Genomic DNA, 72,089 nt, shown 5'->3' on the forward strand with positions numbered 1-72,089 from the left:
TTTCAGCCTTGGGTGTACACATGGATATAATAGAAAAAAAATGCACTTAGAGCGAAAATAATTTTCCAATGAAATATTAAAATAATGTTCAGAATAAACCAACAACTATTAAAGTGTGAGATAATAATTTTTTTTCTAGAGGAAGATATAGCCTGTCTACGTCTTTACATTTAATAAGCATTTTTCTCTAGCCACAGGTAAATATTCCTTTGGAAAAGCTTCCTTCTTTCTGAAGGGTTTACCTTGCGTGATCACTTTTAATTGTTTATTTAACAGACTGGATTAGCTTGCTGCAATGTTTGCTTAGCAACTTGTGTAAATTTTTTATCATTAAAAGTCAGTTTTCCTGATGGCATTATTAAGATTTATTGCATCTGTAAATATGACTTTCTCTGCAGTGGGGGTTTTGTAAGTGGAACAAAGAAGGAAGTAGTTATTTTGGTTTTTACTAGCCATAGGCTCATCTATTTTCTAATTTAATTTAAAAAACCTCTAAAAGGTTATAGGAGATAATATTACGTTTCAGATTCTTTAGAAAGAAAGTCTGGCATCAGTTTTCCTTCCTCAGTTCCTTGCCATGATTATCTCTCTGGGGCCAACACAATCCTTGTAACTTTCTTAGCCTGGTCCTGCGGCCAGTACATTTTGTATGACAGATGATTCCAGGAGGAAGGAAGAGCTTAAACAAACGAGCTGCAGAGCCAGTCCTCACACTTTACATTAATTAATCATTTCAGCCTGCTCCCTCACTAAACTTTTACCTAGAGCAGCTAATAGGAAGCAAACGGATGGGTTTGAATTTCATCTCTCTTTGTTTTCCCTGCTCACTCTCTGGAAAAGGGGCTAATGAGCAGTGAAATGGCCAGTCGTGAGCCGCCCAGGAGAGAGGCGCTGCCTGGGGAGCCCGCTGGCTGTGTAATCGGCTCCTGAATTATCACAAGGTTCCCCATGGTTTTATGAAGGTGTCTGAAACAGCCAGGATCCAGCACTGAGGGGAGTAAGGAGAGGAAAAGAAGGTGTTCCCATTGGCACGACGTCCACTCTGCCCGTTGGATGGAAGCTGTACTCCCCAAGAAGGCTCCTTAGAGAAAACAATTTACAAGAGGCAAATATTGGTTTGCAAAGTGTAACAAACTTGTTAGCGTTTATAGCACAGACGCTGACACTGTTTAACCTAATAGCAAGCTGTTGCCTAAACGTCTTTCAGAGGGTAATTAAAAGGCTCCTAGATGCACCGAAACCAATTATATTAAATTTTTATTTGTAGGGAGTACTCAAGGCTTAAGGTAAAAAAAAAAAAAAAAAATCAGAATTCGTAACCCAGCCAAAGATGTCTTCTTGCCACAGGCAACAGGGCTGCTGCCAAGGAGATCCCAATTAAAGACCAGGGCTTGGTTTCAAAGGCGGAGACCTCAAATCAGCTTTCCCCTGACCCAACCGAGTGCTACTTTAATGAGGGAAGGGAAAAGTTCACTACTGCGACATTATTAAGTAGAAATTGAGAGAAAGAACTGGTTATTCCTTTGGGGAAAAAAAAAAACCCAAGAAATGATGTGGGTCTACCTGAAGAAGTTTTAGTAGCAGCAGGGCTAGGAAAATCAATGTTGAGAGGGCTCTAAGAAGATGCTTTTTTCTAGAGAGCTGTATTCTTTGGGCATAATAATTGGTTCTTATTTGTTGTTTGCATGTTTGTTAATTGCCAAAAACATCCAGCAGGTCAGTCTGTATGCCCCGGCTGAGTTCCAGGAGAGATGTCTATCAGGCGATCCAGCTGCTTACTCTCAGACTGCCACTGACTGGCTGTGTGACCTCAGAGAAGTCACTTTCCTGCTCTGAGCATAAATATCCTAGGAGCTGTAAAGAGAAAGGAATACTTCCAGCTCTAGAAAGGGTCAGTCCTGCAGTAACAATACTCTGGATTCAGAAAATATCTCCTGTAACCCCTAAGTAATTTGGAAAATGCTGTCAGCCCTTAAAACTCTCTGCAGTTTCTTGTTATTGCAGTTGGAGTTACGGGCAGGCAGTGAAGTGAAGTGGCAGGCGCAAGGTGACCTTGTCATTTTTCAGAGGAGGATAGAGAACTGCACTCCTGACTTCAGCCCAGCGCTTAAGCCACTCAGGCTAGAACTGTATGGAAAATTAAAGGAGTCTGATGGAATTTAATGTTTGGTTCTCTCCTGAGTTAACTTTATCAAATCAACTCAGACATTTGGTTCTTTCCATTTTCTATCAGGCCTCTCTGCCCTTTTTGTTGTTTGACCAGAGTTCATCAACAGTAGCTGTAGCCAAGATTCCAGGGAGTGATGGCATCTTTTTATGTCGACTTTGGCTACATCAGTGGGGTGTGGGATGTGACGTGAGCACCTGCATGTGTGGGGACAACTCATGTGTCACAAACTTCCTTCCCAGGAGGATGTTCTGACACCCATTTTCCATGTTCCCAGCCAGGGCTGTTTCCGATGTCTGCATGAAGACATGGACTGGCCGGGAAATTTGGGGCTCTTTGCAAGGGCGCATCTTTGGCTGGCAGCTCCCACCTGTGTTTCTTGGCCCCACCAGACATTCTCTGCTCCAGCTCCCTGCCACAGTCCTTGAAAACGGCTCTGGGAGGTCCTGGGGGAATCTCAGGTATGATCCGCACATGGGCATTTGATACGTTCACTGCTTTCTCTCTCCAACTCTGACTCATAGGATGCTGACTCTTTTTTTTTAAATTGCAGTATAGTCAATTTACAATGTGTTAATTTCTGGTGTGCAGCATAATGATTCAGTTATATATATATATTTCTTTTCATATTCTTTTTCATTACAAGGCATTGAATACAGTTCCCTGTGCTATAAAGTAGGACCTTGTTGTTTGTCAATTTTGTGTTTAGTAGTTAGTATCTACAATTTTTGAACTCTTAATTTATCCCTCCACAATTCCTTCTCCTCCTGGTAACCATAAGTTTATGTCTGTGAGTTTGTCTCTGTTTTGCAAATGAGTTCATTTGTGTCCTTTCTCCCTCTAGATTCCACATATAAGTGATATCATATGATATTTTTATTTCTCTTTCTGGCTTATTTTGCCTAGTATGACAATCTCCAGGTCCATCCATGTTGCTGCAAATAGCACTATTTTATTTTTTAATGGCTGAGTAATATTCCATTATATAAGTAGTATTCCATTATATAAGTAGTATTCCATTATATATACACAGCTTCTTTATCCAGTCATCTGTTGATGGACATTGAGGTTGCTTCCATGTTTTGGCTGTTGTAAATAGTGCTGCTATGAACATTGAGGTGCATGTATCTTTTCAAATTAGAGTTCTTTCCAGATATATGCCCAGGAGTGGGATTGCTGAATCATATGGTAAGGCTATTTTCAGTTTTTTGAGGAATCTCCATACTGTTTTCCATAATGGCAGTGCCAAACTACATTCCCACCAGCAGTGTAGGAGGGTTAGGATGCTGACTCTTGTCACTGATGCTCTAGGTCTTGATGTAAGTCCCTGGGCTGGGAACTGAGGATGACTGAACGTGTCGTCTCTGACTGTAGCCCATTACTCTTGAATCAAATTTCTCTACCTCCTTTCTCTCTTTTTTTCAGGATAGGACTTACTTTAGTGAGTCCTTAGTTCTTCACATAAATAGACTCCTCATATTTGAGTCTTCAGGCTCAAGCTGAAGTTCTTACCTCTGTGGAGTCTAGATGTGGAGTCAAAGCTGCCCTTGGGCTCTTGATATCAGGATCCATGATGCCCAAAGACTGTAGGGAGAACCCTCAGTTAACTCACTGTTCCCCTGGTGTGAGATGCCTCACCATGGGACAGGAGGAGAGGAAGGTATCTGGTCCCCAGTTTTGTGGCATTGCTGCCCTCCCAGAACACCCCCAGGCTCACTTTGACCAAAGTGAAAAGTGGAGAACTTGCCTTTGCAATGACCCTCTCATCTGTCTCTGCTTCTGCCGTTCTTCAATGCCTGTTACTGGAGGTATGATGTATCCTTAAGTGCCACCTCTCTGCTAGGACTCTCCAGGGGGCTGCCTGTCTTGGCCTGACTGTCATCGGCAGGGCCTTGTGCTGTGAGCCCCTTCCCCTCTTTTCCTCCCATCAAAGCTTACCTGTCCAAGGTGCCACGCCATCAAGAGCTGCTCTTTTCTGGAAAATGATAAGCTGAGAGGTTGGATAATGATCATGACTTTGCCCTATCTCTTCAGCTGACCACCCCTGATGGAATGTGATCAGAGTTGAGAGGTGATATCCACCTTTGGGTTTCAGGACTGAAGACCAAGAGCCTTGCCGTGAACATGAAAATGACAGCTCGCTGGGGAATGGGTAGGGCCCCTGCCTGTTGAGATGTGTTGACAACCCACATGTGTGGCCCTTCACTTACATCCTCCAGGGAGCCTTATAAGCAGAACTTGCAGTTGGATGACTGTTTAGATGCAGAACATGCTGCCTCTCTGCAAAGGCACTTGTGCCTGATGATAGTTAAGATAATGCATGCTGTCTGTCTGCTGGAGTAAGGAAAGCTGGCAGAAGAGATCAAGTCTAGGGCTTCATTCAGGAGGCAACAGAAGAATTGAAGGTGGGTATAACAGAATTAAAATGATGACCAATGGAAGCCATGGAAGTAAGAGAAGTGGGTGAGGATACAAGCAGGCAGAAGAGGGTATTGGAAAAATTTGATCCCAATTATTTTATGGAGAGCTGGGTTCTGGACACAGAGAGGTTTAAGGAGGAATAAGGTAAGTAGGTAGAGGGAAGGTACTGAGAAGGGTGGAATAATGTTCTCCTTGGAGGAGCCTGGGTGAAGGTCATTGTTAGATAGAAGGACAAGGGCAAGGGTACTCCTCTGGAGGTTTGAATACTCACCCTCACAGCAGTCCTGGGTGAGCAGATGGGAGGGCGGATGACTGGAAGAATGAATGAACACTGCCAGTATACTCTCTGAGCTTACAAAGACTTGTTGGGTGAGTCAGAGTTATTAATATAAATAGTAACGGTGGCAACAATATGTCCCAGTGACAGTCCTATTTTAAAAATTAACTTTAAAGTCTATTTTAAAATGTTGTTCTAAATCCCATGTACATTCTCTTTCGCATTCTTTTGAAGATTCCAGTCTGTTATTTACAGTGTTTATTACTTTTAAGCATATGGGAGTACATATGATGTCTGTCCACTTTTTTTTTCCAGAGCTAGTAAACAGACTGGGAACAGGACCGATATAGTCATATTCATTCTGTCATTGACCTTGGGCAGGCTCTCCAAGGTCAGTAAGGGTGGTTGGATTTTTGTCAGAATTGACTTGTTTTCAGCAGGAGCTGGGTCTCCCGCCTACTAACATTTGTAATCTTTCCTTACTATCTAGCCTGCTGTAAAATTACTAGTACAGTTTCCCCAGGCAATGACTTCGTGATTTTCTACTTTTTTATTGATCAATAAACAGTTTTAAACCAAAAAACCCCACAGTGAGAATAGAAACTTATTTGCTACTTGTAACTACCTGCCTTGGAGAAGAAAAAGGGATTGGGAAGATAAGAGCCTGAGGCTCCTGCTGCCTCCCTGATGCCAACACCAATAGATGAAAATAGAATAATGCAGTTGTAGGTTAACAAAACAACGTTTGACTACTCTTTGCTGAGTACCTGGTCATCTCATGAAATTAACCCCTTGTGTCCTTGACCCCTGGATCTGTGTATCACCTTCTGAAAACCTCAGGAAGGCAGACTTCGGCTGGTGTGTTCACTACTCCTTTTCCAGTGCCAAGCACAGTGCCTAGCATCACATTAGGGTTAAGGAAAACATAAGGGAGCTATCAGGATTGAGAATAAGAGGGTGAATTTATTTTTCTGTTATATTGAGACCGGTTTCCAGTAATTTCCTTGCATAAGTTCCATCTCTCCAGCGAGACTTAAGGAGAGAACCCAGGCCCTATGTGTTTTCTTTTTCCTGTGGCATCGAAAGTAGTTTATGACCACGGAAATACCCTCCAGGCGGTAATGACTATGTTTCCAATGGTTACGGCTTCCCATCATCCTATTTGCTTTCTTTTGGTTGTGTTTTCGGGTAAATGGAATTTTGAAAATAAGTTTAGAAAATAAGGCAATATTTTTTAGTAAAACCAAATCAATAACCAGCTAAGGATAACAGAAAATTTGTGATTCGAAAACTGTTCGCATGGGCACATTTTGAAGGATGGAAGAACTTTCTTCTCATGTTTGTTGATATCATTTGTTTTATCCAAGGAGGGAGGATGAAATGAAAGCGTGCTTTTTTTTTAAGCAATATTGAGTCATTTGCTTTTCTGATAAGAAATGCTGAGAAACAGTCAACCTTTGTTTTTCCTGGATTCCACAGGAAACTTACTGACAAACTCCTGATGTCTACGTAATGCTTAAAATCCAGAAATGGCAAATTCAGTGACGACACAGGCAGGGTATCAAGAAAAAGGGAGGGATGGAAGAGCTAGTTTATAGTTCATCAAAGTAAGAATACCCTCTCTACAAATCTTCCTTAAATAAAACATGTGCTTTAACTCACCAAACGTGGAATCACAGACTTTGGGACCTGGAAGGGCGTTGGGAGCCTCTATTTCAGTCTGCTCATTTACATACAAGGAAACGATCCAGAGCTTTTTGAAACAGACCCGTGACTGTTTGAAGTCACATGTGAGTCAGTGGCAGAGCCCTCCTGCTCTGGACCCCAGACCCGGGGGTTGAATAGGGATCACCAGCCCTGATTGTTCTCGTGATACCCGCAGGACACAAAGCTGTGTCCCAGTCGCAGATGGGAGCCCAGGTAGCCTTTTCCTTCCATGCCTTTGCTAGCCCATTTTTCTCCCAGGGGGCCTCCTCAGGTTGCTGGGTACCTCGGGCCCCAGGGTAACCCTTTCCAGGGGGTTGACAGAAAGCCTGGGTGTGTGGCCGGGAGTGAGGTTCATTGCCATGAGGCACTGAACCCACTCCTCCACACCAAGAAGGTTGCCCAGTGCCCAGGGGCTCCGTGTGTCATGGCTGCAGCCCAGCAGACCCACTAGCAGTGAGGCATAAAGCCTTTCACTCAGCCAACTGATGAAAACTCTGTCCTTTTCAAAATGTCCCAGAAAGCCAAAATAACTCATATTTCCCACGCAACGTTAGAGCAGATTTATGCCCCTTTAAGAACACATGGGGTGTAAAAAGATGAAGGGAGAGAGGGCCTAAAGTTTTACATATGGCACCAAGGTAATCCTAGCCGAGTTGGCTCCTCTCCGGAGAGCGCTGGCAGGGTATAATTAGAACGGAGATCGCCATCCCAACAGATCTATACTTGAGCAAATCGTGGCTTAAGACAAAATTGGAACCAAGGCTAAATTTATCAATAAGGGAGTTTAAAAAAAGGAAAAGAAGACAAATGAAGTTGAAATTTCTCCTTGTTTATTTTAATGTGCAGAACATTCGCTAGCTGATTTATGCCACAGCTTCAGTGTATTTTTCATTTTTTATTTATTTTGCAGTTAATTGGATTTCCAGGCTCTGCAGCCAGTCACTGCAATTGATCCTTGAAAAGATGGATTTATTGCTTAGACAGGCAGAATTCTGACAATCTTCAGAGGTTGGAAAATAGAAGAAAACAGCCCATACACAGAGCACTGTGGGTCACCATTGAGTCAGACCAGGAAGATACGTTACAGCCAGCAGGTTCATGCCAGAAGTTCAGCACCAGGAGTCTTCTTGCTAAATGTGCAGCACCCGGACCCAGTGGAATCTTTTGTAGGGTGTTGTCAGTCATCCATGCTTAGGAGGAAATAAAGCTTACGATGGAGACACCAAGGTAGATATCAGATCCCAGAAACGTTGGAAAATTAGCTAAACTTGAAACAGCTCACAAACTTGGTGGCTCACTCTGGAATGGGACCTTATTTTCCCTGCTGGGTAGCCCTGTTGGAATGGCATAATGGCTCGTGGGGGCAGAATCAGTATGGAACTCCTGTCTTCAGCTACTCTTAGCAGAGGGCTCTGGAAATTTGCCAGTGATAAGCAGCAGAACATTACCCTCAGTTCTGCAAAAGTCTGACATCCATTCAGCCATTTGCATATCTTGCATCCATGCATCCATCCATCCATGTAATAATTTTTTATTGAGCCCCTACTATATGCTAATCCCTTTGCCTGGTGCTGAGCATAGAGAATGGATAATAAAACAATATTTTTTCACAAGAATGGAAAATATTTGATAAACTTAGAATGATGGGCTTATTAAACTATAGTGTTATTTACAGCCATAGTTCATCAACCACAAACACAATAATGTGTTTGCATGACATGTTACAACAGAAGCTTTATTCGGTTCATTCAGAAAACATTGGCAAAATAAATTACAGAGGCAAATTCAGATACAGGCTTCAATGTATAAAGTTGTACGTAACAAAAAATACAGGTGCTACTTATAACAATAACTAAGAGATAAAAACTAATGATAAACTATAATTGCACAAAGGATTGTAAACATTTTGCACACTTGTCAGTCCTTTCTTTTGGGCAAGGTGATATTTTGATGACAAATAAATTAACAGATACACACTTGAGTGAACTATTTCCATACAATACAAAAAGAAGTTTGGTTTGCTTTCTTCTTGTAAACATAAGTTTTGCAAAAAATGAAAAATCAATAAAATTGCCTTGCAGGCCAACTAGAGATTTATACCTGGGCAGCAAAGTGATTTTGGAAATGCTTTAAGTGTTAAATAAAAATTTAATTAATAATTAATTAGTATCTTTTCAATGGTATTTTATACATAATAAATGACAAGTCCTTGTCCTCATGGAGATTATAACCTATTGGGCAAGGACTAATTACAAATTTGCTGAGTATCAGGAAGAGAAGTTCAGGAAGCTGCAGGAACGTATTAAAGGGGGACCTACCCTGGTCTGGGGGTTGGGGAAGGCTTCCAGGAGGAAATGCTGTGAGCTGAGACCAGAGACTGAATATACAAATAGACAGTAGTTAGACCATATGTGAAATAGAAATCTGACCCATAATCTGCAGCAACCAGCCCGGGACACCAACCTATTATCTACAGTAACCAGCTTGGGCGGCCAGCCTGCTGTCTGTAAGTCAGACTTGTAGGAAGTCAGACCACTTTCTCCAGCAACCAGCCCAGGAAGCCAAACAATAACCCCTGTAACAACTGGCCCGAAACAGCCAGGACTGTATTAATAACTGATGGCATCCTTAATTTTTGTCCTTACTTAGAATCAACCAGAGAAAGCCAAATATGCACCCCTAACCAATCACGTAGAATGGGCTACTGCTATACGTACTGCTTTCCCATGCCAGCAGCCTCCAACCAGGGTACGCCTGAAACCTGTCCTTTCTGCCTTATAAAACCTTCCTACTCCTCTGCCAGCCTCTGAGACTCAGCCAAAACCCAAGCGGTAGTGGCTGACTCCCTTGCTGTAGCAAGCTCCAGATACACAGCCTTTGCCTGTTCTCACTTGATTGATCTCTGTTGGTTCCACAGACCTGAAGAATGAGCATGTGCGGGCCAGACAGTGGCCAGGAAAAGAGTGTTCCAAGAGATGGAACAGCACGTGCAAAGACCCTAAGACAAGAAAGACTAAGGTACCCTCTTCAAACTGAAGAGTCAACCATGACTGAAATGTGGAGGACGATGCAGAGACTGGAATAAGATAGGGCTGGAGACAGGGTTTTGGGGGGAGGGTTGGGATCCTGCAGGACCTTGTGAGCTGTGTTGGTGACTTGGGCCTTTATCCTAACCTAAACCTCTTTTATGGCTGATGCTTGGGAGTTTCCTCCTTAACCAGTGCGTTTCCATTGTGACTGGTCTCCAGCTCCCGTCTGCTGCTGTGTATGTGAGCTGCTTATGTCCTGAGGGCTTACTTGCTTTGAGAACTTTTTGTTTTTTGTTAGCATTGTTTTCCCGACGCAGATGTATGGGCAAAGATGGCTTACTGTGTGGGTCCTGCTCTATGCCAGGACCAGCGTTCCTGTCCTTCTGAGCGGTGATAAAGGATTCCCCAAGCTCCTCTCTGTCCCTGCGCCCAGCCTGGCCTAGGAGGAAAGGTCAATGTAACAGAGACTGAGACTTATTCCTATATCTGTTCTCACCTTCTATGGTGATAGAACATACTGTCAATTAGATTGGAGGTATTTCCCAGTCTCCTTTGCAGCTCAGTAATTAATAGGCTTTTGGCTAAGGTTGGGCCAATGGAGTTCAAGGGGAAGTGAATATACAACTTCTGGACATGCACCTAAAAGACCAGGGCATGCCTTTCACTTTCCACTGGCTGCGGTGTAAAGGTGGTACCATTTTGGACGATGCGTACCAGGGATGGCAGAACGACCAGAAAGAGCATCATGACTGACGGGGACTGCTTACATCTGGAAAGTAAGGCAAGAGAGAAATCTTTTTATCTTATTCAAGTCACTATTATTTTAATCTCCGCAACCGCAATCTCTCAAAGTGTGGTTCCGGAATCCCTGGGGGTGTGTGTGTAGGGGCGGGGAGACTCTTTCATGAGGCTCATAACAGTACTGACTCTTTATTTGCCTTTTTTATTCTCATTTTCTCATGAGTAGATTCCTGAGTTTTCCAAAGGCTAACATGATGAGTGATATCACAACAGGTTGAATGCAGAAGCCAATACACGAATACAGCTGTCTTCTGTTAAGCCAGATATTAAAGAGCTTCGAAAATGTGAAAAACAATGTCACCCTTCTCAATCAAATTTTTTTGAAAATACAGTTTTTTAAATAAAAATTATGTTTATATCTTTATTATTGCTATTTTAAAATGGCGATTTGTTTAAAAATTCTTTTTTGTTACTTCTAGTTTTTTAAAAATGTTATTTATTTATTTATTTTTAAGTGACACACAGTCAGTTACAATGTGTCAATTTCTGGTGTACAGCACAATGGCTCATGCATATACATACATGTATTTGTTTTCATATTCTTTTTTGTTAAAGGTTATTACAAGATACTAAATATAGGTCCCTGTGCTATACAGAAGAAATCTGTTTGAATTAAAAAAAAGATTTTTTAACAGAGGTACTGGGGGTTGAACCCAGGACCTTGTGTATGCTAAGCACATGCTCTACCACTGAATTATACCCTCTCTCCAGCAATTTTTTTTTAAAATAGCAGTTTTGTTAAAAAAAAAAAAAACCAAATGCATGAAGGAATGTTAATTTTTTTTTTTCCATTTTAATTTCTAATGGTAAATATGGAGAGACGTAACCCACACATATGAAAGCACTTTGGGGCTGTCAATAACAAAGTCCATAAATGTTTGAGAACGACTGTCCTAACTAATCCAGGGAGCTAGACGTTCCTTATTGATGAAAAGTTACCAGCTCCAGGTCCCATGTACCTGCTGTTCTGGGGATCAGCCGAGGTGGCTGTCACTCCTTCTCTTTCTGCACCCTGCTTCTGATCTCTTCTCTCCTGGTTTCCTTTGATTCTCCAGGAATTGTTCAGTTAACATAGAATCCACTGAACATTTCTTTTCCCCTCCAACCTTCACTGCTTCACTCAATAATGAAGTCCCTAATATGGGCTAGGGCGGTGCTTGGTCTGCAGGTCAAGGATGACCGGGACACGGTTGCTACTTTGGCTTGGCTCACAGCAGTGGAGAGGGGCGGTGAGCAGACAGTGGCAGCTCAGGCACTCCTCAGCATAGTCATGGATTGTGTTGGGTGTGGAAGTGACACAGAGAAGGGCTCTGCCTTGGGGGAAGCGGAGGCAGTGTGCAGGGGGGTTTTAAGGCAGAGGTGACTTTGAAGGAAGCTGAAAAATAAATATAAATTAGCAAGTTTCTATGCAAGGAGTGCTGGGAGGGGGAAGGGCGCCCAGGCAGAGGAAACAGCAGGGGCAAGGGCACGGTGACTTCATAGGGCAGGGTGTTTTTGGAAAAGTCTCAGTGGTTCATTATGGGCCAAGAAGCTGGAAAGGGGCCAGGACTCATTAAGTAATGATAAACAATTTGACTTTTAGTTTTAAGGCAGTTGGAAATCATGGAATAATTTTAAACAGAGTGTGATGTGATCATATATGATTTCAGAACGGTAGCAAGGGTTCTTCACCTTGCTTAGGGGCTGTGTTCACCTGCTTCTGAGAGATGCTGCTACATTTTGGCAGGGCTGGTGGGTGGGGGGTCTCTCTGGGGAGACCCCTTTATTCCACACATCACAGCCAATTAATGGCCCCTTCATTTTTGAGAGGAGGCAGGGGAAAAATGATTCTGAGTGTGGATGGTGAAGTATGTGTTTTTTGAAATTAATTAAATCATTAAATTATTTATTTAGGTTAATGGAAGTAGTGGGGATTGAACCCAGGACCTTGTGCATACTAAGCACACACTCTACCACTGAGCTATACCCTCCCCCCAAGTCAGGGTTCTTTTTATTCATCTGTCTGCATAGAACCCCAGGCATTAGTGTCTAAACTCTAGGGAGGGAAGGGCTGTACAATAATTAAAAAGAGCTGTTTTTTGTCTGTAATTATGACTACTTAGCAGTTACAACTAATTACAACTTTATAAGTTTGTCACTAATGATAAATATTTTTGAGCACCTAATACGTGCTGGGCGCCTCTTATGCTGCACGTGCCAGTGCATGTCATCCTCACAGCAACCCCTTCAGCTACGGCCTATGCTATCTCCCTTTGTATGAACAGGATATTGAGGCAGAGAGAATTTATGGGATTAAACGCTGCCGCCTGGACCCTGAGGCTGCACCGTTGACGGTCACCCTGCACTGCCTTCTAGTCAGAAGACTCCATGCAACAGGTTGGGGGACCTGCAGTGTCAGTTCATTATGGTCATAACTTTTCTCTTCTCACCAAGGCCCGAGTGACTGGAGAACTCACAGGTTAGAAGACTGACCAGCAGCTTCAGCGTTGCCTGGGAAGCTTGTTAGAAAGGCAAATTCTGGGGCCCGACCTCAGACCTACTAAATCGGAGACTGTGGAGTCGGGGCCCAGCAAACTGTTTTTCACAATCCCACTGGGTGATTCTGATACATATTGAAGTCTTAAAAGTACGGGATTAGAGCTAAATCCTGGGATGGGGGTGTGCGTGTGGACGGAGGGGGAGGGAACAAATCCGAGGGAGAGACTGGAAGCCAAAGCCCATTTTGGAGGTTGTTGCCGTCACTAGGGTGAGAGCTCAGCTTGAAATCAGATTCTGCAGTTTCGGATCATCTGAGGAGATTTTGAAACATACCAGTGCCCTGACTTCACCCCAAACCTGTTAAATCCGACTCTCTGGGGCATAGAACCCTGGCATCAGTTTGTTTGATTGTTTGTTTGTTTTAAGAAAAGTATCCCCCAGTGATACTGATGTGCAGCTAGGGGTAAGAAAACATGGCTCTCAAACTTGAAGACGCATCAAAATCTCCTGGAGAGCTTGTTAAACAGAGGCTACTGAGCCCCACTCTCAGAGTGTTTGATTTAGCAGGTCTGGGCTGCAGCCTGAAAATCTGCCTCTCCAGCCTGCATCTCTGTATCTCCAGTTCCCAGATGCTGCTGATGCTTCTGGTCCAGGGACCACACTTGGCGAATCACTGCCTTCCTTATGTGTTCACCAATAGCCCTGGCAGGTTAAGCACAGCGGAGGCTTAGGACAGGAGCTGGAGGGCCCCTCCTTCTGCAGTTAACTGGGTCGAGCCAGTGTATCGATGTGTCTATGACGTGATTTATCTCGCTGAAGATGTGAAGCATTCTAATTAATTATCTAGACAGTTTTACCTGCCAGACATATTTATTACTTAAATTTTTAGACCTAAAATTTGTCTTTCCCCAGGACAGTGATTGCTTGAGAGTTGATAAAGAAAGACCAACTTTCGTTTCTCAGTTTTGCCCCTTAAAGGATTTCCCCCAACGTATGGACTTGCAGAATTCAAGTATTCTGAGGGAAATGCTAAGGTTTAAGGTATCATTTTAGATCTACAGCCAGAAATCAGGCTTTTAGAACGATCATAGTTATGGGGCATTCAATAGAATACTCATTACTCAAACAACTTCTGAAAATAGTCCAAGGCAATTTAACTTTTATTCCTGCTGTAGAGCTTGTCACCATTTATTAATCTTAATTTCCCTCAACATCACATATCAGATGAGAGACCGATTTTTTCCCCTCTGTTTCCATAACATTAATATTTAAATGGCAGAGTATGGCACTCATAAACAGCTACGGAGGAGAGGAATCATATCTCTAGGAAGGAAAACCTGGACAAAATGCCACCCCAAGGCGTCTTCCTTAAAAACCGCCCCCAAACAAAGCCAAGAAAATATCCCCAGTACACCTTGCAGAACAGAATAGAAAGATGAAGAGGCATTGCCTGTGAAGTGAATAACATTGTTTCAGAGACCTCCCTTACTAAAGCGAAGAAACAATTGGGGAGGTGGAGGCGGAAGGCTGTGCAGGTGGGGATGCTGGCAGAAGTCCCTGTGCTTTGAACGCTAACACAGCTCACGGAAGAATCCAAAGCACGTTCTCGGCTTGTTTTGTGGCTCCAGGAGGGAATTCAGTTTTATCACTTTAGGTATCTATTTGGCATCAGTTGTGTGCTAGGCTCGGGGCTACAGGAGGCAGGAACACCAAGATGGATGAGGCACAACCTCGGCCTTTAAGCAGCTGGCGGAGAGGATCAGACAAAAGCCCAAGTCCGGTGGGACATGCGCCAGGGAAAGATGTAAACAAAGTGGTGAGGCACCTCAGAGAGGGTGGGCGGAGATTAGGAAGGCAATCGTAGGAGTTTTGAAAGACAGGGTTCTTGCAAATGGAGATCAGAAATTTGGTTTAAGGGAACAGAACTGATTTCACTGTACATTTCCAGAGCATTCATTGAACCTTATGTAAGTCACTACACTGGGTTCTGGGGCTATAAACACGAATAAGACTTTTTCCTGCTCTCAAGCAGTGGGGAAAACAGGCAAGGGCAATTACAGTGCTGCTAAGGCTTCCCGGAGGAGGTGATATCTCAGCTGAGGCCTAAAGAATAAGTGGGGCTTATTCAGAAAAAGATGGAAGGAAGTGGGGAAGAGAAACAGCGGGTACAAAACCCGTGAAGAGAAGAGAGAGCTAGGTGTTTGCAGAACTGAGAGTACAGAGCGTTAGGACAGGTAGAAAGAGAGGTGAGGCTGAGGTGTCATGGAGGCCGGACCAAAGAGGGCCTGGCTTTTAGACACTGGCCCATGAAAGGGTTTAGGCTTTTTCTGTAAGTCATTGGGAACCACTAAGGGATTTTATTACAGGTGCTGTGTGAGAATGTTTAAAATTTAGGCAGATTGTTCTGGTTACGGCGTGGAAGAGGGTTTGGCAGAAGGCAAGACCGGAATCAGGTGATGGTTTAGGAACTTATGGCGGTAAGACAGGTGAGAGATGATGGGGGTTGGTAGAGTGGGTGGAAAGAAGGGTTGAGTTAGAGTGATATCAGTGAACTAGAGTCAATAGGATTGATTGGCAGAGAGGGTGTGCGGTTGGAGAGACAACTCTACATTTATTTGGTTTGGGCTACGTGGATGGTGGTGCCATCCATAAAGTCAGAAAATAAAGGAGGAACAGGCATGAGTTGAGAGATGAGACTAGATGATGAGTTCTGGACGTGTTGAGTTTGTAGAACATTCATAGTGAGGGGACCAACATTCACAGGTGGATACGTGAGTCAGGACAGAGATCTAGATAGTGATTGACGCTGTGGAACAAGAAGAGGTCACCCAGGACGAGTGTAGAATGAAAAGAAAAGAGAAAAGCACACTTCCTATTACTACTTCTTTTTAACACTATGTTGGTGGTCCTGGATGGTTCAATAAGGTAAGAAAAGGACATTAGAGGCATAGGGATTGGAAAGGAGGAATTAAAATAGTCTTTATCTGCAGATCATATAATAATTTACCTAGAAACCCCAAATTACTCCAAAGACTAATTATTAGAAATAATAGGAGTGTTTAGTAAGGTGGCTGGGTATAAGATTAATATAAAAATCAGTTATATTTCTCTGTATCAGTAAAAACTATAAGACAAAATTAAACAGAAAACATCTACAAAATTATTACAGAATATCAAATATCCAGGAATAATCTAAGATAAGATGTGAAAGACCTCTGCAGGGAAAATTACAAAACCTTATTAAAAGCCATTAAAGAAGACCTGAATAAGGAAGGAACATGTATTTTGGATAAGACAATATCATAAAGATTTCAATTGTTATCTATAGATTCAGTATATTTCCAATCAAAATCCTAGGCTTTTTTTCATGGTACTTGATAAGGTTATTTCAAAATTCACATGAAGGGGTAGAGGGCCAGGAGTAGTCAGGATATGTCTGGAAAGAAAGCGCAGGGAGGAAGGACAGGGTAAATTGATACAGAAATAGACAAAGAGGCCAGAGGAATAGATTTGAGATTCATAGATGAAACTTGGGTTTCCTGCGACAGAGGTGACATAGCAGAATAGGAAGAAAGAAAGAGTGATCAATAAATGGAGCTGGGAAAAGATAGTTATCCATTATCCATATGGAAAAAGATAAAATTGCATCCTTGCCTCACACTACGTCAACTCCAAATGGATTAAAGATTTAAAGGTACCTTAAAGAAAGTGAAAGACAAGTTATAAACTTTGGTAAAATATTTGTAATATGCAGAAGTACAAAGTATTATCATCAAAATATGTAAAGAACACCTATAAATCAATAACAAAAGCACACACGTAGAAAAGTGGGATAAATGCACAAACAGAAAAATCGCACATGACCAATAAACGTGTAGAGAGATGGTCAGCATCATTCGTGATCAGGGAAATGCAAATCACAACCACCACGAGATACTATTTTACATCTATTTAATTAGGTAAAAATCACAAAGCCTGACAACACTGAGTAGGAATACAATGACTTTGGAAAAGGGTTTGACCTTATCTCCTAAAGCTGAACATATGATCAGCTTAGAAAAGAGTTTAACATTGTCTCTAAAGCTGAATATTCACATTTCTGATAGCCCAGCAACTCAGCCCATAGGTATATACCTAAGGCAAACTCCTGCATATGTACAACACGATGCATGTAGAACAATGATCACAGCAGCATTGTTGACAATAGGAAAAACCTGGAAAAAACCTAAATGCCCAACATTAAGAGATGAAGAGAATATATGGTCACTATCTGTTATTAACAAAAAATAAATGAACTGCAGTAACTTACAACAATATGGATGAATCTAAGTAATGTCACAGTAAGGAAAAATAACTCTCCAAAGGTTACTTACAGTATGACACTTCCTTAAAAAAAGTAAAATTAAAAGTACTGATATAAATGTCTGTGTATAATCCATGTATATATATGCACAATGTGTATGTACAGCATACATTTTCTATATAACATGTATTATATGTGTACATATGTAATACAAATAAATGCAGTAAAACTATATACAAAGGAAGGCAAGGGAGTGAACCTGGGTTTCGAGAGGATGCTTATCTCAGGTGGGGAAAGGAAGCAGGAGGATGGAATGAGGGGGAAAGCATATGGTTAGATGTGAATCCCTGTCAGGGCTCTAGTTTTATTTTTTGGATGGTGCATTCATGAATGCTTAATACATTATTAAAAATAACTGAGTAAAGGTAGCTCAGGCATGGACCAACAATGAGAGAATCATCAATCAAGGATTGTGATGAATCTAATACTGTGCATCTGAGGTCCAATTAGAGAAAAAGAATTTTCTTAAATGAATGAATGAAGAGAAAATCATCAGTGACAGTGATCAGAGTGAAACCTGATACAGGCAGACCTTCATCACACTCCTGAATTCAATAATGGAATGTACTCGCTAGGGCATCTCTTTAGGGGATTATAAGTAAACTCAAGGAAATTTTGGAAAAACAAGTTTTTAGGACAAGCTATGCCTCGTCTAAAAATGTTCCTCGGTCATTCCTAAAAATGAAAGCTTTTGCTGTTCCTTTATAGCTTAGGGATTCTGTCCTTTTACACTGTCCTCTGGCTTTTATCCCCTGCAGTTAGAGTGAGCTGCTCTCGGATGGTTTGCAATTGAGTTGCATGATCTAAGTCACGTGGACCAAAGGAGACGTATTTAAAGCATGATCTTTTTATTCCAGATTGTTTAAAATAGCCTAAGCATCCAGAGAACCAACAAACCCCCAAATTTCTAATGTGGTACTTTGCAAGTAAGTATTTTAAATTTTATACAAATCATTTTCCTCCTCACCATAATTACCAGCTAAAACTTACTCCACCTTGGATTCTATCCCCCGAGTTTCATTGGTCTGTTTCTTTCTCTCTCATCCCAAATCTTGTCCTGTTGCAGTTGGGACGCTTTGCTGGAGCCCCCCACTGTGGCCTGCCCACTTCGTGTGACCACAGAGACCCCCAATAATGGGACTTTCTCAGCTCATGGAAGTGCAGGCAAACTAGGCTGACTGGTGACCCAACTTTATGAGAACAATTCAGAAACAGTTTCCTTGCTACACAGCAACACCTGCCCTTTACCTGCCCTAGAGTTGTTCAAAGGAATGAGGGACTAGAGAAAATTCTTAAGAAGGAAACAGCCTTAAATATCCATCATGTCATTTGTCCCCATAGTTCAAGGAGGAACTTTCTTCCTTGTGACTATGATGAACTCTAATGAGTTGATGCCCACACTTTAGTCTCTAATGCCCCCAGGTTGAGGCAGAAGTGTGGTAGGGGTCAGAACACCTTCCTGGGTCCGATCATTCTCATGGCTAAAGGATCCTAACAGTACATGATAAAGGTGCCTGACTTCCAAATTCCCAAAATTCCAAATTTCCAAATTCCTGCCATGAAACCCCTTTTAAATCTTAGATTTCATTGAAAATGTTCACTTGTAAAGGATAAGTATTTTATTTTTCAGATAATGGAAACGTCATTTCCAAGGAAATTGAAATGTTCCGCTAGATCATAAGCCTCCGGAAAAGAGCGTTACGCTTCGTATGACTGTCTCCTTGGCCACTAGCACCAGACATGATACATGGCAAATTTTCGAGACTGGAGGTCAGATTATTGGCTACTGTGATGATTTCCTAGTCTGGATACTCAAATCATATCCTACCAATCTTCTCTATCTTCCAAAGGTCGTTCTGGGGAAGCTAATTGAAAGTACTACTCCCAGTAGCAATCTAGCTCCCAGTTTAGGACTCTGTGATGAAACTGGGAAGGAGACATGACTTGGGTCTTGGGTTTTGAGAGACGTGAGCCTGAGGAAGGAGGAAGTGGGTCTCTTACTTCCCCACTGCCCCCTAACCAAATCTTAGGATCATAATGCTCAGGAAAGCCCACGGACAGACAGAGACAAAGAGGAGAGAAAGGTGGATTGTCCCCAGAGAGTCTCTGGGAACATTTCCCAGCCCGTGGACTAGAAGAGGAAGACTAATAAGGATGCCTGACCCACCTCTGGCACCAGGACCGACCTGGGTCTGAGGCAGAAAGGTAAGCAGTTTACCTGGGTGCTGATTTTAGGGCAAAGTCATCCTCCCTGCTAGAAAAAATGGCCCCACTGAATGTCCTGATCGATCAAGATTAGCAATTCCCCCTCTTTAAGGGGAGAGCTAAGAAGAGGAGTAGTTGAACAGGAAGGAAGATGGTGGAGTTCCCACCCCCAGGGTGAGCACTCAGTACGCGTTTGTTAAAAGAATGAATGAAGCCAGGCAGTGTTGCTAGGGAGTTGTTACTATGAGAACTACCATTTGCATGCAAATTTTACATTATTAGCAATTAGGAGCCTCTAGCAAGGAGCCTGATGGAAGGGCCAATATGTTGCTTTTCTGAATAAGATGTGAATGGAGAGGAACACCTCCAGCTTTCCGCAGAGCATGAAACAGAGGCTTGGCTTTAGTTATATCGTATTTAAGACTATGATGTCAGGTAAATAAGTTCTGGAGGCACTACAGAAGCAGGAATGAATTGCATGTGAAAGTTCAGAATATTGGATCTCCAATTCTCTTCTCCAACCCAGTTTCCTTTTCCTCACAAATGGAAAAAGGAAAATCCAAGCCCTAGTTCCTATGAGATGCCAAATTGAGCCAGAGCTAGTTGTGATGTTTGGCTTGCATACTTTAAAGGCTAATGGAAACTGGGGACAAATTAGGAAATATTATGCAGATGATTAAAAAGTTCAGAAGCACCCGAAGTGGAAGTTACGCCATCCAAAGGAGATGGTGGGGACAGCTCTACCCACTTGAAAGAGTCTTTATCTCAGCTAAAACATAGCAGAGGAAAAGTTCTGAAGTTGCCTCAAGATAGATTTAGGACTGGGAGAAATTTCTGATGAGGATTATGAAAACAATCAGGAAATCCACTTACATATGCTCACCCTAGAGTGTGGAGCCTGGGAGGTGATAAAAAATGTTTTTTGAGTGAATGATCAGGTCATGGAATCATTCTTGACTTTCGCTTTGGGTATAAATGCTTTGCATTTTTGACACTTTAGGAATAAAGAAAACTGACCGGATGATTTCTCACATTCCTTCCAGCTCCTTAATCCTACAAACGGCTCAAATTAGTTGATTATTTACTCCAGGAGACCCTAAAGGGTATCTAGAGGTTACAGGTAATCTCATCTTTGTGGCATGAATCCACACTCACACCCTGATTTTCCACCAGAAACGTTTAGACTTTTTCTCCATTGGAAAAGCACGGTCACTGTTTCCTTTCTATCGTGCCGTTAGTTACTCTAATCACTGAGGCTGTGTTACATCCCTCTGATACACATCAGTTCGAGCTATACATGTGCTGTAAGGAGGGGAGAGCGAGAACCTCTCAGCTGTAGTCAAAATTGGTTTCCTGAATGATGCTGCACGGTTTAACTGGAATTTGCATAGTATTCTAGTGGAAAAAAAAAAGATGGGGGTGGAGGGAAGGGTTCCTTTGGTTTTCAGGCTGTTAACTGTAATTAGCCTGGTTTCTGAGATGTAATTATCTTGCAATCTCAAAGCAAACACCCTGGAGGAAATTGCACTGTTAAAGACAGCATGGCATTAAAAATAAATTATTACCCTGGTGCCTGCTATGGCTGCTCATGCTTTGTGATTTGTTGGGGTTTCTGTGAGCAAGTGCTTGTTTAGGGCTGGAGTTGTGCAGCCATGTTGCCACTGTTTGTACTGGAGAGGTGGGAGGCATGGCTTGCTTGGTTGTTATAATGATGTGAAAATTTACCATTATGGTGGCAAAGCCTGGTGTTGTGCTATCCACGCTCCCCTCTCCAATCCTCAATCACCAAGAGACCCAGGGTCAAGGAAAGAGCACTGGGAGTCCTCTTTCGCAGCTGGCACTGATGAACGAGGGGAGAGGAGCGTCATAAACTACAGCTCAGGCAATTCAAATGATTCACAAGGAAAAATTGTGAGGAAGCAAGAATTACCCCACCTATCTTAGGGCCAAACACTGAGGGATCATGAGTCGTCCTCACTGACTGATCACAGAGGCTGGAAAGACCATATCATGGGATTTGGAATCAGAGACTTGTGGGTCTGAACATACGATTGTGCAGGTTGTATACTGCACAAACAGTCCCCACTGAGGGGACGGGGGAGGCTGACATTCCACCAATGTCCCCTGACCAAGCTGTGTGTTCATGGGGCTGCATCCACCCAGGGAAAGGGTATTTTTCCCAATTTGTCAACACCATGGGGATGCCTTCTAAGCTTTATCTGCCCAGAATATGTCACAAAGATGCTATACAGGCCATTACTTATGCTCTGTGTGACTTTGATCAAATTATTCTCTCTGAATCTCGACTTTCCCATGTTAAAAAAAATACTACTACACTGCTACTACTTAACATTATTTTGTGGAGTCAAAACTGAATCTGAAAAGCATGTGCTCAAAAGATGGCAGGAGTTTGGATGATAATAACAGTTATGACCAAGATGATCATTTTCATCAAGAAGTCATCTAGATTGGAGCTTGTACCAAGTCCTGGGCCAGGCACAGAAGCCTACAAGAGGCATGAGAACTTGGCTTCCTCTCTCACGGAGTTGAGGGTTTGGTGGGAGGGACAGTGCACGGACAGAAATAGCTAATTAATTTTGCTATACTTAAAATTTTAAATTAAAAAAAATTTAGTAACATGCGTGCTAAGCATGCACTCTACCACTGAGCTATTACCCCCCCGACCATTGCCCTATACTTTTGTATGGGTTCCGTGAGGTAAAATTCCACAGCCTCTATAGCAGTTTATCTTTGCTGTTAATTCAGTGCTGGGGCTAGCATTTTTACATATCAGAGGGACAAAAGTGGGGAACCCTATAAAATCTGGAGCTGCTGATATGGTAGTGCAAAAAGGGAAGATACGGCGATAGCGAGAAATAGGAAGATGAGAGGGGAATGAGGGAGCAATCAATAATTCAAGGAAGGCTTTGATTGACTAGAATCTTCAATGGGCCAGGCTGATCTGTATTGCAAATAATCTGAATAACTGAAATTCACATATTTATATCATAAAACTGTCATTTTTGCCCACATCACTACTTTTCTTTTAAATTTTATTTGCACCTCTGATGTTTCACTAAATGAATTATGAAATAGAAGGCAAATTAAGTCCACCCAGGTTTTTATCTCACCATCAGGGACATAAAGTTAAATTTGCTCAGACCTATTAATCATGGATTATTAACAAAATATACAAAAAACCCTGCACTGGTTTTATGAGCTTTAATACTAGAATAGAATGTGTGCTCAAAGATCATTTTCTAGGTTGCTTAGACTGTGACAGTGACTTCACCACACTGGCCCAACAGATGTCTTGTTTGATTCATAAAGAATAAAAGGCAGGAGGAAAGTTCGTAATTATCCTTTCAAACAAATTTGTCTCAGTATTTAATGTAATTTGAAAAAAACTTTTCGGTGTCAAGATTAAAAAAAAATTTAGTAGATTCTTAAAAAAGGAAATACTTTGTAAATAAATAATGTCCTTATTCATTTTTTTAAACTAACATCCATTAATAAATAATGTTCACGTTCAATATGAGCAACAGTGCAAATTACAAGCCATTTCTCACGGAAGTTAAAAGGAGTATGTATGAGGATTTCCATTTATGGGAAGTTGGTGAACTAACTACCCTGAAAAGCCTCTTCTGACAATAACAACAACAAAACTGGAGCACTGAATAAAATGAAATGAACATTCTTTTAGATGCACCGTAGAGCTTTCAGGAAGTTAGGAAAGAAAAGATTCAGGGACCAAAACAGGAAAATAAAACTGAAAATCAGCGTGGCATGTAGGCACTCACTTCAGCTGCCCTGGGATGTGCTGCTAACTTCACTGGTTTCCTTCTCTGCTTTAAATATCATGCAACTTCATCCAGACTCATGGTGGACTTGCGGTGGATTAAAAATGGCGGCCAGTTTTTGAATACTCTTTTTCATCAAGAGATGAGGTTCATTTCATTTCCCTTGAGTCTGGGCTGGTTTGTGACAGCCTTGACCAATAGCCTAAACCAATGGGCATAAGAGACACTATGCCAGTTCTAGGTCTAGAGTTTAAGGAGACTGGAAGTGTCTGCCTTGGTCTCTTGGAGCCACCATGCCAGATGACTGGTTACGTGGAGGTCACTATGCTGTGAGGAGCTCAGACCATTTGGAGACGACCTGGAGGATGAGACTCCAGGTAGAGAGAGAGGCCAGGGAGCACAGGGTTGCCACTCATGTGCGTGAAGAAGCTATCTTGTCAGGGAATCCTTCTGTTCCAGCTGCCCTGGCTGAAAAGATGTGGATCAGAGGGGACCAGCCCAGCTGAGCTCTTGCTGTATTCCTCCCACAACACTGAAAAGGAGCAGAACAAGTAGGTTGTTTTAGGCTACTCAATTTTGGGATAGTTTGTTACCCAACAATAGAGAATCAGAACAAGACTGCTTCTTTCAAAGGCTAATCACTACAGGGACCCCAGAACCCACCATTAGGACCTCCCATCACCACTTGGCTTCCTTTGTCTTTTCCAGTATTTTGTATTTTTTTCTTTCTTTATTCTTTACATTTTTACCCTTAGATTACAAACAGCTCAAAAGCTTTTCTCCGTGGTTTTGCTTTGCCTCAGTCTACTGGAATGCCTTTCATTCTTCTCATTGGAAAATTTACCTTTCTTCTCAAGTCTTATTTATTAAAATCTTACTATATCACCACAGTGGAATGAATCAGAATTTGTGAAAAATACATTATAGATTTTCTTGCTTATTGTAGAATTTCTTACTTACATACATTTTTAAAGGGATCCCCACTAACTGCTAAGTGCTTTTAAGCTGACATTCGTCTAAGCCTGCTTTAATGAACAGATAACTCATTTATAATTAGCAGTGCCAATTAATTGGCATGCAAACAATTAAAGTGATTAAAGTGCTAAAGTTCTTAAGAACAGTTTTTCCTAAGTAGGTTGTAGACAAACCCTGCCTGACCCCGCATCTTGTTTACATGATTAAACTGCCGAGGAAGACTTTCTAGATAGCACGGGAGGAAATTCTCACTCACCCTTGGTCAGATGGCCCTGATCTGGCATAAGTCAGCCCCATTTATGAGGAATTTAATATACTCTGATTTTCCAAATCAACACTTAAAATTTTTTTAAATTATGTATGTTTGTTGGCCTCTTGCTCTTACTTTGCTAGTTATCTATCTTACAGCCTAGCAAATGGATAAAAGACTGTGGGGTTTATTTTAAATGGCTGCGACTCACTTCTAATCAATAGAATGGATGAGAAATGACCTTGTGTGATTTCTGAGGCTAAACCAAAAAACATTAAAAAAGACATTGCAGTTTCTGCCTTGTCCACTGGGACACCTGCTTTTGAGGCCCTGGGCTGCCCCGGGAAACTGTCAGCCCCCTTGAGGCTGCCATGCTGTGCGGAAGCCCAGGTCACGTGCAGAGGCGTGCGGAGGTGCCCTGGCTGACAGCTCCAGCCGCGATCCCGGGCGGCAGCCGGCATCCACAGCAGACAGGACTGAAAGTGCCGGAGGACAGTTCTAGACCCTAGCCACGGAGTCACCTCCAGCCTTCAAGTCTTCCCAGCTGAGGGCCCAGACGTGCTGGAGCCTAAACAAGCCGTAAGCCATCTCTGCTGTGCCCTTTCCAGATTTCTGACCCACAGAAGCTGTGAGCATAATAAAATGGTTGCTGTTTTATTCCACTATGGTAGTTGAAAGAAAGACTTTTTCCTTCTCGCCTTAAGGCTCCATACGATGTTCACCTTTTATTCTTTTGCCCTTCCACATGCTTTTTTGGTTTCCGTTTTTAGCCTTAAATGTCTTACCCTAAACTCTTTGTATTTACTGGTTTTTAATAAAATTTCCCTCAAGCTCCGTTGGAAGTGGCTGGGATTCAGATCCTCCTGGGAAAGGTATTTATCCTTTGAGTCCCAGCTGCCTTGATAATGAGAGAATCATATCTACCTTGTGGCGTTGTGTGAGGACTAGATATTGTAGGAAAAGTAACTGGCATATGGAAAGAATCCCTTAGATAAATGATAATTAGTGTTAGACATTTTCAGATTCAAGTTCTTTAACCCCAGACCTCAGTTTCCCATTTGTCCAAAGCACATCGCTCTAACTGAGAGTGCACAGTGTTCTCAGAGGGAGTTCGCGTGTGTATGTGGGTGTACACGTATTGTCTGTTCTCTGCTGGATAAATCGCTGTGTGTCCTTGTAGCCCATCCATCACGGCATGAGGCTGGAGAACAACAGCAGCAAGCAAATCAAAGCAAACCAACCAAAAACGACTCTAAATTCTCACCGTGGTTATTTTTGTCTCAGGAAATTTGCAAAGCATAGAGACCAGATATTAAACAGAACCCACGGGATAGGGCTGATCTGTGGCACAGCCTCAAGTCTGGAGAGAAAGATCCACCCTTTCCCTGGCTGGAAGTGTCTTTGCTTTTTGGAAGGATATTCCCTGCAGCAGAGACTCTGGGCAGAGTGATGCTGCAAGGATACCTTTAAAAGCTATGGACCTCCTCTCTAGAAATATGAGCACACCCGTTTCCCCACAACAATTTGCATGCCATTTTAGAGTGTTCCTAGTTGCTATAAACAATTGACTTTGGAGTCTATTAAAGAAGCCTGTAGGAATTCGAGTGCTTGGCTTGGTGAACCTGGGGTAGTTACTTTAGTTCTGCTTAAACAGGGAGGGCTGCCCTGTGAGTGTTGCCTTATAAGGAAGGAAGCCAATGTCTGTTGAGCATCTAATGTGGAGCAGGGGTTTCACAAATTGTAACTTTAATCCTCAGGAGAGCCTGGCAGGTGTTTTATCTCTTCTTTATTATGAAACTGAGAGAAGTGAAGTGACTTTTCCAAGGTCTCACAGACAATAAGCATTGGGGCCCAGATTTGAGAGATGCCAACATCCAATGATCTTCTGTCACTTTCTGTTTGGGTCTTGGGGGTGCTGGCTGGGACCTGCTTCTTCAAACAGATCATGACTGGGGAGCTTGCTGGTCCTAAGCTTGCTGTTTTATTTCCTGTGTCCCTTACTCCCTCTCTTCCATCTCTGCCTACCTCTGGCCCCTTTAACTGCTAGAGTATAGTGTTGAGTGGCAGTGGAGGGTCTGCTTTGTTGCTGGCAAGGCTTAAGAGAAGCCATCAAAGACAGTGATGTGAACAAGGGCCCCAGAGTCCGTGTGCTTGGGCTGGAATCCATTGAGCCTCCCAGACGAGCCGTAACTCCAACATTTATTTAGCACATTTGTTTTACAGTTTTTTCCTTTGAAATAAGCTAGGCATGCAAGACATTTCTATGTCCATTTACAGCTGTGGACACAGAACTTTTTCAAGGAAAATTGTCTTACCAGGTCTTCTGATTCTGGTTCCTGGTCCCTTTCCAGTCCCTTCGAGCTGCCTCTTTTGGAAAATAAGGTTAAGCAATGCCATTCTGGGAAACTGAAACTACAAGAATGAAAACACGATGGCTTGGAGCAGTAAGCCATAAGTCATTGTGATTGGGAGGTGGCTTTCCTTGCTCATGTTCTGGGAAACAGCCATCACAAACGTAGCTGATGTAGAGTAGGCAGTAGTCTGGGAAACTGCAACATGAGATCACATCACGGCAGTGGCTTTTGAAAGATAGGGTAAATGATAAGGAATATCAAGGAAGGAACAGAGGAGACTAAGACTTTGAAAGATTTCCTCTAATGTTGCCCGATGAGAGCGTGATCTGACTTCAGATGACCTGCACTGGTTCCTCAGACTGAAATATCCCTCCAGTGGAGAAAGGCAATTTATCAAGCAACCGGAGCTGGAAAGTAATTCTCTGAAAGAACATCCAGCTGCCCTGGCTCGTGTTCTCTGCTCACCCAGCAGAGAACTTGCAATCTGATGACTGACATGGGTTTTTTTTTTCAGTGAGAACCCTCCTGCTGGGAACTAATAAGGGATATTAGTCTATCAATCACTCTTTGTTGAGTTCAGCTCCCATGATTCAGTCTCTTGTTGTCTGATCCTCTCTGCTGGACCTGATAAGACCCCGTTGAGCAGATTTGGGACCTTGGGTCCTGACTTTGGTGCAGCCAATACTTGGGAGGCCCTCACCTGAAGAAGACAGAGTCTTTCTCATTATGTGGCCTTGGTAGCTTCTGGGGACCATAATCTTACTTTGTCCAGGAACTCAGCATGTACATCTAGTCCTTAAGCTTCAAAAAGCAGGTATTTCAAAGCACATGGGTGTGTGTTTGAGCAAGAAACTTTCAGAAGCATTCCTAAACACAGCCTCCAGTGAGGGTCTCCAACTCAGGTTAGTATCCCAAATAGGGATGAAGGGAGCCTCCCTACTACTAGGCTAAGTGCCTAGGAGGCCCCTTTGGGCCTACGGTGTCCTGAGGCTTTGAAGGAAGGAACTCACATGTAGCCTGAAGGGACGGAGCAGTATCTCAGGAGGCAACCAGATAGAATCTCTTTGGGACAACAGCTGATCAGGCCCAGGGGCAGACGGAGAGGAGGCAGCACAGGGAGGAGAAAGGGAAGCTGTCATTGGTCTGGAGGCTGGGAAGCTGGCTGGTAAGGATGCCAGTCCCATTTGGCTCCTGAGTTCTCTTTGTAGAGATCCTTCCCATGGTCTACTCGCCTGGCCTTGGCAGTGTCCCCCCCCCTGCACCGTGGGCAATGCCCTGAGACAGGTTGGGTTGGATGGAACACTTTGAGATTCCATCATGAAGAGGTCTCTAGGTGAGCCAGTGAGAGGCCCCAGGACTCTGGCTTGCTGGGACTCAGTAACCCAGACTGGTGGGGAAGGGACAGAAACTGGATAGCTTGGCTGCTAAGGCAGGACATTATATAGTGTCCTGTTGGCACAGCAGAGTTTGGGGAGCCCTGGTGTAGTGGTGGAAGGGAATGTCTCACCTGGTAGCTGGAGATGGGTGAAAGCAGGTGACACCTAAGTCAGATGGTACGTGTGTCCAGGCTCGGCACCACCTATCAAGACCAAACAAGATACTACACAGTACAGTCTTTACACTGTGGCTGATAAGTGCTTAACAGTGGCAACCACCACTGCCATCATCTTCAACGTCATCACCATCATCTTGCATAGTACTTGACTCTTATGTTCATGTTGCGTTCATAATGTCTGATAGTCGGTTATAGAAATTATCGTAAATTGTTCTGCAGTTGTATTCAGTCCACTGTTAATCCATGGTAGAGGCTGGGCCCTTAGTGGCTTCTCAGAGTTGGAAGAGCCCATGAGGAACCAAGGGTCATATGCTCCGGATCAGGGCCAGGCAGGTAGGACGTATATGTTAATCAGGTTATAGAATAACAGGGAAGGCTGGGGGCTAGGGGGCCCTGGAAGCTTGTGCCACGTCTAAGGGCAGCGGCTCATCAACTCTGGTTGGCTGTTGCCATGCAGAGATGTGCACCCAGGGATTCTAGCTCTTCTGATTATTAATGAAAGACAGAGATCCAGATTTTAAGGTGACATTTTACAGTTTAAAAAATATTATAAGCCAACAAAAATGTATCTTTAGGCTGCACGGGCTCCGTTGAGTGTCAGTCTGGGACGCTCTTCTCTGAAGTGACAGTCCCCTCTAGGGCCCTCCTGCTCCACGGTCATCCAGTGAAACCCCGGCAGGATGGCCTGATTGTCCTTTCTAAGTCCTACCTGTATGGCAGTGTGACAAATCTCCGAAACTGCAAATCTGGAACAGGGCTGGGTCAATAGGTCTGTAACTGCAGTCACCTGCTATTGCTTACCTGCTGTTCCAACCATAATTGGATTGGACACAGATTCTTATCTTCCACCCAACACCATTCACCCCAGGCCTGAACTCACTTTGGAGCAATTGGAGGAGTTACATTCCTCTTGTTTACAACCTTGCCGCTGACATAAGCTGGGGCTTAACCTCTTAAAAAAGCTGCAGAAAACAGGAGTCAACCTGAAGAAGCAAACCCTGGGTGATGCTAGAAACATAAATGCAGCACTGGCTACATGGTTGTGTAACCTGTGCATTTGCACAGGGCCCTGCGCTACGAAGGGCCCACGCTTGGTAAAACGCTCTGCTCTTGTTTTGAAATTCTTAACATTTTTTTGAACAAGGGTCCCGTGTTTTCATTTAACACAGGGCCCCACAAATTGTGTAGCTATTCTGAATAAATATGGTCAGAGTTGGAACCAGATCGCATAAGTGGAATTCTTTTCTTTGGAGGGGGTTTCCAAAGAAAAGATACATGTGCACTTTCATGTGAGTTGAGGTAGTACCCACGGAAAGCAGGGAGCGGGACAAAGCTTTCCTGACCATTAGAAAAGATGAGTGTGTTCTCCCCTGCTTTGTGGTGTGGGGAGGGTGGGGAAAGGGTCAGTTTCCCACGATGTGACCACTTCCTGGGGTTTTTCCTCTTGTCTCAGGTGCTGGATCAGCACTAGCGGGTAGGCAAAGGAGATGCGGATGTGGAGTTAACTGTTCGGCATCTGAGCAATTTTACTAATGCATTTTATTTGGCTCTACAAGATCAAAACGGAGGATGCTGCAAAGCCACTGAAAGGTCCTCATTGAACCTCTGCGAGAGATTCACTGGTGCTGGAACCGTAATTAATTCCACTTCTGTTGCTCCCTTATTCATGATGTCTAGGGTCTGCTGCAGAGATCTTAACTGAGCGACTTTGGGTACAGTGGGAGAATCCAATAGAGCAAGCTTTAAAAATTAGGACTTTGTCTTTGCACTTTGGCTTTTTAGCAAAGGATTCAGAGACTGCAGCTACGGAACTTGCTCTTAGAGAGGAGGCAGAACTCGAGGCAATCTATTGTATTAATGCTCTCTCTAAGTCGCAGAGATTTGTAAATCGAGAAATGGCCTTACAAAGTTGGCAAACTGGATAGGATGGCCAACGAATGATGATTAGAACAAGCCATCAATCTAGGGCTCAAGCAATAAAAGTAAGTGTTTCCCCTGGATAATCACCCCCTCTCTCTGCAACTCGAACACCCAAATCTTTGGGATAAAAATTACATTAACTGTATAAATGAATTTGGGAGAGAATTGACATCTTTACTACAGTGAATTCTCCTGCCCAGGAACACAGGATGTTTCTCAGCTGATTCAGTTCTAACTTTTATGTCCTTTAGTGAAAATCTATGGCCTATTTTATTTAGTCCTGCATATTTTCTTATTAACTCTGTCTTTGTATTTCATATTTTCAATGCGATTTTGAATGTCATCCTTTTTTTTAAAACTATAATTTCTACCTGGTTAGTTCTTACTGGTATAACAGAAAGTTGGTATTTTTATTTAATGAAAGATTCTGTAAATTCTATAATGCTTTACGATTTTCAAAAGTTTCACACACATGATTTAATATATACTTATTTTGTATATTACCATTGTCTTATTAGTTTTTATAGTTTTAATACCCCTTTTGGGGTAATTAATTATGTAATATGCAACATGTGGAATGACAGCTACAAGCACTTTCTCCAGGGTCAGAAATTGCTAATGATCATTCCTTCGACGATGAGTGCAGTACATCCTTCTCATCTGCACTGTGTTGGGAGACGATTCTGTATCATTTTGTCAAGTGCCTGCACATATTCTGAATGGGGCACTCACTGCCCATTGCTCTGAACTATCTTTTCAACGTTGTTTGTATAGCAAACAGCCTTGGAGGACAGAGATAGTGTCTCTCTCATGAGCAAAGGGAAGTTATGCTAGGAAGGACCGAAGACTTAGATTCTTTAAGCTGAGAATTCTTCTGTAACACATCTCATTGCAGGTGCTGGTGGCCTCTGGCTTTCTTTCTATCACCTGGTGGGAATTGGAATTAATGTAAAAAAAAATGGGCTACTGCTATTGATGTGAGTAATAAATGGTCTTTTATCTCTGACCCAGGAGTCTCTGGTCTTCTACCAGCATCTACAAAACAATGTTAGGCTAACTTGTTGGCTTATAAGTGGGGTAAAATCTCAGACTCTCTCATTTTTTGACAGTTTTGGTGATGAGGACGGGATGCTCCAGAAACATGGTTTTCTGGAAGAGGAAAGATGACAGTCGTATGGGTTTAAGAATGAGACCTGAAGAAAGTCCATGGAATTGGCGGCAAACATGTCCACTTAAATTGTATGGTTGGGTGGATAATAGTCTTCCATTCTACATTTCATTAGTGAGGAGAAATTGGGGAGGTGGTTGCAGACTGAGTACCGGGAAATAAGTTCAAAGACAGCAACTCTAACGGTGCCTGGTTGTGCTAATTCTCCCCCAGGACTTTGTCACCAATCCAGCGGTCAGCCTCCAGTCCACCCCATTTAATAGCTAGGACTAAGGTCTGCTTTGAGCGGGGAGAGGGTTCATTCCTTTCAGACAACACTTACAGAGATGCCCATCTACACCAAGCAAGGGAGGAGGGAAATTTGTCACTGCTGTGGGCAGAAATCATTAAAACTTCGGCTGGTTACTTGGTCTGAGAGTTGGTGTGTATTAGGAAGAATGGCAACAGCTAAGACTCTTATGGTTCAACCTCTCCTGCAGGCTTGATGTCAAACTTAGAGCCACTGGAAACAAGAGTGAAAGGTCTCAGACTTGGTTTTTTGTTTTTATTTTTGTGTGTTGTTTTTTCCTTTTTTTGGTTTGTTTGTTTGTTTTTTGCAGTGGTTTCCAGCTGCTATAAGGGAGCTTTGGCCCCTTTAGGGAGATTTCCCTGAAAAAGACAAATTGCTGTAGGAAACCATAGTTGAGACATTGATGTGTATTTAGGTTCTTAATGCCGAGCTTTGGATTTACAGTGCTATGAAGATGAAGGAGAATGAAAAACTGAACCAGAGAAATCTAGCTAGATTCTTGTGACCAGCCCAAGCACGTGGGAAAATTGTCCTTAGACCTTTTGTTGAAACTGCACAAGACCTTAAAGGATGTTATCATTGGTGATGGTGCAGCACAGCGATGAGCAAACCTTTTCTGTGAAGGGCCCAACAGTACACGTTTTAGGCTTTGTGGCCTAAAACGTGTGCTCTAACTACTCCACTCTTTCACTGGAGCACAAAAGGAGCCACGGGCCACATGTAAACAAACAGATGTGACTTTGTTCCAATAAAAGCTTATTTACCAAAGCAGACAGCAGGCTGGATGTGATCCACAGTCGTTTGCTGACCCCATGTCAGATGCCTCTGGTGAAGGTGTTGTCCTCAAAGAAGGATGCTTCTGGGCTAGCCGAGACTGAGTCAGCAAGCGGGTGCAAACCCCGTGGCTCTAGAAGCCTTTCAGTGAGGGGGTTTCTAATACTGAGACAGATGGTGTCAGCCATGAGGACCTTGCTGCCTGACACAAGAGTGTTAGGTGGGCAGAAACCATTGGAAGTTTGTTTGGAGGAGCCAGGAGCTGCCACCATGATGCTTAGAATCTAAAGTAAGTGAGAAAGCTTGTTTAATGGATGGAGCCATTCTATCCCTTCATAGCCCCTCTCCTAGCTACCCTGACCTCAGCTCCTTCATAGAGAAATATGATTAAAGGTAGGGCTGAAATCTCTGTCTTCAAGGGGGATCAAAGGTCACACACATGGAGGGGAGAGTATAGCTCAGTGGTAGAGTGCATGCTTAGCAAGCCATGAGGTCCTGGGTTCAATCCCCAGTGCCTCCATTAAAAACAAACAAGCAAACCTAATTACATCTCCCCACTCAGGAAAAGGTCATACACACCCATCTGAGCAAGCTGGGTAACTTCAGGAAGGGGAGGGACTCAGCTTTTTATGACTTTGTGAAATACGAGTGCCCAAGTCACTATCCTGCTCAGAGGAAAGGCACCTAGAGCCAGCTATTCATTACACAGACTTGGCCCTTGGTATGTTGTCTTGGACGTTGTCAAAACTTTCTTTTTTGTACCACTGACATCTGAGAATTAAGATCATCTCGTATTACCATGGCTAGGTCTCCTTTCCCCAAGGTATATCAAACTCCTGCTGCCAGAATTTAGCGAGTGTGCCTCTACCCTTTCATGTCCACAGCTTTCACTATTTGGATGATGCCCCATTGGTTGGTATTATAGATGGAACTGTGTTCCCCTTAAGTTCACACGTTAATGCTTTAACCTCCAATGTGATGGTGTTTAGAGATAGGGCCTTTAAAGAGGCAATTAAGGTTAAATGAGGCATAAAGGTGTGACTCTGATCCAGTAGGACTGGTGTCCTTATAAGAAGAGGAAGAGGCCCTATGGGTCAGGGTACACAGAAAAACAAAAACAAAAACAAAAACAAAAAACAACACATGGAGACAGGTAAAAAGGTGGCCATTTGCAAGGCATGGAGAGAGGCCTCAGGAGAAAGCGAACCTGCCAACACCTTGTTCTTCGACTTCCAGCCTCCAAAAAGGTAAGAAAATATATTTCTGTTCTTCATGCCACCCAGTCTGTGGTATTTTGCTATGTCAGCCCTAATAGGCTAACACAGTTGGCAAGTCAGAATTCTGACTCAAGGGTCCAGACTTCAGGGTTATCACATCTCTTCCAGCAGGAGTGGCTGGTGATCCTTGAAAAATTCAGGGGGATCCTCCAAAATAAAGATTCTTGGCTCTGTGTTGGCAGATTCACAGTGCTCAATCTCTCTGTCCAGGGGAATGGTCAAGGAACAATTGCTGTCTCTTCAGCCTCCCATCATTAAAGAGAAGGCCCGGCACTTTACTGGACTCAGATTTTTACCTTAGGGATGGTCGTAAGAGATTTTCAAATGTTTAAGGAAATGTCACCAATAGATAATGTAACCCTCAAACAACTGTGGTGATTTCTCCATAGGAAAGCTACCCTAGGTCACTTGGGAAGCTTCCAAGAGGATAACGGACTGGTTATTTATGCATACCTTGCAGGCAGTTATTCCTAGGATGGGAGTCCAACAAAAAGGCGGGATGAAACCCATCCCTGACATTAGCTCAAGTGGTGAGTGACACTATCCTTGTCCTGGAAAGCATTTAGGTTAGAGTCAACCTGTTGGCCAGGGTTGTTATTATTGGTAGAATTGCTTTAGTCTTTCTCCTTGTGGGCCAATATAGAGTCAGTGCAATCATTACCCTTCTATGCCTGGATCAATATCTTGACCCAAGTTGAAAGGTTAACACAAAAGCTTAAGGAGAAAGCCACCTGGTTCTCTAAGGCAGACCCTGCAGGTTTATGGGATTTGTTCAGCTAACCGGGTCTGTTACTTGGAGTCTTATTGATACTGGCCTTAATCAAAGGCTGTATGAGACAAATGGAATGGATTTGGAATCGGCCTCATTTTGTCTCTTTGATTGGAGTGACCAACAGAGTGGGGAAGATTCTCCAGAAGACAAGACGCTGTGTAAATGAGGGCTACTGTTCTGAGACAGTCTTCAATGGGCCTCTTGCATGTCTCCTGAGCAAGACACTCACTGCCCTTTGTTCTGGACTATCTTTTCAAGGATGCTTGTATAGTGGCCAGCCTTGGAAGATACAGTGTCTCCTTCCAAGCAAATGTTAGATTTGCTTACATTCTTGGAAAATGGAGGAGATAGTGTCTCTCTCCAGAGCAAAGAACCAAGCATACTTACATTCATTATAAAAGATTTGGGTTCCCTAAGCTCAGGGTTCCTCTTCTGTAATGCAGCCAATTGTGTGTGCAGTGGCCACCTGGCCCCCTTTATGTCGCCCTGTGGAAACTGAGGCTTGGGGAACTGGTGTAAAATGATCCTTCCTCTCTGACCCAGGAGTTTTCTACTAGCTTCCATAAACCTGTGGCAAGCTAACTTATTAACTTGCAAGAAAGAGAAAACCTCAGACACTGTTCAATTCTTGATACACTCCATGGAGCCACTACCAAGCTGTTGGAGTTGGCACATAGGATGAAACCAATTTTCCACCCTGGGCCCAGAGACTATGAAGAGGGCAGTGGGCATGCAATGGACCAGAAAAGGCCTGGACTAGCAGGTCACATCATTGGGGGATGACCCAGGAGCAGAGGGGCATGGCCATGCCAGATCGCTCTGTCTCTAGGCATGTCACAGGAAAGTTTTTCACTTAATATGAAAAAGGATTTTATCCGGACTTCTTGCTTTATTTACTAGAGCAGTTTTGCTTGACCTGTCTTCAGTCTTGCAAGGGACAGGCCAGGCTGCCATGGTGGGGTTCAGGAAAACTTGTTGTCTCCTTCAATTCCTGTTTTTATGTCCTTGTCTCCTTCCTAGAAGCTCCTTTTCTACAATGAAAATCTGTTTGAATGGAAGAACCCATTAATGGTCAGTTACACCCTCGTGTTAATTTACATTATTTGGAGTGTTATATCTCTTGAAGAACATTCTTTGAACCTTAGCTACGTTTTTGGAAAAGATGACTCTTCACACAGAAGACAATTACAGCACTTTAGAGCAGGCAGAGATATCGGGAAGGGTCTTCTGGTGCCTTTGGCATGGTGCCACGTTGACCACAGCTCTCCTCCACCTTTCTGACTAGCTGGGGTGCTGATGGCTGGCTCCTTGGTACCCTTCCCCTCTCTGAACAATCCTTAGACTTACCATATGATCCAGCAATCCCACTCCTGGGCATATGTCCGGAGGGAACTCTAATACAAAAAGATACATGCACCCCAATGTTCATAGCAGCACTATTTACAATAGACAAGACATGGAAACAACGTAAATGTCCATTGACAGATGACTGGATAAAGAAGTTGTGATATATTTATACAATGGAATACTATTCGGAGATTAAAAAGAATAAAATAATGGCATTTGTAGTAATATGGATGGACCTAGAGATTGTCATTCTAAGTGAAGTAAGCCAGAAAGAGAAACACCGTATGATATCACTGTGTAATAGTGAAAAAAAAAAAGAAAAAGAAAAAAGAGGACACTAATGAACTCATCTACAAAACAGAAACAGACTCACAGACATAAAAAATCTTATGGTTACTGGGGGAAGAGGGGAAGGGGTAAATTTGGGAGTTTGAGATTTGCAAATGTTAACCACTGTATATAAAAATTGATAAACAACAAATTTCTTTTGTATAGCAGAGGGAACTATATTCAATATCTTGTAATAATCTTTAATGAAAAAGAAAATGAAAATGAATATATATTGTATGTATATGCATGACTGGGACATTGTGCTGTACACCAGAAATTGACACATTGTAACTGAGTATGCTTCAATTAAAAAAAAAAACCTTAGTCTCCTAAAACAAAATTGTACTCATCTAAAACTGTAAAGAAAATTAATCTAAGTATATGCCACCTTTTAGAGTCTTTTGCAAACCTCCACCAGCTGGGAAACCTCAGAGCATCATTTTCATGCTAAGGGGCGCTTTTCAGAAACTTGTAGAACATCTGAAGGGAGAGAGAATTTGTAAGCGATCCTCAGGCCAATTAACTTGGCCCGTTTTTAAGAAACAAGAATGATTATCTCGGAGATTAATTAAGCCTGCTAACGGTGATGGTAGACTAGAACCTGAGTGGTCCCATAAATTCTTCTCCCCTGGTTTAGAATGAACACATCACAGGCAAAAGGGTAGAGGTTATTAAAGTGAATGAGGTTGTTGCCCTTTACAGGTCGATGGCGCCCTTTCATTTCACAGCAGCAGGTAAAAGAGAGGAGGAGAAATCTTCATCGCCTTCACATTTGGATTATAGAGTGCATTCTCTAATGTAATATGAAATATCATCCTAATGAATTAGTCTTAAAAATGCTGCCTATCAGAGTAATGAACAGAGTGCCTGGAAGTCCAGGATTGCTTCTGCCAGTGACATCAGAAACCATCCAGAGAAAGTAGTTATCATCCAGTGCCTCATCTCCGAGGATTTAATGGCTCTGAGAGACATGGGGAAGAATGAGTTCAGATTTTAATAAGAAATGCCTCTGAAATGGCTGAATCTTTATTTTTGATTATGGAGAAAAAAATATTGTCCACTGGTCCTTAAAAGCTCTCAGACCTTTTGGCCTGAAGTGATGGAGACTGGAAAAACCCAGGAACAGCATCTTTCAAGCTAAATGAGACCCTCAGATCATACACTACCTGCGACAGTGTCTGAGGGACTGGCTTGTGAAGATTCATTTCTCACTGTGGTCTCCTGCCCTGAATGAACATTTCAGAAAGAGTTTTGTTCCTCTGCAGTGACAGTCCAGAAGGAGCCACGCTCCAACAGGGGAGTGTCATCTTTCCCCGGCTTTCTCTTTTTTTTCCAAATTTTAAAATTATTAAAAACTTTTTTGATTAAATTTTAATACAATTTTTTTGAAAGTTACACTCCATTTACAGTTATTACAAAATATTGGCTACATTCCCCATGTTTCCCTAGCTTTCTTGATATGCTTGGATTACTTGGGAGTAGTTCCACATGCATCCCTTGCCCACTAACAGAAATGATTTTGTTCAAGTGTCCAGCTGTCACTCTCTGGGCCCATTCTCAGCCCCGGGAGATAAATCTTTATTATAACAAATCAACCACGTTAATAATGTCCTGCTACCAGTGACAGAATTCTGGCCAATGAGGTAGAAGTGAAGTGAAGATGGTGATGTTTTGGAAATGTTTTCCTTACTTTTAAGAAGAGATACAAGAAAAGGATGTTTTCCCTAGGCCTTTGGACATTTTTGTGTGGAGACATGATGTTTGGAGCTGCGGCAGCCATCTTGTCACCATGAGAGTTCAAGCTTGAAGACAAAGGGACAAGCAAAAAGCTGAGAAGGGCAGAGCCCAAAGGTAGAAAGAACCTGGCTCCTCAGTGACCAGACTGAGCCACTGAATGAAACTGAATATGCCCCAGTTCCACACTTCATGTTATGTGATGTAAGTGCTCTTATTTAATTTTCTCTTATTTATTCAAAAGCCTTTTTGAGTTGTGTCTCCTATTACATGTAGCTGAAAGGATTCTAAACTGACATATAGTCACCATCTTTGCCTCCCCTTTCTTTCCTCTTTCCTCTCCTCACCCTCTTTTATGAAGACTTTATTCTTTTTTTTTTTTTTTGGTGATATATTAATTACTTAACATAAATTATTTTCTGATTTTTATTTGAGCATACTATTTTTTTTTCTCCCAGGCTGCAATTTGCATCAAACTTAGTTATTTGTTTATTTATTTATATTGAAGTACTGTCAGTTATAATGTGTCAGTTTCTGGTGTACAGCACAATGTCCCAGCCATGTATATACATACAAATACTCATTTCCATATTCTTTTTCATTAAAGGTTATTACAAGATATTGAATATAGTTCCCTGTGCTATACAGAAGAAACTTGTTTTTTTTTAATCCAGTAGTTAAATAAATCTCAAACTCCCAAATTTATCCCTTCCTACCCCTTTTCCCAGTAGCCATAATATTGTTTACTATGTCTGAGAGTCTGTTTCTATTTTGTAGATTAGTTCATTAGTGTCCTCTTTTTTCTTTTTTTAGATTCCATATATGAGTGGGTATCATATCATTTTCTTTCTCTTTCTGGCTTACTTCACTTAGAATGACAGTCTCTAGGTCCATCCATGTTGCTGCAAATGGCATTATTTTATTCTTTTTTTTATGGCTGAGTAGTATTCCATTGTATAAATATACCACAACTTCTTTATCCAGTCATCTGTTGATGGACATTTAGCTTGCTTCCATGTCATGGCTACTGTAAATAGTGCTGCTATGATCATGTATCTTTTCAAATTAGGTTCCCTCCAGATATATACCAGGAGTGGGATTGATGGATCATAGGGTAAGTCTATTTTTAGTTTTTGAGGAATCTCCTTACTGTTTTCCGTAGAGGCTGCACCAAACTGCATTCCAAACTAGCAGTGTAGAGGGTTCCCTTTTCTCCACACCCTCTCTAGCATTTATCATTTGCAGACTATTGAATGATGGCCATTCTGACTGGTGTGAGGTGATACCTCATTGTAGTTTTGATTTGCATTTCTCTGATAATTAGTGATATTGAGCATTTTTTTCATGTGCCTATTGGCCATTTGTATGTCTTCTTTGGAGAATTGCTTGTTTAGGTCTTCTGCCCATTTTTGGATTGGGTTATTTGTTTTTTTGTTATTAGGTTGTATGAGCTGTTTATATAATCTGGAAATTGAGCCTTTGTCAGTCGCATCATTTGCAAATATTTTCTCCCATTGAGTTAAGTTGTTGTTTTGTTTTGCTTATGGTTTCCTTTGCTGTGCAAAAGCTTGTAAGTTTAATTAGGTCCCATTTGTTAATTTTTGCTTTCATTTGTATTGCCTGGGTAGACTGCCCTAGGAGAACATTGCTAAGACTTATGTCAGAGAATGTCTTCTTCTAGCAGGTTTATCGTGTCTTGTCTGAAGACTTATTTCTTGACAGGTAGTTGTTGCTTGCAAGCTTAGGCATCCACATAGATCCCATAACAGCTGGCCCTCTCTGAGGACACGTATGGGACAGGGGTTCTCCAAACTTTCCTTGAACTCAATGGCTCAGAAAAGAACACCTTTAAAGCAGCAACTTGATAAATATCAGATTCATTCTTCCTTTAGAGTGAAGTCAGAGACTCATGAAACCTCAGAGGAGTGACAAGGACTTGGGATCTTCGGCAGAGCAATTCACAGTGGCCCATTTTCGCTTGTCTACTTGTCTGGTCCTCTGACTCCCGCTGCAGGATTCTCCTTGCCTGGGAGAGGGGAGTCAGGTCACTGTAAGGAAGAGAAGAATTTGTATTTCTTAGAACTTTTTGCTTTTTCTTCCCCAAACTAAAAAAAAAAAAACAAAAAACAAACAAACAAACAAACAAAAAAACCCCAAAAGAACAAAAAAAAAAAAACCCCAGGAAAATAAATCCCCCACATATTTCTGAATTTCTTTTCTTCCCCATTCCTCACATCTCTAAATATATCGAACATGATAATTTTATGAGCAACCAAGTTATACATAATACATTTTATGTTCTGCAATGTATCAAGTGATTTTAGATCTGCACAGGATGCTAAAAAACAAGAACAGACAGTGCCCAATTTGTAAATTAATTTGGGAGTATAACTTTTTTTAAGTGGGTTGCTTGAACTCAGAATGCTTTTTCTTAGGGAAAGAAACAACGGTGGTTGAGTTCCAAAAACCCACATATTCCATAACGTGCTGCAGCCTTGTGGTTTACTCACCGCACTAATAATGAACCATTGCTGAGCCCCTCCTGTGTGCCTGACCTTTACTCCACCTTTATATATGTTATCTTGATGGTTGAATGCTCACAACATGTGTCAAAGGGAACTAAAATTCAGATAGCTTAAGTAATTTGCCCAAGGACACACAGCATGTATATAGTTAAAAAAAAAAAAAAAAAGACCCTGTCGTCTCTCTGGCTCCAGAGTTGGTTGTTTTCACACTCACCCTGCCCACCTGATGGGTCTCAATCACCATCTGCATCAACATTTCTATGTAAAAATGCATTCCAAATTCCAATTACAATGCCAAGATCACATCTCTCAGCTCTGGCAGCTGAAGTCCCCCTTGCCCTTCCAATTTCTCTGTTTTCTTTTCAGTAGCAGACAGAGAGAGAGAAAGAGAGAGAGAGAATGAATCAGTGTGATGGGTTGGTCTGGCAGGAAAGCCTCATCCAGTCATTTGGCAGGCAGCCTGTCTCCATCTCATCTCTGGACTTGAGCATCCACTGCCTCCCCCAGCCCCTTCAGGTAGCTGAGCTGAGATAATGCACACTCTCCTCATTACATTTCTGCTACTTTAACCACCTGTTTACAGCCTGACCACTGATACAGCTTTGATAAATGAGCTTGGTGATCATTCAGATCCCACCTTGGACCAGAACCTCACTTTGAAACCATTCAGTAATATGTGGGTTTAAGATAAACACAGTGAGATTTCTGCCCCTGCATCTCCCACTGGTATCTCACCCAGTGTGGACCATCAAAATTTTCTCTATGTCTCATCTCTTGTATCTAGACCTGCCATCTCCCTTCCCACCAGGTTAATCTCTTCTTCTTCTTCTTCTTCTTTTTTTTTTTTTTATTAATTCTGAAAGTGTTGGGAATCTTGTAAAATCAGCCAGGCTGCCTTAATGCCTCCAGTTGACCTACATCTCCCCCAATGTACAATTATTTTATTTCTTAGTTTAAAAAAATTCTTCCAATCAGGTTTGTAGTCTTCCTTGATAGCAACTACCACCCCACATTTTTTCCTGAAAAGCATGTCCTAATTTCTCCTGTTACCCTGTAACGATCTTTTTGTGCATCCTTGACTGCTCTTAAGAAGACCTTAAACTACGCTCTTTGCCTTTAGTTATTATTATTATATTGAGAATTTATAACTTAGTTTGTGGAGTATTTTGGGCCTGGCTCCATGATTCTTTTCTTTCCATTTCCTGGATTTCCCTGCTCCTTGTGGCTCCTACCCAAGGGGAAAAGAAATGGCAGGAAAAAGACACAGCACGAAGCCACAGCCAAGGGGAAGTTGTTGCCTCTTGACTGGCTGAAAGGAGGTGTTTCCATTCTCCGTGGACTCTCAGAATTGGCTTTATAAAGTGGAAATGACAAGAAAAAGGAAACAGAGAGACAACATATCAACACAATCCACCCTGAAGATACATGCATTCTGAGTTCTTGGCTAAGAAATTATCCTGAGTTTTTAGGAAATAGAGAATGATCGCTGATAGGAGTGAAAAGTGTTCCCTTTGGGAGCTGAGCCTCCCTGGTCTCTGAAGACCTTCGCTGCCATTAGTTGATTAATTAATTCATTAACACCTCGTAGAGCACAGGATATTGACTCCATATGGCACGGAGCAGGCAGTTTGATTTCTTTAGAAAATTTCTCTTATACGAAAGCACAGAAATAGTAAATAATTAAGCTCTAAGCCGCCTCGTTGTGATCTTTTATTGATCAAGGCAGAGATTTGAGAGGAAGAAGGCTTCAGGCACTTGCTCCAACCAGACTGTATTTGCCCCACGATGACATGTTACTGCGAGACGCTTGTTCCTATTATGAAGACTTTAAGGAACGAAACAAGCCCGCGATGTGTTTATGGCTCGCGGTACTTCTGTCCGAGGTTAATCAACCCAGTCCTGAAGACCGAAGCATTTTCTGGTGGACTCTCAAGGGGCCAAAGGAAGTGAGAGATGAGGATGGGCTGCCTGCTGCCTTCCGAGTCCTGGCTTCATTAAGCTGGGTTTTAATGCCTTTTTTTTCTAATAAAGCTATTAGAACAATGACTTATGATTGTGCGGGTCAGTGAGACCTCCAGGGAGTGCAGGGCTGAGCCTGGATCAATGACAGGGAAAGTGGTCTGAGCCGTTCTGCCCAAGGAATTTTTGCTGCTTCCCTCCCAGTGCACCGTGCTGCCCCCCTGAACACCTGTCCCCGCTCCCCAGCCAGCCAACCGCCCCTCCCCCAAGGTCTCCAGGTGGACCCAGGTGGGGGAGAGAGCCATCCAGGTGGGATTGTTCACTGCCTTGGTGTCTCAAACCTTTCCCCGTCTCTCGTCCTGCTTCAGTTCCCTTCCCTGCCGTGTGCCCCTTCAAGGACTATCCCCTTCTCTGCCTGCCTTCTGCGCAGAGCTCCTTGAGGGAATTGTCTACACCCACCATCTCTACCCTTCTTCCCACGTCCCTGGCACCTTCCAGCCTGGGCTTTCATGCTTCACTTGTAACTGCTCCTTGGTGACAAACCTCATCTCACTACTCTGGGGGGTAAATCGAATCCACAATCATATGATAAACCTTCTTGCTGGGAGGCTTTGGAAACTGTCCATGATTCTCTCCTTACTGTCACCTCCTTTGGCTTCTGTGACAACTCGATGTGTCTTCCCACTTACTCCTTGTGGTGGTCGTGGAAATACAAGGCTCAGACCCCCACTTGAGAAAGGACGTACTGCCTAGTTGAGGCTCCCTCAGGATTCCCTTCATCTGTGGGTCAAGGTCTTCTTGACCAATGGCCGGGCAAGGAGGGGTAGAGGGCTCGGCCACTTTCCCACCTGGGATCCTCCAATGGGAATCTTTGCCCTGGAGCTCCCAGGAGGTGGCGGAGACTTGGGTCTGCACCAGTCTGACCAACGCCCTGCCCAGTCCTCCCCCTTACTTTCCCCCTTCACAGCGTTGCTCCCAGTGAACCTTCTGCCTCCTAACTCCGTCTCAGTGTTTGTTTCCTGGAGGACCCAGGTGACATGTTCCTGATACTCCTCTGTTGCCATCCGTTTTTGCCAGCCTCTTAAAGGATGATGTTTCAAATGTGTTGATCTAGGCCCTCTTCTCCTCTCAATTTGCCCATTGTTCTTGGGCCACTGTCTTCTCCTCGGTGTCTCTCACTCGCCCCCACCCCAACTAGTGAAAAAATTCAAATCGCCCTTAGATCATCTCTCTCTCCTGTCTTCAAGTCTGTGTATTTTTGCTTTCAATGTCTTGTAGACATCTCAAACTTCACAGGTACAAAAAACCCTCATCAATCCCAAATCCTTATCCTTGTGAAAATTAAAAATAAAAGGTCCTCTTGTATTTACTGCCTTAGGGTGTGGTCCTAACTGTGGATGAAATCTCTGTGCCAGAAACCATGCTTTTGTTCTTGATTCCCCTGGGGCCCTCTGCTGCCCTGCCACTCACAGCCCATCTCCACGCACACGTGCCCACCGTCTCTGTTCTTGCTGGAGCTGCCACGTTCTCACCTGGGTCCCTTGCAACTGCCTCCTGACTAGTCTTTCTGTCCTTAATCCCACCACATGCAGTCCATCCTTGACTGGATGTTGTCAGAGTGATCCTGAAATACAAACCTGGTATCATTCCCCCATCAGCCCCTTTTAATAGCTTTCCCTCCACCCTTCAATCCAAACATTGTTAGAGGAAGAGGAGTCCCTGGACCAGCAACATCAGCATCACCTGGAACTTATTAGAAATGCAGATTCCCAGGCACCAGCTCAAACATGGATCAGAAGCTCTGGGATTGGGCCCATTAATCTGTTTAACAAGCTTTCCAGGTGACGCACGCTAAAGCGTTGAGTATCGGTGGCTTGGGAAGCCGTTCATGTCTCCGGTTCCCTCATTTGTCCCAGTACACATCCGCCTCCTCCCCTGCTCTGATCACACTGAACAACTTGCCTGCCCAATATGGGGCTCCCTCTGCTAACTCCTGAGTCAGGGCATGCACCACCTCCTCCAGGAAGCCTTCCCTGACACTCCTCTAGCTGAGTTAGGCACCCCGTTCTCTGTGCTCTCAGGTTCCCTGGGCTTCACTCTATCACAGCTCTTATCTTGCTCTGGTGTAATTGCCTTTTTACCAGGCTGCATCTCCCACTAGACTGTGAGCTTGTTCAAAAGACAGATTGTCTTTCATCTCTGACTCCTGGGGACCTGGCTCGCTGCCAGGCCTAGAGAGGGGGCATAGTCATGTCGTCCTGGTGGAGGAGTATGAGCCTCTGCCTTTGCTGGGGTTGCTGGGCGACAGTGACACCGTCAGCTGCCTGGACCAGGTGCATTTGGCCTCCTCAGGTGCCTCTGGACGTCTACTATAAAAGTAGTGGGACTGGAGTTTGATCTCATCCTGCTTGTTTCATGTTAGCCCTGGGGAGGTGGATGCTGGCATGTGCTAATTGGATGACAGCATTGGGTCTGACTGGCCTCGTGAATGTGCACACAGGCAGTGAGAGGAGCACAGTTCAAACAGAATCATTTTGAAAATGCTTTGATTCTCTCAGCTAAGCAGCCTGACCCTGCACTCCTGGGAACTGGGCAGAACTCTGCCACGCTGCTGCTGGGGATCAGCTCTGCGGAGGGGACTGTTGCTGCTCCATCCTCCCAGCCTGTTTAACCCTGCAAGGTCTTAATTTGTCCATCTTCGCAGTGGCCATCATCCAGATTAGTCATGTGTCGTGCCAAGTGCTCTAGGCACAAGCCTTTCCAAATGAGTCACTCCCACCATGGTTCTGACTTGAAAGCACACAGAGCATTAGGTGTGCATCTGGAAATGCATAATGGAAAGGGGGAGGCTGAGGGCGCACTGGTCTTCAGGCAACCTGGGAGCCCGAAGGAAGAATGGTCCAGGTTGCAGATGCTGAGAAAAAACAGAGCAGAGAAAGCTTACTTCCTGGACTGAGAAGAGCTATGGTTCTCCCTTTCCCCACCTCAAGTCATGGCAGCTCTCACCAGTGTCCAGGAGTCAAGGATGCAGCAGGAAGAGGGAGCCCAGGAGACAGACAGGGGAAGGTTTGAGCTACATAGAGCAGGTTTGTGGATGCTGATCCCTTGTGACACTGCACCTGTCAAACGTTCAGCTTCCTCCTATAAGCCACCCCTCAGACCAGATGCATCGCTTTAAGGCAGGCACCGGTCCTTAGTCTGTCTGGTGGGGAATCAGGGATCCTTTTGAGAATCTAAGAAAATGGTGGCAATTCTACCCAGAAAAAGGAACAGTTCCCATAGATGCATATTTTTTGGTCTCATTTTGGGTGGTTTATGAAATCCCTGAACTTTATCCATTAACCTATAGAAGCCCCTGAACAGCTGAGAAGGAATCCACACTGCTAGTTGCTCCTGGTCTTTTCTGCACCGAAGTCCCTCCTGTATCAGCCTCACTCCTGAAGCCCCAGGCAGAATTGCTCCCTCCTCAGCACACACATGCACGTAGCCTCAATGCACAGCAAAGCCCAGGAGAGGACAAGGCCTCAGTCCCTGGAGTCAGGAGCCCAGTTGCTACCTGGGTTCCTGCCCTGGATTCCCTACTTACCCGCTGTGTGACCTTGGGGACGGGTGGATGAGCCGTGCCAAGCCTGCTCCCTGGCTGATGCCCGAAAGTTGGAGAGCTGGCCAGCTCAATTATGGATTAAATGAGATAATGTGAAAAGTGAAGCACAAGGCAGACGCCCTGGCTTTGCAGTCAGAACTGAGTTCAAAACTAGCCTTTGGGCGGGGGGAGGGTATAGCTGAATGGTAAAGCGCGTGCTTAGCATACGTGAGGTCCTACGTTCAATCCCCAGTACCTCCATTAAAACAAAGAAACAAACAAAAAACCTAGTTACCCCCCCAAAAAATATTTTAAAAATTATTTAGAAAAGGAAAAAGAAAAAAAGCTAGCCTCTGACACTTCTCTGCCTTCGGGCAAACTTAATATCTAAAGGCCTCAATTTCTTCAAATGAAATGTGGGCCGATTAAAGCCTGTCTCATAAGATCAGATTATGTCAAGGATATAAAATGTTTAGCATATAAAGATGCTGAAGAAGTGGACGCTGTGGTTGTTACTGGAGGCAGTGGAGGGCTGAACGGACATGAGGCCTGAAGATCGATCGGTGTGTCGTCGTTCATGGTGTGGGTAGGGTCAGCCCAGCCCTAGACAGAGGACTGGAAACTGACCTGATACCCGGCTGTGGGTTAGGCTGCTTGAATTCAAATCCCAGCTTGTCCCTTACAAGCTGGGTGGACTTGGGAGAGTCAGTTAATCTCTCTGAGCTCCAGTTTCTCCAACTGTGAAATGGAAACAGTAACACTATCTACCACGTAGTGTTGCTCTTGTTGTGAAGGTCACGTGAGAGAATGTGTAAACTGCACCTAGTGTGGAGTCTGGCACCGAGCAAGCACGCAGTACGTAGCAGCTTTATTACAGGTCTTGTCTGAGGGAGGGCAAGGGGGGCGTCCACACCCCAATCCCAACCCTAACCTGCAGAGCTCACCAGGTAGCAGGGGTCAGCCTTAGCGTCTTGAGGAATTGTTTTATTTTGTCTTTGTTTTATAGTTAAATTTGGACAATGTAATGAAAGCCTGGGGGTGGTGTGGCCCGGCGTGGGGTGCCAGAAGAAAGACTACGGCCCCATAGACTCCAGGCCCACGGGACCCGGTATGGTCCCGACAGCCTGCTGCTCGAGCTCACTGTTGGGGATGCTCTGTGCCTGTTTCCCGGACAATGGGTTCCTCCCATTCTCGGTCCCTGGAGCCCCTGCCAGCTGAGGTTTCCAGGAATACACCCACGCTCTCCTGGGTAGCAGAAGTTCATCTCAAGCTACCTGAAGCAGAGGTCACAGGGATCCAGCGCTCTGTGCATCCCAGCTCCTCCAGGAGAGCGCCCGTCCCCACTCCCGCCCAGGCCCAGGGAGGCTGCTGAGCTTCGTTCATATTCATCATCACTTGGAGCTGCACCTTTTCTCCAGGCTGTGTGAGGATGTGCATCACCATGGAAACGCTAGAGGTGAAATCACTCAAGTGTTGGCAAGTGGAGTTTCTCTCTGGAGCTTGGAAAAATGGAGATCAGGCTCACTGTGTCACAGAAAGGAAAGATGCCCTCAAAACAACCTGCACACTCCTCTCCATTCCATGTGGGGACTTTCTCTTTAAATAAAAACTGCACAATAAATGAAAGAGAAATGTTTTCAGGCTGCAGATTGGCGGCCCCAGAGAGTCCACTTGGAGTGGACACACCAATCCTTTCTGGCTTTCCTAAACTGCTACATCTTGTAGAGTGCATAACATGTTCTTTCTGAAAAGAAATGGGGTGACATCTTGGAGCTGATATTTTAAATTGATGAAGCTGGAGCCCAGAAGCACGGACCCTTGTGCTTCTTGGCCATTTCTGGTCCTTTGCCTGATTTTTGTGCCCAGGACACATTTTCTAAAGGAAGATCTGTCAGGCTCCTGGTAGCTGAGTTCATCAAGGATGTATTTGCTCACCTGGGCCGGCTCCAAGATCTCTGGGCTCATACCTCCTCCCGGGTCGCCCTGCCTTCAGACTCTGGAGGGCTCTATGCCAGCTCCCGGGAGCTAATTTGGGCAGTGAGAGACCACACAGCTTTGGGTGCCCAGGCTGGGGCAGAGGAGGAGAAGCAGGGAACAGAGGGAGTGCGGGCGGCGCTGGGGTGTGGTTGGGCACTGGGGCAGCTTCTGGGAGACGTTGGCTAGCGGCTGGGGGTGGATCTGAGTGCGCCCGTGGCTTGGAGGAAGCCCTCGGTGTGGACCACTTGAATCTAGTTCAGCCGCAGAGTATGGCTTGCTTTCTTGTCTTATTTTCTTCCACTGGGTGAGAAGAGCCCTGGTAACACTTCCTCTCCCCCCATCAAGGGCAGTTTTGGACACAACGTGTAAAAGCTTGGCTTCACTCACTCACTCATTCATCTAACAAGTAATCACTGAGTGCCTGCTGTGTGTCTGGCACCATGGTGGGACGTGAGGATACAGCCTTCTTGCAAATAGTTGTGGACCAGGATGGCAGAATGAATATATGGTCACAGATAAGCACACAGATAAAGTAGATGATTTCAGCAAATGACCCTATTGTAACAGTTGTAACTTTTCTGTTTTTATCAGGGACTTTGCTCTCTCAAAGGAGGTTAAGACAGACAGACAGACACCCACATCCACACACACAGCAACTGGTCTTGAAACTAAGGTCAGTGTTTCACTTTCTGTGAGAGATAGGTCATTTGAAATGCAGTCTAATCTATTCCATTCTGTGCTTTTAAGGTTGCCCCTTCACCTCTGAGTGCCTTCATTTCTCCATATTAAATGTCAGTCAGAATGATTCGAATAATCTATGTTTCAGTGGTCCTAACATAGGAAGAGCAAAGGTGTGGAGATGTCGGCATGTGGGGTCAGTGATGCCTCTCCTGGTGTCTGACTTCGGGCTGCCCACGGCATAACTCAGGGGGCATCTTGTCCATGGATTACATTGTGGGTGGTACTTCTGAAGCTGTGAAACTACAGACAGCCCTGCTGCAGGTGGCTCTGAGGGTGGTGTTTGGAGCCAAGTGGGGACTAAACTCTAGGAGGCAGGCAGGAAGGGAAGAGGTTCTTCAAGGTGAGGAGGAGGTCCAGAGTGAGTCAATGCTGGTGGGGTGAGTGCTGTGCTGTTGACACAGCAGAACGTTAATGTGATGAGCAGGGTGATGGTGGACAGGAACCAACAGGAGAATGAGCAAGAACTCATGGGGAAGAGACCACCAGTTCCTTTGGGAGGCTTCTAGAAAGCACCAAGATGGAGAGATCTGAAGTGCTACCATCCTGTAGGTGGGGCTAATGGTCTGCAGCCTGGGGGACAAATTTGTAAAATGGCCACATCTATGATTCACTATTTAGTGGGGCCTTGGGTCATATGGGCCCCCGGTTTGGAACAGAGTTCTCAGGAGGATTATTGTTTTAGAAAAGGAACACTTATTTCCTTCTTGAGGGCCTCCGGGAGAGAACTGCCAAAATGTGAGAGGACGGGAAAGAATGTTGCGAATCTACCTCTACTGAGTACCTGGCGTCCCTCTGCTCCTGGCAGAGGCTGACGAAGTTTCAGTGGATTTCCTCTTCTTCCTGAGTACGTAGCTAGACTACATCTCCCAGTCTCCCTTGCAGTTGGGTGTAACCATGTGACAGGGTTCCTGCCAGTGGAATATGAGCTGAAGTGATGTGCTTCCAGACCTGGCAAAAAAACATCCCAAGTGCAGGGCTCTATGATCTTTCCCTTTCTGTAGATCAACACGGCGACTTGGAAGCCACACTTTGAAGACAGGAGAAGCACAAGACGGAAACAGCCTGGGTCCCTAAATCACCACTTAAAGGAGACCTGCCTGCCAATTAGGAACCTCCATTTAGAAATTTACACAAGTAAGAATAAGTCTATATCAGGTGTGACCCATCATGCACGTGGGTGTGTTTGTTGCAGCAGCAAACACTACCTTACCTAAGACGCTGCTGGCCCTGAGCGCCCCCCTAAGGTCAGGTCCGACTATTCCGAATCAGGAGTCTGTCTACTTCTGGTCCAATCAGTGTGGTAAAGGGGTTGCACAGACAAACTATGGTTATCTCTGTTCCAGAAATGACCTAACACTTCTCTCAGCAGGGGCTTCAAATTTTTTTTGGAAGAGAACTGAGAGCCTGGCAGTTACCTTGTCTTATTGTCCAAGGCTGTTGGGGGGAAAACACACAGAACTCTATATGACCCCAAATCTGCCTTCTACCAACATCTTAACTCCTTATTCCCAGTTCTTCTCTTTGCAGCAAGGGTTTAGTCCCTTCTCTGTTGTCACATTTCCAGGGATTCTCATCTCCAAGCGACTCCTCAGTTCTGACTTTCTTCCTTTATGGTCTGGTTCCAGAAACATGGGCTTTTGGAGTTACAGGGACATCAGCCCAAGTCCACCCATCCTCACACGCTGGCCTTGTGATGGCAAACACGTTCTCTCTCTGAATCTCAGCCTCCTCATCTCTACAGCAGAGATGGAGGTACTTCATAGGGTTGTTGTTGTAAGTGTTTAATGAGCTCTTGTGCTTGAAGCACCCAACCTTGGGCCTGGCAGGGTGGGCTCCCACTCAGTGGTGGCTGTGATCTCTATTGTGTTTGATATTGTGATTTCAGGATTTCATCCTGGTTAGTGGCTCTGAATATATTGAGGTTGGTTCAGATCCCGTGGAACTTGGATCTGAACGTAATTTGGCAGCTGGTATCCAACTGACATCAGTGCAGGGGACCATTGCTTTCTGTGAGGTGGATACTGTATTCCTGCTCCTTTCTGCTGGCCAGCAGGCCCGTCAAGGAACTTGATCTCAGCTGGACCCTCAGACCAGGCAGTAGGATTGTGCTAAGGCACCTGGCCTGCTTAAGGCATCATTCTTTGTCTTAGGTCTTGATATCTCAGGACTCCTCCCTTGGCCCCGGGAGGTGTTTCTGGGAGCCTGGCACATTCTAAAGGATGTTTGAATGGACTTTATAGAACAATCGTTTGTCACCTTTCTTGGATCGTGGGTCTTCTGGAGAATTGGATGACAGTTCTGAATCGTCTCCTGACACAGATATCCAGACACACATAGACACAGTGTTTTGCATGCTACTTGGAAGGCCTCCTAGGATAGTCAGCCCTTGGCTGGCCAGGTTGGGCTGGGAACATGCCTGCCTTTCCTGCTGTGGACCCTTTCTGGAGAGGGAGCTCCGGGCAGCCTCCCTTCCCGCCGCCTCATTGAAGGAGGATGAGCCAAGCACTTTTCTCATCAAGCTCAAATCAACTGTGTGAAGCCTCAGAGGGGCCTTCCCCATGCCCTCCTAGTCATCTTGGTCTGAACAATCCTACAGGGTCTGAACAATCCTACAGGTTCTGAACGTTCATCAGTGTCATCCGGATTCTGCCGCTGTTGGATGGAACTTAATTGATTCTTTGGAGGAAAGTGAGTCACCATCGAGGAGTGCAGGCTGCAGGGCAGGAGTGCACCCGAGGGAAAGGAAAATGACACCGCGCACAGCAGAGATCAAGTGTGCCCTCTCAGCTTCTCCCATACTGCAACCCGAGAAGAGTCTGCTTTGGCTGATGGCGCTTAAAGAGGTTTTCAGAATGCTGGACGCCGCCTCCTCCATCCCCCCTCATCCCTCTTCTTTGTTTCTTTCCCTCCTTTTGTGCATGTGGAACCCCATCCAGCAGAGGAGGAAGGGGACAGGCCGTCCACTTGACTGTCAGAGCTGATCACTGTTGACCTTATCAAAACACAGAATCAATACACTCTTCTCCCAGCAGCCTGGAAAAATCACAAGGAGTTTGAACCGAGGTGATTTGAAGTGCAGCATCGTCTGAAGCAGAAGACAAGTTAGGAAACTGCTGGGTCTCTGGGTCCTCCCCCACTCAGAGTCTGGTGAGATTCAAAGCAGGCTTTGTCAGTCACACCTGCTCCTGACTGGCTGGACCTGGGGGCTCAGAGTACCCTCTGTGGGGCTAGGGGAGGGAACGGGGTGGGTGTCGGGGGGGTGGGTGTCGGGCAGTGACCCTGGTCCTCCCCAGGACCTTTCACCAGGCTCTCGGGAAAGCCCTCTTCCAGCCTGGCCCTTGAGCAGAGATGCCTCTAGGCTCCAGCTGGATCCTTGGAAAAGCCAAGCCATGTCACTAATTTAGTGCCAAGGGGTCTTCATGAGGCTACCACCACCCCCCACCCTAGTTTCTTTGCTCCTCTTTCTTTTTTCCTAAGTCTTGCTTTTATATTCCCTTTCTCTTTCTACTTTGCCTCTTTCTTCAGGAGGAAGAAAATTGAAAGGAAGCAATGGAGTAGAAACCATTGTGGGTGGAAGGGAAGGGGAGTTAGACAAGGTCACCTGGTGTCTCACAGAAGACGGGGTCACCCTCTCTGGCAGGTTTTGGGTTGGGGTAGGGGGCATGCAGACCCTCCAGGACACCAGAGGCTATTCCCTGGTGGCAGTGGAACCTGAGCTGGAGTCTTCTATTGCTTCCCTGGGCCTCTCAGCCCTTCTAACAACAAACCAGGGTCTTGGGTATATTCCCTCAAGACATCAACCCCCTAAACATGTCTCCACCTCCTATTTCTGGCTGTTCCTGCCATTCAGAGCTCATAACTGTTGGAGCCAGCATGGGTCAGGTGCCCAGGGCTGGCAGAACCATCAGGCTTTGCTGTACTACACACAGTGTACGACACAGTGTACACACGGTGTACCACCACCCAGTCTCTCTCTGTCCCTCGGCACTGAGGACTGCAACTGGTCTGATTCATCCTGGTGTCCCCAGAACCTGTCCCAGGAGACTGCACAGAGAAGTGCCCAGGGACTGGCATTCCTGAGGGGCCCAGTGCTCATCAGGAAGGCAAGCCTACCTTGACTGAGGTCTACATGGACCCAGCCCCACAGAGAGGCATCACTGTCAGCCCTTCTGTGGCCCCATAGCTTCATTATTGGGCAAGAACACAGACAGAAGAGCTGGCCACCTCACTTGCCTCACGACACTAATGCATTGTCCTGCCTTTGCACATCCAGTGGCCTCTGCCTGGAATGCATCCTACCCAGGCAGAATTAATTGCTCTCTTTTCTGAGTTCCCAAAGGACTTTGCACTCAAGATTTTTACAGCATTGATTACATTGTGCCTTATTGGTTGTTTGCATGACTGTCTCCTCCTGTGCAGGCATTCATCCCACAAATACTGATCGAGCATCTTTGCCAGGTGTGGGGGTACATGGGGAACAATACAGGCAGGGCTCTGGCCCTCATGGAGCCACATGGGAGGATGAATGGCCTTGACAACGCCAGGCACAGAGTAGGCTCACATCGGATGTTCATTGAATGGAATTGAGGATGTGGTATTTGGAGAGACTGGGCAGAGAAGGGGGCCAGGAACAGGAGATGGAGGCACATCTAGGGCGTGAGATCTTATTGTTATTATTCAGAGAGTTTAGTACTGGGAGGGGAGAAAAGTGAGCAAAACAAGGAAATCTTGTTGGTAGAGGGGGGCTGGGAGGGAGAGCGGTCCAGCAAGGTTAGGCTGCTGTAAGGATGGCATTAAGGAGGAGCCTGCTGTCTGCAGGTCTTACCCAAGGCTGTGGCTGCAAGTGTTCTGCCAGCCATTGATACCTGCCACCACTGTGGACGCGGGTCTCGGGATGCTGGGGAGAGGGGAATGGTAACCAGGAGGGTGCATGAAGCACCAATGGCAGCTAGGCCCTGGAGCTGACTTCTTTTATTGAGGGGAGTGTAATGCACCCCATTTTTTAATATCACACAGGTAAATGGAGGGAAACCATCCCTGAGCAAACAATAAAATAGCAAGGATGAAGCATCACAGGTTTGCAGCCTCCCCTCTAAGGAAGAAGAAAGTAACGATGTGGGGTGCAGATGGGAGTGGTACCCTCGGCCTCTCGAGTCGGAGTCCCCAGTGTGTGGAGCCCATGCCTACGGCTGGTGCTGGAGTGAAGCTTCCAGTTCCCTGTGGAACTTAACCCGCCCCAGCGGCAGGTGAGGCTGCCAACCTGCCAGCTGTCAGCATCTCCTGACAGAGCAGCCTGGAGCCAGCTCCTTTGGAGCAGAGGAACGCTGGTACCCCACCTTTCTTCCCAGCGCATCCCTTCCCACACAACTGGGCTTCCGAGGCCTGGGCATCCTGGGAAATTCCTCGTGCCCCAGAAGCTCATCCACCCGCAGGCTGGGAGCAGAAATGAACACGGCAGCACCAGCCACAGATGGCCACAGCTTTTAAATAAGCATTTCATTAGTTCGGAACCCGGGGAAAACACGGTTCAAGTTATAGGGAAAAATAAATGAGTAAGGAGAGCCCGATTTTAAATCCTGCTAGTTATGTTCAGCATGTCCATAAAAGAAGCGGAGCTCTCTTTTTAAAGGGGCCACTGTTAATTAGCCACGGTGCCCATCCAAGCACTTTGTCTAGTTACAGTCTGGTTATGCCGTGCTGGGGAAGAGGCATACGGTCCCACATATCCTTTTTATGCCTCCTCCTGTCATGCTGAAATTGGCTCCTTCACTCTGTAACTGTGCTTTATGTAGGAGCTGAATGGAAGTAGCGTTCTGGGTGTTTATACTTGCTGTCCGGCCCCCTCTAAGGCCAATTCGTCCTCATTCCTCCTTCCCCAGGCTGGTGCTCCATCCCGATTGCAGTGGACATTCTGATTCCATTTCCTCAAGCTATGTGTTCTGTTTCTCTTTTTCTTTCCCCGTGAAGTGATGCCTGGGAGTGCTTGCTGTGTCCTCCGTCTAACCTCCAATGGCTTGCTCTGATTTTTCATCCTCCGTGGGAATAGCAGGAGTCCTGCCACCCGCTCCCCACTGAGACCTGGGGTCTAGTCTCAGCTCTCAGCTCCCGGGTAGGCTTGTCCTGCCCAAGGAGGGCTTTAGACTGTGGTTCATAAAGCCTCCTGAATGCCACTGTCATTAGACATTTTAGCAGGTGACAGGGGCTGTGTGGGGCACCTGAGACCTGGGTTTGAGTCCCAGCTGCACCACTGATAACTGAACCCCAGTTTCCCCATCTGCAGGGTGCGGACAAGAGGCCGTGCTGTGGGGAGGAATGATGGCCCCACAGCTCCCAGGCATCTTCTGACCTGCTTCTTTCGGTGTTCATCAGCTTGGGCTTACATTAGCTAGAAGATTAGATGACCTTAAAAAAAAAAAAAACCTTAAAAAAAAAAGCCAAAGAACCTCTCAGATTTCGGCTGATTCTGGGTGCAAAGGGTCGTGGTTTCAGAGTAAGTCTAGTTGGCTTGGATATTCCAAGATGCTCTTGGAAAGACCCCACGAATCCCATTAGGATGATAGCCAGTGCTCTGTGCGCACCTACTGGTGTGGGCGCTGATCTGGTGGTTAGCACTGTGCATCATGCAGTCTTTACCATGACACCATGAGGCAGGTGTCCTTACTCCGATTTGATGGATAAGGAAACTGAGACTTGGAGAGGTGAATAATGGTTCCAAGACCTCACATTCGATTTGTGTTTCAGCTGGCCTGCTGACTTCCGACTCTGTCTTCCCAGCATGCATTGCCGTTCCTGCACAAATCTCAGAATCCAAGAGCAATTCCCTAGAGCAGTGCTGTCTATTAGAAAGTTTTCTACAATGATGGAAAAATCCTATGCTGCTGTGTCTAGTACAATAACCATTAGCTGCTTGAAATGAGGCTAGTGTGACAGGGCTGAGTTTTACATTTTATTTCATTTTGCTTTCTAAATTTAAATAGCTCACATGGGTAGTGGTTGCCATGTTGGACAGTGCCGTGCTAGAGCCTGAATTTTGCTAATGCAAGTCCTCAGGGAGACCCCAGGAGCTCGTAACCTATGGCCCCCACTCAAGCTCCTCCTACCCCCCTGCCACGTATAGATACGCTGAGTGGCTACCTTCCCATAGCTCTGTAGTAAACTGGGTGTCACCTTCTGCTCACAGTGATATGGCCAGAGCCCTGGGGGTTTCTGTTGGACTGGATGGCTCTCCATCTGGTAGTTTCTTTTCCCAACTTCCCTTTAACTTTTGGTTTCTGATCTTTAATGTCAGAGTTGAGTCTCCCGTTTGCCAGCTCAGTTCTATCTGCAGCTATGACTGGCGGTCCAATTAGCCCTCTAGAAGTCACTGGTGCATGGGTACACAGGCTCTTTTCACACTCTTGGCAGTTTGGGCATCACGTCTTTTCTTTCTCTTTGAAATGTCTTTTTTTTTTTTTTTTTTCCTGATTGAAGAAGTAGTGCATGTTGATTATAGAAAATGTAGAAACTATGGGAAAGTAAGTAAAAACTGAGAGCCATGCTAGTATTTACACTATATCACTTTTATAGTTTGAGATTTTTATTCTTCCGGGTAGATGTAGTTTTAACATTAGGAGGATATAATTTGAAATGTAAACTTTTATTTACCAATAGGCCATGAATGTTCAGTCATCAAATACACTGCAATAACACGGCTTTAAACAGGCGTAAAATACGTTCTTGTGTGACTATTTTAAAGCTTATTTAACCAACCTCTCAGGGGAACATTTAGGTTAGTCCCAATGTTTTTGCTATTTTGGATAACACTAATGAACACCCGTACAGCTGATTCAGATAATTCTTTGTGTATATCTGTCATCAGTTCATTAGAGCAGACTCCTAAATTGCAGTTGAGAGGTCAAAGGACATGTGTCTTTTAAAGCTCTCTCTGAGTGTTGCCAAAACTGCTTCCCGGGAGGTTTACCAACTTTTATTCCCATCCGTAGGGCACGAGAATGCCTGCCTGTGATGGGGTCAAGTGACCTGAGCAAATGCCCGCCTCTCGGGTTCACCACTGTATTTTAAAAAATTGGAATTAAAAGGTGTTTCACTTACTCTTGCTTTGTAACAACTTATTCCCAAACTTAGCCACCTAGAACTACCACTTAATTTGGCTCACAGTGTTGGGAGGCAGGAATTCAGGAAGGGCTTGGCGGGGCATTTCTTGCACGGAGTCTCTGATGTGATCACTGCCCGAGGCTGGCTCGGGCTGGGGCTGGAACCATCTGAAGGCTTGATGAGGCTGGACATCCAAGACGGCTCACTCACGCGGCTGCTCTTGGTGCTCCCCGCTGCGTGGGAGCTCAGCTGGGGCTGTCAACTGGAGTCCCACTTGTGATTGCTCCAGCATGGTGCTCTCAGGGCAGCTGGATTTCTTGTATGGCACCTGGCTTCCCCCAGAGTGAGTATTCCAAGAGATCCCACTTGAAGCTGCACAAGCTTTTCTGACCTAACTTGGAAGTCCTACAGCATCACAACTACCACACTCTGCTCATAAATGTGTGCAGATTCACGACAGGAGACAGACTCTCCAGTTTAATGGGAGAGATGTCAAAGATTTGGGGCCATTTTTGAAAACCACCAAGAAGATATTTTACATGGAAGCATGGTCTGCATGGTATCAGAGATGTATCATCATCAGTGGTCCTCAAGTTGTCAAGAGACCTGTAACTGAGACAGTGTCTAAAGACTGTGCTGGACATACATGATGGCTGCTAAGGGCCTTGTGCTGGGTGGATGTGAAAAAGGACAACCATGGGCAGACTGGGGATTTATTAGTCAATGTGAACAACAGTCAAGGGTCCAGAGTCTGGGGCTGGCTGGTCACGGACTCCCAGGCATCTCTGACATAAGTAGGGGATTCAGAGAGCCCAGCCAGGTAGGAGGATGGAGCTGTGTGGGCCAGAATCTTCTGGAGACTTTTCCAGAATACATATAACCAGACTGAGGAAGAGAGTGTGGCATGTCTATTTTGCAACAATTCTCTGACAATTATGATGCTGCCCTCCCCAAAGGGCCCTGGCTGACAAGATGTTTTATTTTGCGTCTGTCACCTCAGTTGATTCTTGCAAAAGGTAAGGCAGGTGTTAGTACCCCTGTTTCATAGAGAAGGAATTCAAAGCGCAGAGAGATTGAGTGACTACACAGACAGATCCACGTTCGAACTGAAAATTTCTGACTCCTCTAGAAATCACTCACCATGTTTCTTTCTGGGAGGACTTCATGGCCAGTCCCTTTACTGTGGCATTCTTGAGGCTGTCAGTGGGGTGACTGGCATACATTTGGTTGGACTGTGTTGGTAGCTTTATGGCCCAGAGGGTCTGGGGCAGGGAGATTCTGGAACTTGGACTGAGCCATCTTCTGTGCACATAGGGACAATGTCCTATCTGATTCACTTGCAAGTTTCAACTGAATTTGGGTTGTGAAGGTGACACCTCCTTTGGTGGGGATGCTGAGGCCATTATGGATGCACAACACATCTCCAAATGCAACAGCCAGGCTCCACTCCTCCAAAGGTGGGTTCGTGGTGCAAAAACAACAAAACACACCTTGATTTTACATTTCAAAGGGCTGCTAGGGGGAGGAGGCTGGCTTGCTGCTTGGAAGTAAATCTGGGCAGGAGCCAGCTTTTAAAGACCAGGATGTATCCTTTTGATAGAAAGGAAAAGGGGGTATCGAGGAGCAACAGACTCCATCCCCAGCCAGCGGGAACAGTGATTGCTAAATAAATGTCCCCTGATCTTGCAAGCCTTTGATGATAACTGACAGTATAATCTCTTCAGGTGGGAGGAGACAAATGAAGGTGAAAACCACAACTTGTAAGAGTTCAGAGAGCCCCTGGTCAGCTCCCATGATGTCCAACATAAAAGCCAGGCTCTGAGAGAAGAGACTTGTCTAAAGTCACTCAGTGCATAAGTGGCAGCAATAGGATGAAAACCCAGGACTCGCCCTGCCCAGTTCGGGCTTGTGCCGTCACGGCGACGTTGAGGCTCCCTGGAACAGGGGACCCAGAATGCAGAGCGGAGCCAGGCATTTTCTCACTCCTGAGGTGACACGTTTTCTGTTTTGATCCTCTTTGTCATCCCATCCCTCTTCCTTCGGTGGGAGGATGAGCTGTTAGTTAAAACGGGATGCCTTACAATTGGCCTGGTGAGCTTTGAGTGCTTGGAGAAACACCCCAACGGTTTCCTCCCACCTCTAAAAGGATCTCTGTTTGTAAGGTCCAAATGTTCCCAGTTAGTATGTAAAGCAATAAGCTATTATTAGCTTTCATTTCCAATTTTGTTTTCCCAATGAGTTTGAATCATCAAAGCAGATCTTCCGATAGGGACAGAGGACAGGTAAGTCTTGATGGCTGGAGGTGGACTGTGAAATATGTGTGCAGTGAACATCGCCTGGGGAAGACAATGTATCTGGGAGTTTTATGGGCCATCAGGGATAATATAAAGGTACCCAGAGCCTGAAGTGAGGGGAAGGAGGAGGAGAACCACCAAACAACGGGCATGGCGGGGAGTAGCTGCACCAAGACCTCCACTGCCCAGTTCACAATTCTCCTGGGATTCATGCCTGTTGTTATTCTTGGCTAAATCCATGGGGTTTCTCACTAGGCATATGGGACATTGGATCAATGGTCAGAGAATCTGGTCCTCCTTTGGTCTAAGAGCATGTCTGCCATGTCTGTGTCCTAAGAACCTGGTATCAAGCAGAGCTACTCTCTGGAAGGACATCTAATCAAGTCCCTTCACTGGACTGGTGAGATCCTGAGAGACTCTGTGACCTGCTTCAGCCAGCCAGTGGGGCATTGATCCTGAGTCCCCATTCCCTGACTTTTATCTCCTTCCTTCATTAAAAACAAAACCCAAAGGTACCAAAAACTGCTATCTGCAGTTAGTGATTGGGACTTGGGACTCTGGCTTTGGCCTCTAGCATCTCTGAATTGACAAGTGTTGGGGTGAGGAAGAGATATCTCGCATCTTTCCTGGGTCAATGATCAGGTGTGGCCCAAGGTATGTTCACTCTGAATGAATATTTCCTGGACAAGTGCCTTACCTGGGGAACCAAAGGAGTGAGAGAGAAAAGGGAAGAAAGAAGGGAAAAGTGGCTTAACTTGGCAAATTAGACGAGGATAAGGATAAATTTTATAGTTCCCATTCCCAGAGGGAGTTCTTGATGCGTGGGATGTCCTGCTCAGAGAAAGAGCCCAACCTGTCCACTCAACCTCATGCCTGATCATCTGACTCCTTTGATAGAAGCCAATAATAATAGTCCACATTCACTTAGCACACATTGCCAAGAAACTCAAAAATGTATTATAAATGTCATGTGCTGTGACAGGCACTATTATCCTTTGAGAGATACAGCAACAAATCATTTAATAATTAATTTACAAATACCAGAAAACCGGAGGGTACTGGATGGAAACCAGCGTGACTGTGCAAGGGACCAATCACATCAGACCAATTTAATTTCCTCCAGTGTCAGAATGACAGGTCTGGAAGATGAGGCAAAAGCAAAAGATGTAAAATATCCTGACTTCAGTAAGCCCTTTAGCTCTGTTCCGTGGGGTGTCCTCATAAACATGCTATGAAAATATGGTGCAGCCTCTGCTATTGTTATTTAGTCTTTGATTTATCAGGGTTCCCTTTCCCTTTCCCTAAAGAGTTGGAGTGGAGCCTTCTGCAGAGAAATGCCTGCCTTCCTGGAGAGCCCTGGGAGGGCCTCGCTCAGGACCTAGGCCTGGAATGAGTCTGGTTCAGTAATATGATTACAGAGATAATTCATGGTGACATATGCACTTGAACATTTACAAAATGCTTCGAGTTGGATCTCAAACCCAAGTCGTTGGATTCCCAACTCAGAACACTTCCTGCTCTCCCATAATTACCTTTAAAGGAACTGGTCACTCAACCATCCTAGAGGAGTTGTGGTTTCTTCTAGGACAGCCAGGAGGAGGTCTTAGAACAGTAACGTTTACCGTGGAGACTGGGGAAGCTGCTTTCCTGAGGAGAGCCCTCCAACCCCGTGGCCTCCAGGCCCTTTCCAGAGCGATTTCCTCCGTGCACTAAAGGAGCGGTGGGCAGGCCTGCTGGTGAGCCCAAGCAGGTGTGATGCTGGCCATTTGGCTCAGGTGAGCGCAGAGTGACCAGGGTAGAGAAGGCTTTCTATTCTCAGGGTGAAGACAGAAGATTTCACAAACCTCTGAGAGATCCAATTGTTAACAGGTTCTGGGGGACATACAGAGAGCTGCTGCCCTGGTTGTGTGGTCCCTGGAAGCGCTGCTTGAGCCTGCTGACCAGCGGTAGAAGGTGGGAGAGGACCACTACTCTGTCCACTGAGGGGAGACACGTGGGCAAAGCTGCTTCCAGCCCCCACTGCGGAGAGGAGGCTTGTCATCATTTGACAGCCCATTCACTGCCTGCCCACTAGGAGGCAAAAATCTACCATCTTTGTGATGCCTTTGGTTTGAGAGACCCTCAACAGCTGGAACTGTCTGAATGCCCAGGAAACATGTAGTCACAAGTAGAAGAAGAAAACTCATCACCAACTTAAGGGAATTTAGTCAACAATGAGAACAGGCGGCTTTTACTGAGGTAGAACCAAACAATGAGGCAGAAGAGAGCTTTAGTAGAACAGAGGGAAGAACTCTCAAGGAAAACTAGAGAAAACATTGACTTTCTAAAACCACAAAAAGCAATTTCTTAATTAAAATTGATAGGCAAACTGTAAAAGAGACTGGTCACTGCTGGGAACCAAATCAGTGTTCTGGATGATTGTAAGGGAGAAATAGCTCACAAACAAAATAAAGAAACAAAGATGTGGAGATCTGGAGCAAAAGCTAAGAAATATAACCAAGTAATGCAATGTGAAAAAAAATTGCAAATACACCAGGGGTTCTAGAAGGGTAGGTGGAGAAATAATAATTAAAGAAATCACAGAAGAAACATTTCCTGACCGAAGAGAGACAAAGTTTGAGTCTTGGAGATTCCAGGATCGTTGCAAACAGATGTACCCTAGACAATGTCAGATGACGTCACTGAGAACAAATGAAATAGAGAAAACTTTACAGGCCAGAAGCCAGAAGACTGTGGACCAATATTCACTAACACTGAAAGAAAAGAATTATGGTCTAAGAATTCTATTACCAGTGAAGGTAACGGTCAACTCTCAGGGCATTTTTGGACACATAATTTACCAGTGATCATTCCATCCACATTCTGCATGCAAGTTCAAAAACTGGAAGGGAACTTAAAGATAATTGTAGCCGCTTCTCTCCCCTCGATCCATTGTATTTATTTTTCCTTTGGGTGTGTTCCTGGTGTGATAAAAGCAGGGCAGGAAGTGGAGAGAAAGTCAGGAAGGATGTTAAAACCATTATATGGGTTTTAATGCTTATTTCTGTTTAGAAGAACTGAGTTGACCATAATAAACATAATCCCAGGTTTGCCTGAGGGGCCCCAGGGAATCAATTTAGTGGCAGTGGAATTTCCCAATGGGGGAGACACGAGACAGTGCTGCAGGGTTGGAAATCCTTGAAAAGTTCCCACCTAGAGTTTTCCGACTTAAATAAAAATATGGGATGCCCTGTTAAACTTGAATTCATGTAAACAATGACATTTTTAAGTATAAATACGTTCCAAATATCGCATGAGCATCCTGTATTTTACCCAAGAACTTTATTCTCACTTCCACAGTCACCCGGAGTCATAGAGAGCTACAGTTTTCAGGGAGTTTGGGACATGGGCTATAGATGGATGCTGAAGACTGGTGTTTCAATGGAAGGAAAAAAAGAACACCTAGAAGTGAAAGATGGGGTTAGTGCCAATGGGGGAGCCAGAGGACCAGTTTCTGAAGGACAGCTTGTCTCTCTTGGGATTTGAAACATATTTGAATGGGTCCTTGCCTGTGTGGCATTTAAATCAAGACTGGCAGATACTAACTACTATGTATAAAAGTAGACAGACAACAAGTTTATACTGTATGGCACAGGGAACGATATTCAATATCTTGTAGTAACCTATAAGGAAAAAGAGTATGAAAATGAATATATGTATGTCTATGTATGACTGAAACATTATGCTGTACACCAGAAATTGACACAACATTGTAAACTGACTATACTTCAATAAAAAAACATGCAAAAAAATCTCATTATAAAGAGTGTGTGTGTGTGAGATAATAAAGGCTAATTTTCATTGAGCATTTACTACACCAGGCACTCTGCAAATCACTTTAGCCCATTTAGTTTTTAGAACAATGACTTCATTTTACAGATGTGGAAAAAGGTGCAGAGAGCTTACGTTACTTGCTTAAAGTCATACAGCCAGCAAGTGGCAGAGCCAGGACTTGAACCCAGGGTTGCCTGACTTAGCAGCTATGCCATGCTATTATCTAACAGCAAGCAAAAACCAAAACCAAGCAAAGCAAAACAAAAAAGGCTGATGCTGTATGCAGGCACTGAGGCACTGGAAGGGGTTGGGGAGACGTCAGTGTGGGCCAGATCAACTAGGGAAGCCTTCTTGGAAAAAGAAACTCCGGCAGATTCAGGGCTGGGTGCCTGTGGGGGCAGCACATTGGACATTATGCCTCTCAGGCAGGGTTTTCCCCACGCTCTGGTTTTACATAAAACCCACACAGCCTTCCAGATCACCCACAACCCCGGGCCAGGCGCTGTCTTCAACGCTGAGTGCGGGCAAGCCAAGCCATCGCCCTGCGAGGCAGCTGAAATAAAATGTGTAATTGTGCTCCAAGACACCTTAATTGTTTATTAATTACTCCATAAATCATAATGACACCTGTGTTTGTGCTCCTGTTAATTCACTCTCACAAGATGGGGGATGGAAGCTCGCAGCCAAAGAATAACTGGGCTCATAGCTATGGGATGGAGGGACCCAAAATGGTCCGGGGACACCGGGGCTCACGATGCTTCTCCCTTGCCATCAGCCTCAACTGCATTTCCATCCACTTCTGGCCAAGACTGCAGCTCTGAAAGGGGCTACTTATAAGGGGTACTAATAATAGCACTCAAAGGAGCCTTGATGGGGCCAGGGTGGGGCTAGGCACTTCATCTTTCCATCCAGAAGCCGGTAGAGAGAGGAGTTATTGTATTCACTTCACAGGTGGGAAACTGAGGCTCAGAGAACTTTTGTAAGTCCCAAGGGCACTAAGCCAGGTAAGTGGCCTTGCTGGAGTTTGAACCCGGGTTTGAATGGCTCCCGAATGATGTAGCCATCGTGGGAGAGTCAGAGAACAGCCTGCGGAGAAGGGAGCTTTCCTGCTAACTATCCCTGACGTCTCCTGTGTGTCTGTTACACTTATCCAAGGAAAGGCAAGCTATTTTCGAAACACTGATACCCATGATGCCCCTTGAGGGTCATATCTAAAATGGAAATAGAATTCATCCAGGGGTTTTGGCCTGGATATGCTGGTGCCCTGCCACTCCGACTAGTCCCTGCTGGTATCCCCCTCTAACTGACCTCCATCCCAGACAGTCACCCGCCCCTGTCCCTCGGAGCCCCTCTCTGCCCACATCTGTCTGCAAGTGCTTGGCCCTGGAGAGCACGCCGTTGCTCCAGATGGCTAATAGAACTTTATTGCTGCAATCATTCTTAATGTGACCATTCCAAAGCCCCGTCTGGAAGCTCAGCCCCTGGAAGGGGGCGGCAGTCCCTGGATGCTGGGATCAGGGCCACCGCCGGCTGGCCCTCTCCCTGGGTCTGATAGCACACTTTCACGGATGCCATGAACAGGCTCTTTAGAAGACAAGTAATGCCACAAAATCCAGTTTGAAGGTGATCCTTTTCCCCTGGGTTGAGATCAAGACTTTGGAGGAAGGGGGCGTGCCCCAGGCAGCGGCTGCAGGAGGCTGTCTGCTCTGGGTCCTGAGCAACGTGGAAGAAGGGGGCTTGTCAGGGGTCAGTGGGTAGAGAGGCCACCCCATCCAGTCCCTGTCGGCCCTGCTCCTCCCTTAGATCTCAGCTGCCAGAGACTTTCCCTGACCAGCCAGTCCAGGTTATTCCCTCCCTCTTTCCTCCCCCTCCCCCCACCCCCACCTCCTGCCTCTCCCTCAACCTGTTATTTTCCTTCCAAGTACTTTTCTCCATTTGTAATGATAAACTTGTTCACGGGTCTATTTACTGAATGTCTCTCTCGGACAGGAGACTAGGAGGGGGTGATGTTTGTTTTGTTCAGCAGGACACAAGATGTCAACCCAGTGCCTGGCACAGAACAAGTACCCAACCAATATTTGTTGAATGAACAAACAAACGAACGAATGAATATTATTTACCCAGCGATGGTCATTCCAGAACAATGCTCTCAGGCTCTCGTGATGGGCTTGCAAGCTGCTGATTTAAGATTGGAAGGAAGGTGGAAGGACATAAAGATGCTTTCAGAGGCCTGCAGAGTAGATTCTGGGCTTTGAAGCCTGAGGCTAAGATGCCCAACTCAGTGCCTGGCACACGATGGACGCTGAACACATTATGCTGAACAAATGAATACATGAGAAAAGGTTAGAAAGACTAGAAAGAATGTTTCTGTGGACGGCAAGTAGGCGAGTCCGCAGGAGGAGAGCTGCCGCGTCTTCAGACAGGGAGCAGGAGAGTTTGAACGCTGCCCCCGTGTTCACGAGGTAATGTCACCACCACAGGAAGTGTGGCCTTCGCCTCCCCCGCCCGCCTTCTCCCTCCTGTGCTCTGGCCTGAGGGGAGCTGCTAATGGCTCAGCGCCTCCCAGAAGGAAGGCAGCCAGGGCGCCAGGCCATCTCTCTGGGCTCCAGGTGTGGTGGGACTGGATGGGTGGAGGATGTTCAGGTCAGAACCAGGGTGTGGAGAGGGAAACCCCGAGTCTTTGAGGAGCCGTCTGCAGAACCACCCTTCCTCAAGAACCAGAGCTTTCAGGGAGTTTAGAGGCAGGAAACCTCCCCGGCCCCCTGGACCATTCTCCCCCTGGCTGGGCCCGTTGGCAGCCTGGTTCCGGTAGGTGGGGCCTCAGTCAGACAGGAGAATCCCCGCTGGGAGTCTAGGGAACATAGGTGGGCGTGGCAGAGAACCCGCCAGGTGGGACGTGTGGCCAGAGAAAGCCTTGGCGGAACCTGCCGGACTAGTTCTACTGTGTTCATCACCATGGCTGCTGTGGGGGCGGGGGAGGCCTCAAGAGGAGGGGAGGCACTTGACCTGATCCCTAGAGGACCCACAGAGGGTCAGAGGGGCAGGGAGCTTGGATGGGGAGAGCAGACTGTGGTGAGGACGGGCTGGAGGAGGGGGACCCAGGGGCTCGGGAGGAAGGAGGCAGAGAGAAGACTCATTAAGAAGAGGCCTTTTGTGCCCGAGGAAGGGCTGTGGAGATGGCCTGTGATTCCAGAAACCTGGAACTATGCAGTCCTCCCTGCAGGCTGGACATGCACGACCATGAAGATGAAGGTGTAAAGCAGGCACTGAGGACCGAGGCGGGGAGGGGATGGTGAGAGCCTGCGGCCAGGACAAACTCCACACACCCTGCCGAGAGGATGCGGAGATGTGAACTGAGGCTGCAGGTTCAAAAGCCAGAAAAAGAATCCCACAATCAAGAACAAGACATCTGGTTTATGAAAACTTAGGAAAGATGTTGCAATCATTTGAACTTATATGGATTCACTGAGTTGTGTCAAATTAGCCTCATCCTTGGGTCAGATCTTGTCATGCCATCTTCTAGATAGGTCAGAAAAATGACGTCCCTGTGTGATCCTGTCTTGGGCAAGTCAGAGACCTTGCAGTCTCGTGTTACATCTGTGATGAAGGTGATAAAATGCGCGCTGGACAGAAAATGTGCGGGAGCCATGATGGTTGAAGCCAGGCAGTGCACAGTTAAGGGTGATCGTGTAATTTATCATCTAAATGGGTTCACTTTTGCATTGCTGTTGCTCATCTGCAATTTAATATTTTTTGGGGGCTGGAGGTAATTAGGTTTATTTATTTATTAATGGAGGTACTGGGGATTGAACCCAGGACCTTGTGCATGTTGAGTGTGTGCTCTACCACTGAGCTATACCCTCCTGCCTTAAATGGGTTCACTTCTGAAAGCAAAAGAGAACTTGAGTCAGCTGGTCCTCTGGGAAGCAGACACTGAGGACTTAGGAGGTCCTTTCCTGGGAAGGACCACTTGTGGAAGGAAAAAGGAAGAGGGTGTAGGATTAGCTATAGGGAGCGGTGAAACCATGATGCAGACCTGCCAGCGTCTGTCAGTCTAAGAAGGAGACAGTATTGACCATTAGGAGGGTCCTGTGTTGAATGGAGATTGGCCGGGCCTTTGTCCCACCGCCTTGCTCAGTCACCAGCCAGAATTTGGGCTCAAAAGCTGACATAGTCCTGAGGACAGAACAGATGTAGGCTGTCAGGTAACCACGCTCTTTGCAGGGGGACAGTGAGTCCTTCTGGGAGTGGGCATCTGAGTAGCATGGTTTCGTGTCTGGCCCAGGGCACTGTTAACAACTATGCTGGGACCACAGGGGTAAACCAGGACTGTTCCTCTAAAATCAGGACATCGGCCACTGCACTTCCAGAGAACTTTTATAGGATTCAATTTTTGACTCTATCTTATTCTATCCTGGTCCTTTTCTGTTAATTTTTTTTTCTTTGTCTTGAATAAACTAGCTACCATTCACTGAACTTGTTTATATGCCAGGCATGAGTTTAGCACTTTACATAAATTCATCCATTTACTCTCCTAATGAGCTCATGAGATAGATACTATTATATTTATCATATACTTTATACTTTATTATAATTAAATACCTCTATATAATATAAACCTATATACTATATACTTAAATTATGTGCTTATATTGTTATAATATACTGATATTTTAATATCACCCATTTTACTGGTGAGAAAACTGATGCACAGGGAAGCTATGTGGCTTGTTCAAGTTCATACATCAGATAATCAAGCGGCAGAACTGGGCTTTAAAACAAGAGAGTTTGCCTCCAGGGCTAGACTCTTGAATACTTCACTATTTGTAGGATTTAGAGCTAGCAGGGACTTTAGCGTTCATCTTGTTGAGATCCGGAGAAGTTACAGAACTTTCCCATAGCCATGCCGAAGGTTAGGTGTCATGTCTAGCTCCCCAGCTCCCGAGCCTAGGCTTTCTTCCCTGCTGCAGGCCTCAGACATGCTTATTGAATTTGTGGATAATAGAAAGTTGGAAAGGAAGATTCTACAATTGAAGATACAATAGTAGTTCAAAGTGATTTTGACAGGTTAAAATGTGGGGTTGAAACCAATAAGATGAAAGTTAATAGAGAAGTATGTAAGCTTTTATACTTAGGTTTGAAAGCATCAATTGCACAAGTGCCAGGTGGGGAAGACCTTGTCTGAAGGCAGTTTGCTGGTAATAAGATCAATAAGAGGTGATAAGAAGTGAGAATGAAGGGACACGATTTTAGGCTGCCTTAATAAGATGGCGTTCAGCTCCCAGGAAGTGAGGGTCCTCCCTCTGGACCCTTTTACTCTTACCTGGGAAGCAGAGTATTGAGCTCTCTTCTGGCCACCATGTTTTAACAGAGATGGAGTGGACTGTATTTTGTCCCTCAACAGATATATCCAAGTCCTTATGTCTAGTATTTATGAAGGTGACCTTACTTGGAAATAGGGTCTTTGTAGATGTAATTAACTCAAGAATCTTAGACAACATCATCCTGGATTTAGAGTGAGCTCTAAATCCAATGACTAGTGTCCTTATAAGAGAAAGAAAAGGATGCTTTGAGAGGCAGACAAATGAAGAAGGCCATATGAGGAGCGGGGCAGGGACTGGAGTTATGCCACCACATCCAAGAAATGCCAGGAGGCACCAGAACTGGAAAAAGCCAGGAAGGTTCCCCCTAGAGCCTTCGGATGGTGTGTGGCCTGGCAGACACCTTGACTTTGGACTTCTGGCTTCCAGAACAGTGAGATAATACATTTGTCGTTTAAAGCCACCTTGTTTGTGTAATTTACAGCAGCCCCAGGAAACTAATACAGAGACCAGGTCAAGACCCTGGAAAAGGGGGCCTTAAGGAGGGCTCCTAAGCCTGCGCGTGGAGAGGGTGAGAGGCGCTGGGTGGAGGAGGGCCAGGGGGCCATTCACTGACACTGCTGCTCGCTCAGAGTTGCCAGGTGCTGGGCTAGTGGGGCCACCTGCAGGCCACCCTCAGAAATCCTACAGAGCCTGGGAGTCTGAGCTCAGCGCTGGCCTCACCAGAAAGCATGATTAAGTTAAAGATAGCTGTCATTGTCAGCTTCCCTCAAAGTAACATGGAAACCTCCCCGTCGCCCATCCAATGGCCTTTTGATTTGTCATCACCCTGAGCAGTGACAGAGCCCCCTGGGGCTTGGCAGAGCGCATCCAAGGCCTCTCTTGGAAACTCCACAATACAGGAGGGGGTGGTCCTTTAGGGGGCTGCAGTTCCCAGGTAAGGGGAATGGAGCAAGTTCCCCGGGGATTTGGGTTGCCCATTTTGGGTGATGTCTTCTTAAACCTTTGTCTTACTATGGCTTTGGGACACCGTCTTGCCTGGTTTGGATGACCCGATTGACTCACTGAGACAGTGAACACCAAGGGTAGGTAGAACTTGGGGGAAGGTGGACAGGGCAAGGTCAATTTGGGAAGCATTGAGCTGGAGGCTTGGGTAGGGTCTTCAACTGGGAATCCTCCTTACAGGCTAGGAGCTCAAGATTCAGGGGGACTACATGTGTGGTGAGTGTTACTGACATACAGATGGCAGTTACAGCTGACAGTCCAAGGAGACTGGGAAGGCAGACCCTCCTTACAGGCCTCCAAATGTGTTTGTAGACCAGCAGCACTGGCATCTCTTTATTAGAAACGCAGAATCTTGGGCCCCATCCAGGCCGGTAGCATCACATTCTGCACTTTAACGAGGCCCCAGGGGGTGCGTTTGCACATTAAAGCCAGGAAAACGCTGCTCTAGGCCAGTGGTTGTCTCTCAACCATCTGTGCTCTTTAGAATCCCTTGTCCTCAGGCTCTGATTCAATTGGCCTGTGTGTGGCCCAGGCCTTATTTATTTATTTAAACAGCTTCCTAGGTGATTCTTTTGTGCAGCCATGGTTGGTATGAATCAGTCCTCAAATTTGAATGAGCACCAGAATCACCTGGAGGGCTTGTAAGCAGACTGCTGGGCCCCGCACCCCTAGAGTTTCTGGTTCAGCAGGCCTGGTGGGGAGCCTCTAACTTCTTTCTAACAAGCTCCCTGTTGCTGGTTCCAGGCCCACACTTTGAGAACCACCAGCTAGGCTAGAATCCTAAGGAAAACGAAAAGTCAGAGGTCAGTAAAGGAAGAAAGGAAAGAGGAGAGGTTCCAGATGTGGGAGGCAAACCAGGAAAGTGGTGTGGATGAAAAAAATTTAGTCAAGAGTCAATTTAAGAAAGATATTTTATTGGCGCCAACCTGAGGATTGTAACCTGGGAGACCATCTGAGAGAGCTCTAAGAGCGGTTCTGAAAAGCTGGGGGAAGCCAGCATATCTGAATTTGGAGAAGGGTTTCATGCAATCAAGTGATACAGGAAAAATAAATGTCAGGTGAGAGGAGGGCCCCCATGAGTCCCTGGGATATGCCCCACCAAGTGTGGGTACTTGGCTTCACACAGGAAAGAATTCAAGAGCGAGCCACAGTTGACCAAAGGTAGATTTATTCAGAGATACACATTCCATAGAGTGCAGGCTGTTTCAGAAGGTAAGAGAAAGGCCATGAGGTGTGGGCGACGGGTGCTCAATAGATACACACTCCATAGACAGAGTGCAGGCTGTCTCAGAAGATGAAGGAGCGAGAGGCGACAGGCGCGGTGTTGCTAGTTTTTATGGGCTGGGTAGCTTCATATGCTAACAAGTAGGAGGATTATTCCAACTCCTTTTTGGGGAAGGGGCTGGGATTCCCAGGAATTGGGCCATCCCCTAATTTTTGACCTTTTATGAATCAGCCTGAAGCTGTCATGTTGCCTGTGGGAGTGTCATTTGCCATGTTAGTATATTACAATGAGTGTATAATGAAGCTGAAGTTCTGCTAGAAGTCAAATCTCCCGCCATCTTGACACCCAAAGTCTGTTGGGAGTTGAATTTTCCACCATTTTGGTGTTACTTGCTGTGTCATTCCTTCAGTGGCCGTGCCCTGCCCCCATCCTTCCTGTCTCACAAGCAGACACCTTGGTAGAAGTCTACTGCTATCCACGAGGAACAGGTATCTTTGTTAATGGCTTTAGTTCTTTTCTAAGTATGGGGAGTTGCAAGAAACTGAGTTCATATTTGTCGATAAGCAACTTGATGTGCTATTACAGGACTAGGCTCTGCTAACAGGAGCCAAAACGCTCTGGACCCCCTGTCTTACTAGTCCATTATGGTCCAGGAAATGGCTCCCTCTTGTTCTTCCCAGATCTAAAGTTACACTATTACAGCCATTGATCTTACAGAACTATACATTTGGTCAATTGTTGCAAGTCACCTAGACATCATTCATTTTACTGGAGGCTCCCTCACCCATTTGGTAATGCCGGAAACAATAATCTTGTAAAAACAGGCAGGACACAAGTAATATAGCAAGTCACATTAACAAGGTCATAAGGAAGTATTTAAACTAAGAACTTCCATTAGGTGAGGCCCAGTATCTCCCCAGGCCATCCGACTCAGTCTGTTCCGCACCAACCTCCATCTTTAAAGGAAATGATAAATCGGCATTGTCCATCAAGTTCACTGAAGATGGTCTGCACGTACAAGGTGAGTGGTGGGTCATCGTGACCCCTTACAGGATCGAGAAAGGAATGTTATCATCTGAAGAGTTACAACACGGCTGGTGCCAGACGAGGAAAAATTGATCTTTATGGTTGAGCAGGTATTTCTGCCATTGGGGAGTTTGATCAATAAAAAGTGCAGATACATTGTGCCCTCGAGCGGGGAGGGAGGAGGCCCGAACGGGCAGAGAAGAATTTTATGTCTGAAGTTTTCTTCTCTTGCCTTAAAATAGGAGTTTTTATTTCCTCAGTGGGTTTTTCCTGTGCTTTCCACCAGATTATTAACCCCTGGTTTTACTGCATCCTGTTCCTGCCTCCTGATTTGGTGACGTCTAACAGTGCCCCTGATTCTCAACAACCACTGCTTGGAAATTTTCTGTCTATCTGCTCCTTCACACCAGCCTCCCCTGCATTTGGGGTAAAGGCCAGACTCCTCGGCTCACTCAGAGCACAAGGCCCTGTGCACAGGGGCAGGGCCGCCGGCCTCCTTCCCGCCTGTCTCAGGGGCCCCTTCTCTCCGGGCA

At 45.1% G+C, this 72,089-nt stretch overlaps 1 long non-coding RNA gene and 1 other non-coding gene across 3 annotated transcripts; one reads left to right on the forward strand and one right to left on the reverse strand.

Moving 5' to 3' along the window:
* The first annotated feature begins 3,631 nt into the window (after positions 1-3,631).
* Positions 3,632-20,997, forward strand: LOC123614755 (uncharacterized). 2 transcript variants are annotated; one of them, XR_012509333.1, is made up of 6 exons: positions 3,632-4,572; positions 5,181-5,256; positions 7,483-7,799; positions 9,490-9,590; positions 18,101-18,169; positions 18,874-20,997. It is a non-coding gene; the product is annotated as an uncharacterized LOC123614755 (long non-coding RNA). The 2 variants fall into 2 exon arrangements; XR_012509332.1 differs by having other exon boundaries at positions 18,101-20,997.
* On the reverse strand, positions 12,301-12,373 carry TRNAT-AGU (transfer RNA threonine (anticodon AGU)). Its single transcript has one exon. It is a non-coding gene; the product is annotated as a tRNA-Thr (tRNA).
* Positions 20,998-72,089: the final 51,092 nt, after the last annotated feature.

This window comes from Camelus bactrianus, chromosome 1, assembly GCF_048773025.1.
Source record: "Camelus bactrianus isolate YW-2024 breed Bactrian camel chromosome 1, ASM4877302v1, whole genome shotgun sequence".
In the NCBI taxonomy this organism is placed as follows: domain Eukaryota; kingdom Metazoa; phylum Chordata; class Mammalia; order Artiodactyla; family Camelidae; genus Camelus; species Camelus bactrianus.